The 72089-nt window shown below is 47.5% G+C and overlaps 3 protein-coding genes across 3 annotated transcripts; 2 read left to right on the top strand and 1 right to left on the bottom strand.

Annotated features, from left to right (window-relative positions):
- Positions 1-41063: 41063 nt before the first annotated feature.
- Positions 41064-43340, top strand: LOC103831494. Its single transcript, XM_033283197.1, has 4 exons — positions 41064-41418; positions 41502-42100; positions 42182-42596; positions 42670-43340. Exons 1-4 carry the CDS (start codon positions 41064-41066, stop codon positions 43338-43340), a joined length of 2040 nt encoding a protein of 679 aa, XP_033139088.1.
- Positions 42115-44245, bottom strand: LOC117130067 (uncharacterized protein At4g04775-like). Its single transcript, XM_033283195.1, has 2 exons — positions 44072-44245; positions 42115-43989 (listed from the first exon to the last, which is right to left on the bottom strand). The coding sequence occupies exons 1-2, from the start codon at positions 44243-44245 to the stop codon at positions 43699-43701; spliced, it is 465 nt and encodes a 154-aa protein (XP_033139086.1). The 3' UTR covers positions 42115-43698.
- A 671-nt stretch (positions 44246-44916) lies between these two features.
- On the top strand, positions 44917-45378 carry LOC117130068. The gene has a single exon (XM_033283196.1). The coding sequence runs from the start codon at positions 44917-44919 to the stop codon at positions 45376-45378; it is 462 nt and encodes a 153-aa protein (XP_033139087.1).
- Positions 45379-72089: the final 26711 nt, after the last annotated feature.

Below are 72089 nucleotides of genomic sequence, written 5' to 3'. Positions count from 1 at the left end.
CGAAAGGATTCAAGGGTTCTGGGATTCTATTCCGGTTTCCCCTGATACCGAGGAGGTTTCGATCGATTTTCACGATGGTGGCGAGGAAGTGGATCGTCCCGCGGATGCGTTTGGTGCTTCGTTGTCCGGGGACTTTGACTTTGGATTATGAGGGATGGATCAGTTATCCTTGTTTTCGGCCAAGTGTGGCCCTTTGAATTTGGATTTCGTCTAGGCCTAGATGGCCGTATTTGTATTTCCGGGACTGGCCGTTGGTGGCTTTGAATCCCTTTCCGCTTTACGCGGTTTATTTATATGATAAATGTTTCGAGTTTTCCTGAGTAGGGTTGAAGTAAATACGAGTTGTCGTCTCGTATGTAGTTCTAATTAGACGTTCAATCTGTTGGTTCGTTTGTGATTTTCGTAAAAATTTATCTATCTTTACGATTTTCGAGAACATTGAGATACGAACGGAGAGGCATGGTTTATGATCTCGTATCTTTTAGATATCATGCCTTGAGATGTTTGAGACCAGAGCGTTGGGTTTAGGGCAAGACCTAGGTTTACTTTCGGTTAAGGTTTGTGCGGTGACTAGCCGGCTATCGTTTTTCCTGTTGCGATTTCTTCCTGACTCGCACCGATTTAAAGTCCGCGATATGTTCTCGGCTTATATGACTTGTATGGTACGAATCGAGCATCTTCTCAGAATCAACTGGAAGTGCTAAACCAAAATTTCGGATTTTTGTTGTAGCGCGCTTTTGTCCTTGTGCTGGACGTTTTTAAAGATCAAAAGAGTGATCGAATTGCGTTTGTTTAAGACGGCTGGCGTGTTCGTCGGGGCCAATCGACGAACGGGGTGTAAGGTTTTTGGTGGTCGTGTTCGGACAATTTGTTAGCATTGTCCTCGAATTTTAACTTTTTGCGACGTCTCGCAATTATTTCGAGGATTATACGTGTATTTTTGCGTGTTTGAAAGATGATAATCTTTACGATTTTTTGGGCCGGATGAGGCCGCAGACGAGCGTAAACTGAAGCGTAAGCGTTTTCGATAAAAAGGACAGTGTATATTGTAAAATTTTTGACGTGTCTAAAAACTCGATTACAATAATGGCGATTGTGGGAGTATACGAGTATATGCACCCACTCCCCCCCCCTTTTTAGAGAGGGGGATAGCTGAACTCGTCTTTTGACAAGCTGCCTACGTACCCCTTTCGAGGATCAAGCCATCTCGTAGTTCTGTTTCATGCCGCGAGTGTTCTTACTCGGCGGTAGATGTCGCGATGTCCGCCTTGACCGTGTCGATCGTGGCTGGGTCGACGCTATTTTCCGGATGTTCCGGTTGAGTTGTCGCGTGGGCTTCGGATTTTTGTCGAGCTTCGACGTCCGACGCGTTTGCGTTGACAGACGATTTTACTTCGTCCTTGGGCGGGGCGCTTTTGGCCGAAGATCGATCTATCTTCGCGCGTTTGCCGTTTGCAGAAGCCGTGATTTGCCTTAAGTTGCGACTGTTTTTGGCATCCCCAGATGGCCGCGACTCCGCTCGGCGTTGGGAACTTGAGACCCAGGTGGTAAGTTGACGGAACTGCCTGCATGGCGTTGAGCCATGGGGTTCCCATGATCACGTTATAGATAGCGGGATGGTCGACTACCGTGAATTCGACGATTTTCGTGATCTCCTTGGCCATGACTGGCAATTGGATTGATCCGAGAGTCATCGAAACTTCGCCTGAAAAACCCGTGAGCGGTTTTGGCGTCGGAATTACCTCTCCGAGTTCGATACTCATCCGCTTGAGAGTGTCGCGGAAGATTACGTTGACCGTGCTTCCCGTATCGACCAGTACCCTTCCGACTTCTAAATCTCGTATGACGAGATCTATGACGAGCGGGTCGCAGTGAGGTTGGTCGATACCGCCGGCTTCTTCCTCTGTGAAGGTGATCGAGCAACTTTGGCCGTCTCGAGGAGGAGACCATGTAGGCCAATTTGCGCTTGATTCTGCCTTCCGTTGGTAAGCCTTGATGGCCGACACGGTATCGCCGCAGTATTGAGATCCTCCGATGATCATATTGACTCTGCGACGATTGTTATCGTTCCCTTTGTCATCCGGCCTCCTACCGCGTTTATCCCCAGGTTGGTTTCGTTGAGGGGATTTTTCAGCGGGCGGATTTCTGTCTGTCTTTGGAGGCCGATCAGAATCGAGGATGAGATCCTTGACGCTAGTTACTTCCGAAAGCTCTCCAGCGAGTAGCTTCGCGGCCAGTCTTGCTCCCAGGACTTTGCAATTGGTCGCGGAGTGTCCTCGGGATTGGTGGAACTCGCAGAAGGTGTTCTCGTCATACCCTTGATTGCGAGTCCAAGTGTTTCCCGTGGTCCGGCCTTGATCCGAATTGATCGCATAGTTATGCGCTCCTTGGAGATCTTCCCCCTCGTGATGGACGTACTTGTCGTTACGAGAGTTCTTCTTTTTCCCCTTCGGATCTGCGTCTTTCGAGCTTGGCTGAGCTCGGTCGCTACGTAGCGACCGAGCGGGACGATCGCTCGGTCGCTACGTAGCGACCGGGCGGGACGATCGCTCGGTCGCTACATAGCGACCGAGCTTTGGCTCGAGCTCGGTCGCTACGTAGCGACCGAGCGGGACGATCGCTCGGTCGCTACGTAGCGACCGAGCGGGACGATCGCTCGGTCGCTACGTAGCGACCGAGCGGGACGATCGTTCGGTTTGAATCCCAAGAATACTTCTTCGTAAAAATAACCTCGTATAGGTTATTTTTACGAAAATTACATCCCTTCTTTTACTAACTCTTTCGGAAATACGATCTCTGAGGATTTTCGGGTGGTAATTCTGTCGTAACCGTTTTTGACCCCAACATTCAGTCTCGCTCTTCCCAACGCGATGTGGAAGCCTGAAGGTGTGTTTTTGGATCGGCCGTACCATTGTACTTTGGTACATTGATTTTTCCCGGATCGGATATCCTCATATCCGAAATGCGACTGGTAAAGGAGGTCTTTCGAGCTCCTTCCAGCAGTCGATCAATTTCGGGGGCAGCACTAGTAGCATGATGGATTTGAGACTTTACGGCTCTCACTTCTACCGCAGTCTTGGTGATGTAGTCACGAAGATCGCGGATATCCGACATCTCGTTAGTAGATTTCCGAGCCTGTCGGCGTTTACTGCGAGCGAGCTCGGTTTGCTTTTCAGCCAGCTCTTCTTGTTCGTTCCAATAGACGATTTCCTCTTCTTCCGTCATTAGTTTGTCGAACGGAGAGCTTTCCCGAGCAGAGTGGCTTCTGGTCCTTCTTGGATGTCTGTCGACGTCCTCGTCGGTGTCGTTGGAGACATCGCTAGGATCCAGGTCAATGCGTTCGGCTTCGTTATCCTCCGAATCCTTTGCAGGAGGCGGAGGACTTTCAGAGTTCCCCTTTTCGATGGGAGATTTCTCGCTAGGGTTTTGACCCGAAGGTCGTTCCCGCGCGACTCCAGATCTGTCAAGTGGGGTAGCGAAGTCGAGCCTCTTCCCGTGGATTTTGGTGGTTCCGCGGGGACGGATTGCTCGAGTCCTTGCCGTTAAGGTTTCAACCTGTTTGGTCAAGGTACTCACAATCATGTGGAAGATTACGTTGACTGTGCTTCCCGTGTCGACGAGTACCCTTCTGACTTCTAAGTCTCGTATGACGAGATCTATGACGAGCGGATCACAGTGAGGTTGATCGATGCCGCCGGCTTCCTCCTTTGTGAAGGTGATCGAGAAATTTTGGCCATCTCGGGGAGGAGGAGACCATGTAGGCCAATTTGCACTTGACTCTGCCTTCTGTTGGTAAGCCTTGATGGCCGACACAGTATCGCCGCAGTATTGTGCTCCTCCGATGATCATGTTGACTCTGCGACGATTGTTATCATTCCCCTTGTCGTCCGACCTCCTACCGTGTTTATCCCCAGGCTGGTTTCGTTGAGGAGATTTTTCAGCGAGTAGATTTCTGTCCGTCTTTGGAGGGCGATCAGAGTCGAGGATGAGATCCTTGACGCTGGTTACTTCCGAGAGCTCTCCAGCGAGTAGCTTCGTGGCCAGCCTTGCTCCCAAAACTTTGCAGTTGGTCGTGGAGTGTCCTCGTGATAGGAGGAACTCGCAGAAGGTGTTTTTGTCATACCCTTGATTGCGGGTCGACGTGTTGCCTGTGGTTCGGCCTTGATCCGAATTGATCGCATAATTATGCGCCCCTTGGAGATCTTCCACCTCGTGATGGACGTACTTGTCGTTACGACAGTTCTTCTTTCTTGCTTTCGGATCCACGTCCTTCGAGGATGGTCTTGCCGCCTTATGTTTTTGCGATTAGACTTTAGTTTCTTCATCGACTATGATGTAGTCCGTTACTTTGTGGAGGGCGTCCTGGATCGTTCGCGGTTTGTCGAGGGTTATCCACTTTCTGAATTTCGACTTGTACCAGAGTGTCTTTCTCAGCGCGTCAATGGCCACTTTTTCGCTTATCCCGCTGACCCTGGACATTATCAGCTTGAACCGGCTGATAAACTCGCGGAGGGGTTCGTCTTCCTTCTGGGAGAGACTCCAGAGATCGACATCGGAAGTTTCTCTGTCTATGAACACAGAGTATTGTTTGAGAAAATCCGATGCGAGCTGTCGGAAACTCCCGATGGTGTTGTGATGGAGGCGTGCGAACCATTCGAGCGCCGCTCCTTCTAGATTTTTGACGAACAAGCGGCAGTAGCCGGCATCTTTTTCGCCGTTCTTCAGTCTCGCTCTTCCCATCGCGATGTGGTAAGCCTGAAGGTGTGTTTTTGGATCGGCCGTACCATTGTACTTCGGTACTTTGATTTTTCCCGGATTGGATATCCTCATATCCGAAATGCGACTGGTAAAGGAGGTCTTTCGAGCTCCTTCCAGCAGTCGATCAATTTTGGGGGCAGCACTAGTAGCATGATGGATTTGAGACTTTACGGCTCTCACTTCTACCGCAGTCTTGGTGATGTAGTCGCGAAGATCGCGGATATCCGACATCTTGTCAGTAGATTTTCGAGCCTATCGGCGTTTACTGCGAGCGAGCTCGGTTTGCTTTTCAGCCAGCTCTTCTTGTTCGTTCCAATAGACGATTTCCTCTTCTTCCGTCATTAGTTTGTCGAACGGAGAGCTTTCCCGAGCAGAGTGGCTTCTGGTCCTTCTTGGATGTCTGTCGACGTCCTCGTCGGTGTCGTTGGAGACATCGCTAGGATCCAGGTCAATGCGTTCGGCTTCGTTATCCTCCGAATCCTTTGCAGGAGGCGGAGGACTTTTAGAGTTCCCCTTTTCGATGGGAGATTTCTCGCTAGGGTTTTGACCCGAAGGTCGTTCCCGAACGACTCCAGATCTGTCAAGTGGGGTAGCGAAGTCGAGCCTCTTCCCGCGGATTTTGGTGGTTCCGCGGGGACGGATTGCTCGAGTCCTTGCCGTTAAGGTTTCAACATGTTTGGTCAAGGTACTCACAAGCTTATCCTGTTCTTCTGACATTTTCTCATAGGTGGCGAACATCTTTTTAAACTTCTCGAGCGCCTCGGCGTTGGCTGGTGCGTTGGCCGCGGGTACGTCTGCTGCTGGAGTGTGGATATTGGTGTCGCTGCCTCCGTTAAGAGGAGTCTGCACGTTATCCGCGTCGTTAGTTGACATGTCTGATTGAGCGTGGTGTGGCTTTTGAAGGTTAGATTGATCCGTATCCCCCTCCTTCTAGCGCCGAACTGTGGGAACCGAAATTCACACTGTCGATTTCCTTTTAAATAAGGAAAGTAGGAAAACCCTAATTTCCCAGAGGACCCGGATATCTGCTTCTACCACACGTCAAGCAATCAGGACATGAGAATAACAACGATAAAAATAAGAAATCGAAAAAAGAGAGCAAAGAAGATCTTATTCCGAATTTGCGTAAGAGCGTTTACAACAAGGTATATGCCTGGGCTCGAGAGCTGTCGGCCAGATTCCTAGTTCTAGCAACCCTAAGACGGCTAAACCTAATTGAGTCGCAGCTCGAAATAACAAAAACGGAAAATTGCCTAAATTGCTCTAAGTGCTAAGTTTTCTCTGAAAAAATCCTCTTTGCACGCTCCTCGCCTAGGACTCCTTATATACTAGCTCCAATGTCGGTTTACGCTTTTACTCTTCTGCCCTTAAGCCGTCATAGCATAAAAATGGAGATATTCCATTTTTCCCGATCTTCACAATTATCTTCAAAACTTCCGTATTTATCCGTGGAAACTTGACATTTATCCTTCCTTGTGGACCAAGCGTAAACCGTGCTGTGGTTTGCGGCCTTTTGGTTAAGAAATCGTAGGATGGGCCTCGAGTCGTGTTTTAGGTCCCTTTGGGCCGTCTTCCGACTCGAAGCGTTTACTACGATTTCTTTCGATAAGGAACGAACTTTCCGCGGTATTAATCCTCAAAGTTTGATCGATGATTTAGAATAGCGGAAAAACTAAACTGAGCTCGCTACGGTCTTCGGGAGATAGCATTGAAGGTTTGACGAGAGTGCATGGACTGGTGTCGTCTCGACGTTTCAGAAGAGCTTGGTCGCTACGCAGCGACCAAACTTTCGCTCGATCCCGATCGCTACGTAGCGACCGAGCGGGTTGGATGCTCGGTCGCCATGTAGTGACCGAGCTTGGCTCGGACTTGGTTGCTACGTAGCGACCGGACAACGTGTATGTGCGGTAGTTACACAATGACCGAGCTTGGTTCGTTTGCTTTGAGCCTTCAAAGATACTTCTTCGTAAAAACTTAGTATTGGTTATTTTTTTACGAAAATTATATTTTTCTTTTTACTATCTTTTTCGGAAATGCGATTTCCGAGGAGATTCGGGTGATAATTCCGCCGTGACCGTTTTTGACCCCAACATTGACAACCCTGTTCCAGCATCTGAATCGCTCGAACTGCTTGAACCACTATTTTCACTTGAACCGGACACAGACATTCGTACTGGATCGGATGAAGCCCAGTCTCCAATTGCACACAACCTTTATGGCATTCGAGAGTGGCCTGTTACTTTCCCAACAAGTTCATACCTAGGATCATCTCGTGATTCTTTAGGTGGGCACAAACCAGATTCACAGGGAAGACCTTTCCCGGGATCTGCACTGGGATATTCGACATGAGACGTAGTGAGTTCCTGGCTTGCCCACCATCTGCCCTCACTATCCCAAAATTATCACCAGCGTACAGACAGAACAGACCCTTTATGACCAGTCCCGGACTCACAAAACCTATGTGTAGCCCCTGCGTCGGAAAGTACGTGAGTTTTTACCCCACCGACCATGAGGGTACCTATCAGAGACCCCTCATCAGAATCCCCTAGACATTTCTAGGTTCCAGACCAAGCATTTCTGCTTGAGGGCCCTAGCAGATATGAACTCGTTTAGGTAAGCCAACCTTGGTCCATCTCTGGACTCGATTGCATACCACCTTGGTCCATCCGCTAGGTCACTCGCCATACTGGTCGAGCCCTATCCGATCCCATATGGATCCTTAAGGCGTAATGCTTATCTTTGTTGAGTCCTGGTAGACTTCTGCAAATCCCTAAGCGACAAAGCTTTAGTGGAGTGCCTTGTTCCCCAGGCCACTCAACCGTAAACATAAACTACCTTAGACTGATTCACAACATCTTGTTGTAATCATATACCACTGTCTTATGGAAAATACTTTGGTCATGACCATACCATGAAGGATGTCCCATAACATCCGTCAATGCATTGCCAATATGTTCAATACTTCCACTTCCAGTGGGTACCTAGATGAGTAGGATTTCGATTTGATCACACATTTGGAAAACGTCCCATACCATTCTCCAAAGCGTCTTACTATTGCGAATGCTCACACCATTCACAATAGTAATTATAATATCCTCAATCCCCATCATACTAAGATACTTAACATCATGTTCTTCCAATGATTGGAATGAACACCCTGAGTTTCCTCATTCTTTCTTTCAACGGATTAAGATTGGAATTGATTCATTCCATCCAACTAGATCTAAGGAAACCTATCTTGACTTATACCGAGTCCTAGCTGATCCATCTGATCACAAGTCCACTCGTGTACTGGTCATGTAGTGTCTCCTTTGACTCAGATTTAACATTGCATATGCTTTACTTATTATGAACGGCCATCAAGGGATAACACTTAACTTCAGTAGAGTGCTGCACGTTTATTTCAACCTAAGCCACTCTCTGGTCCATGTTACTTCCCTTGTCCAGGTAATCCATAAACAAGTTTTGCATTGCTTCCATCCCTTCCAACCCGTCTATTACTTCTAAAAAACTAAATCGACCAACCTTTCTGTTTATAGGATCTTCCCCTTGGAAAATGTATATTGGCTAGGCCGGTTTATCTTAGAACTCCCACATTCACAAGCATGATACCCTAGCTTACCTCAACTCTTTCTTGGCTCACCCCAACTAAGGTTTCATAGTCATCATAGTTTTGAGAAATAATTGTGATTTGGAAACCAACATCTTAGAGCGTTGTCCCAAACAGGATCAACCTGGCTCTGATACCAACTTGTAACACCCCGATCCGGCCGACTAGGCTGTGGTCGAAGTCTTACGTTGCTTGGTCCACTTCTTGGCCGAACCTCTTAATTTTTGCCATTTATTTATAATATCGCCTAAAGGCAAGGGCTAACTTAGATCTTAGTTAAAGACTTCCCTAGCCATTAATAGACTAGATCCTTTCAACAGATACGCAGCGGATTTTTCTCTAGTTAACTATTGGTCTAAAACCAATCTAACAGTTGTCTGGTCGAATCATGATAGACCATATATTTTACCCATTTTTAATCATGGTCTATAAGTGTTTTAAAGTGTTTTAAGATACAATTATTATGTTTTGGAGTCTATTTAGAGTATTTACAGGTTCATGGACGTTTAGGAGAAATATGGTGATTTTGGAGTCTTTTGGAGCCTTTGGAGGTGCAGAGTTGCACAAACGCGTCAGATGTTTAGCTATGGATGGAGACCTTCTGACCGTTATATTGATCTCATATTTTGACACAAGATAGAGCTTTAAGTTAGCTTTCCAATGCCACCGGTCTCAGTTCAGTCGGCATCCTGTAGCAGACGTTATGCCCGTTTTACTGAAGAGTGGTCAATCTGCCTCGCGAGAGGAAGCTGCCGAGAAGAGGAAGCCACGTCGATCGATGCAGCATTTTGTACGTCGATCGATGGAGATCCCAGATCGTGGGCCTTGTATATTTTATGACTGCGTGAAACCTAGAAGCCAAAAATTACCAAAATGCCCTTGGACGACCCGTAACCCTATTTATGTCATTTCTAAGCCATTGTTGACGGCTACGCTTTTACACGCTTTCTGTTTCATTGTTTCACTGAGAGGACAGAAGGGAGGAACTCCTATCAGAGTCCTCCTGGAACTCCTTTGGTTTTATTTATCTATTTCATTTCAGTTTTATATCTATCCATCTATGATTTATGTTTTCATGTCTGAGTAGATCCACCTGTTGGATCCAGGGTTCAGATAGGTTTGTGGGATTAGCCCCAAACTATAGATCTGCCTTGTTGTGATATTCATGATAGATTTATATTCATTGCTTGTTTTAGCCTTGCTAACTAGAACTTGATCATAGAATTGCATACTCAAGCACCCTTGTTATCCCATCCTGACATCTATCTATCATATTAGGACTGCTAGAGAGGGCTAACCGCCAATTTAGTATCTTAATAGGGCATATCATACTCGCGCATAGGCCTAGCTAGAACCCGTCGATCGATGTCCTTAAATGACTATTGATCGAAGTTGGCAAAGGTGTATCGGTCGACGTCCCAATAGGACCATCAATCGACACTCTTTCGTTGTCGACATACTAACCGTTGAGACACGAGATCTAGCCTGTTAACCAGTGACACATGCGACAGCTGATTACTGAGTTAAGCAGTTGAGCTCTAACATATCATGCATGCAACAAATAGGTACCTATAGGAATTATAATCTCCAACACCTGAATAGAAACCTTAGATCTAGCAACTATCCTTCCATCGAACAACCCTTGCCAAGCTGAACAATTGACTTGTTCAACTTGTTTACTACTTTGTTTATTTAATTGCTATTTTACTGCTTTATAATATATTAGCCTAGTTTATTATAAATTGTTTAGATCTAATCGGTTCCCTAGCTCCTTATAGATTCGATCCCTAAGTACTATAACTCGACCTCCTTTGATGAGAGTAACACTCTTTAGGGTAATTTGAGTGATATCAAATTTGGCGCCGTTGCCGGGGAGCTTTGATCGCCACTAGATCTTCTTTAGTTAGATTTAGTCTAGGTTTTGTTACTGTTCGAAAAACTCATAAAATTTTTTCTTCTATTTCAGGTACATACATATCAGTACCAGAGCAATGAAGAGAAAATTTCTAGGTCCTTCAAGGAAAGAACCTGCTGGTCTATGCACGATCCGTAATTCTAAGAGGGAAGTATCGATCGACACCCTCCAAGCCGCATCGATCGATGGCATACACCATCAATCGATCGACACCATTCATCCGACGTCGATCGACAAACGACAAGCAGCGGTGATCGACAGAGCCAACAAATCGTCAAACAACACTGTTCACCGAGGTACTATTCATCGAGGTATTGTTCATCCATGTACTGTTCATCATAATACTATTCATGCTAGTACTTTTCATCGCGAAACTATTCATCGTGACACTATTCACTTACCGTCGATCGACACAATTCAAATTCCATCGATAGACACTATTCCTGTCCCGTCGATCAACACTGTTCATCCCGTGTCGGTCGACACTATTCATATCCCGTTGATCGACACTGCTCATCTCGTATCGGTCGACACTATTCATATCCCGTCAATCGACACTGTTCATCCCGTGTCAGTTGACACTATTCATATCCCGTCGATCGACACTGTTCATCCTGTGTCGCTTGATATCACTCAAATTACCCTAATAAGTGATCTTACTCTCTCAAATAAGAGGTTCGATTGTAATACTTAGGGATCGAATCCACAGAGAGCAGGGGCACACAATAGACTATAGAAATCAAGGTTAAGCTAGGTAATCAATATTAAAACAGTAAATAAAGCAATGTGAACAAGGTAGTTGTTCGATTGATTGAGGTTGTAAACAGTAAGGAGAAATAGCTAGACCTAGGGATTTATCAATCAAGAGATTTAAAACTACAATTCAAGGATGCTAATAGCTTAAAGATTCATTCTAGAACTCGATTATAATAAGTAAGTAATCCATCTCTCAATGCAATTACTAATCAGATGCCTAAGTCTCTGTTCCAGCTTTCGCATGCGAACAAGAAGTGAGTGTCGATCGATGCTATGGTCTGAGCATCGATCGATACTTCCTCAGAAAAGCGTTAACGACCTAATCGATTATGTTCAACTAGACTCTTAGACCAAATTCTCATATGCGCCTAAGTATCTAATCCAGAAGCATTCGGGTTCTGTTAATTGGCTGCACTTTAGTGCATCTCAATTGTCATATGATTCTAGGTTCAAACAATCAGTCACACTTTCATGTGAATAAAACTATTCCAGATCCTAGTATTACAAATCACCCTGGTGTAGAAGTTCTATAGATAGCCTAGAAATTCTAATTGATTATCAGTTTGACATTAAGCTCATGAAATCCCTAAACCTAACAAGATGAACTACTCAGACATGATAGAAGAAATACAAATTATAGTCTGAATAATATAATAGAATAGAAAGCAATAATAAAATCAATGGAGTTCCAATCAATCTCTGAAGGATAATTGATCTTCTCTCCAACCCTAAAACAAGAATAATGGAGTAAAGAAAAGTGTAAAGAGAGCGTAGCCGTCAACAATGGCTTAGAATAACATAAATAGGGTTTTTGGTCGTCCAAGGGCATTCTGGTAATTTGTGATGGCTTCTGGGCTTCAATTAGTCATAAAATATACTCAGCCCACATTCTGTCATCCATATCGATCGATATGAACGCTTTCCCATCGATCGATATACATTCCTCTTCTCGACAGACTCCTCTCGCGAGGCAGACTGACCACTCTTCAGTAAAATGGGCATAACGTCTGATCTAACCGTGGATAACTTAATACCGGTGGCATTGGAAAGCGAACTCAAAGCTCTATCTTGTGTCAAAAGATGGACTCAATTTAACGGTGGGAAGGTCTCCATCCATAGCTACACATCTGACGCGTCTGCGCAGCTCTGCACTTAAAAGGCTCCAAAAGACACCAAAATTACCATATTTCTCCAGAACGTACCTGAACCTGTAAATACTCTAAATAGACTCTATATTGTAGTAAATATATATATATAAACACTTATAGACCATGGCTAAAAATGGGTAAAATTCATGGTCGATCAACTCCCCCAGACTTACCCTTTTGCTTGTCCTCAAGCAAAACCAACAGGCAGTCTCTCTGAAAGAGGTTTGAAAATGGAGGAACTTACATGATTTAAAACTTAGAACCATCACCTCTACAATATTGCAATCCACATCTAAGAAGTCATAATTACAGAAGCACATTATACAATATCATAGCTTAGCAACCAAATTCACCTAGCCAACATCTTAGCAAATCATGTCTGACATTCCCCTCTACCAACCTCATTTCTTAACATAAATAAATGTGTATGCTTTACTTTGGGAGTATCAATCACAAGACACATGGACTCTTACCCCAACAGGTATCTGAGTAAACAGGTAGTCTTGTTCTAGTTTCTTTTACTCTATATCTCCCTTCTCTGAATCCTTTTTATCTCAATTCCAATGAACAAAGATGATGATGCAGTCCATCTTATTCACCTTCTTTTCGAATTTTTTTTTTATTATATATATTTTATTCTTTTCTTGACAAAGTGTAGGCGAATAGTGGGGTGATCGGTAATGTACCTACCCCTCGCTTCCAACAATGTGTGATCATTCTATTAGAGTAGAATAATGAGGTCATCGGTAATGTACCTACCCCTCTAAACCGTAAGAAATCATCTCAATCTTTTATTTTATTTTATTAGGATGCCAAAGGGAGGAGAGAACGAAACCAAAATCACTCAGACTTTTACCTTTCAGACCTGAAGGAGGAATCCGATCCAGTGTATACCAAGCCCCAAGACAAGCAGTTAAGTCAAATTAGGTTGGAGGTCAGCTTCGGTTCCTTCAAACAATCTCAGCAAGTGTGAACATAGTTGACAGGTTGATCAACTTTAGTATCTTTAGTACTTTCTGCAATCAGTAAGTCTAGATCATCATCCCCTTCTTGACTCAATAAAAACAAATTTTGAAAATGTTTTAAATAAGATTCATAAAAGTAGATAAACGTTAGTAATCCCCCATACTTAAATTACACTGTCCCCAGTGTAACACAGTCGGTGGTAAGGGGAAAATCAAAAAGCAGAAGTACAAAATTTAACAAGTAAGAACGATATACCTGACCATATTAAGTGTCGATCGATGGAAAAGAGTTACCATCGGTCGCTGCAGGTGATGTACTGTCGATCGATATCGACATGCTCTAATCGGTCGATATTCAAGGCAATCGGCTACTCGGGTCCCTATTCTAAATATCTAACTCAAACATAATATTAGTAGAACCTCCCCCAAATTTAAATAACAGTATGAATAGTGTTATACAGTCTAAGATTGGTGGGAAAATAAACCATAAGGATGATATTCAACAAGGCTCGCGGGTATACATGCCTTTGATTTGAGTATTATCAACAAAATTAAGTGTCGGTCGATGCTGATGCAGAACTCATCGATTCTTGTGCAAACTCATCTGCTTGATATATTTTCCTATAACCTAACATAGATAAAATTCTAAAAGTTAATAATATATAACTAATAAAACCAATTTGCTAATAATAAATTTTTTTTCGATGAACAGTCATTCTGCCACAGTAGCTCTGCTACAGTAACACAACTACAGTAACTCCTGGTTTTCTGCTACAATGTCGGTCGATGTTGCTGCTACAGTATCGGTCAATTTCATTGCTAGAGTGTCGCTCGATGCTACAATGTCTCTGCTACAGTGGCGTCGTTACTGTTCACTTTTTTTTTTAAATCCTTAGAAAACAAGAAAAATCAGTAATAAATGAAAATTAAACCATATTTAAAACAAACCTAACATTGGGTTGCCTCCCACTCAGCGCTTATTTTAAGTCATTAGCTTGACTTCGGGAGATGTGATTTAGTCTGGATTAGCATGTGAACTTGCTCCAAAACAAGTCTCAGGAGATGCCTCGACATATGCGCATCAGTGCTGACGATCGATATCAGGAGATGTCTTGACAGATGAAGATTAATATCGATCGATGTACACAAGTACCATCGATCGATGTCGAGACACCAGACACGCAACATTTTGGATTCAGCAGACGTAAAAAGACTGGCACCAGAACACTACACCAAAGATGAAATCGATGAGATGGTGTTTGGTATTTGTGGAGCTCAGGAGAAACTGGGAGAGGAGCTCAAAACATTGATAGAGGATACACATCAGCCTTTGGATAGAGGCTACAATGAGTTTTTCAGAAGTATGGCAGAAATGAGGACATAAATTGAGAGTTTACGTCAGCAACTTGAGAAGGAAGCTACGACCTCAGCATCGATCGACGCACCACATGCAACATCGATCGACGTCAGTCTTCCTACAGCTCAGATCCCTGCAAAACCGCAATGTTCAACACAACACAGGGATGAATCTGAAATTTCATACATCGACACAAGGATAAATGACGTTTACTTCCCTCTCAACAACACTAAAATAGAGCTACTACAGCAAGATATGGACACCATTCGCAAGAAGGACCAACAACCAGCCACATCGATCGACATGTGTACCTTCATATCGCTCGACGCTAAAGTCTCAGCCATGAATGAGAGGCTGAGGACTTACGAGGACATGCATGACCGCTTTATATCACCAGTCATGATAGATTTAAACAAATTGTCTAGTCAATTACTTCATGCCCAAAAGGATATTAAGAACATTACTAATCAAAGTTTTTTGCAGGCAAAATCAGCATCGATCGACAGTCTACGAGGGCCTTGGATCGATGGCAAGAAACCTGTGGAGTTACTTCCTTACACAGCAGCAGAAGTTGACAAGATCACATCCAAGATCTACACTGCTCTAGACACCATGGAGGAACGACTTGACAAACACTGCGATGACATCTACTTTCCATTCGACAACAAAATCAGTGGACTAGACAGCCACACAGAATGGCTACAGAAAGAAGTCAAAGCCATTCAGAGGCAACTCGCAGCTCAACACCAGATATCAGCATCGATCGACAGAACACGAGCGAAATCGATCGATGACAATTTGCCGAGATCGACCAACGAACACATAATCGCATCGATCGACGCCGAGTCTACACCAATCAGCGAGCAACTTATACACAAGACGATAGAGTCAATGCAAAAGAAACTGACAGATCTTTCAGCATACGCCTATGACAACATAGGCTGGCACCAGGTCAGTATTGACAACGTTCAAGAAAGGCTACAGAACATCTCCAATGTACTTGAGAAGATGGATGACAAATGGACATGAAATGATGAAGCCACAAGAAGTTTCATTGCATCTTGGTCCAGAATGTGCAGAGATGACGTGGATGCTTGTTTTCCAACAAGCAGCTGTTTCTCCACCCAATCGCCAATCACTACCGCAGTCAAGCTAAATGACTATAACCAAGCGCTGAGTGGGAGGCAACCCACTATTAGGTATTTTATTTAGGTTTTATTAGCTAGCATTTATTTACTTTCGTTTTATTTCTTTCAGATTTAGGAGACCCAAGTAGGAGGACCTGAATATCGACTGACGACGAGATGTCGAAATAGCTCGACATAGACAACCACACGACGATCGATGTAACACTTACACATCAATCGATATCTAATCCGGTCAGATGTATCTTTCTTACTTGTTACATTTCGTACATCATGAACTATTCATCATAACTCCGACTGAGTTACACTGGGACAGTGTAATTTAAGTCTGGGGGGAGATTTACTGATATAATTTATTCTATTCTTATATAAAAAGGAATTTTAATAAATTATGCTTAGCTATTGAAAATAAAAACTATAACCTTATATTGATTTAAACATGAATATCTAACCAATCTTTAGCACCATTTTAGATTTACTTATTGCAGATAGCACTAAAGATGCTAAAGCGGATCAACCTATCAACTACACACTTGCCTTGAACCGTATGAAGTAACCAAAGCTGATTTCCAACACTAAACCTGACATAACCGCTTGTCTTGGGGCTTGGTATACATGGGATCGGATTCTTCAGACAGGTCTGGAAGGTAACGCCTGGTTTAGATTATTTATCATATTTTCTCTCTCTAAATTTCGACCCTAGATTAGTTAGTGAGTATATGAAAAAAAAGATCTATTGTTTAATTAGGATGAGTCTGAACAGGACTTGGTGGCTAAAACCATTAAGGCTTGATTCATAAAGACTCAAATAAAAGAGTTTGAAACGGGACTTGGAGGCGGTAATCTTCAAGGCTCGCTTTCGCAAAGAACTCTTGGATATAGGTCAAAAAGAAGTGAACAGAACTTGGTGGCAACCACCATTAAGTTTTGATTAATGGAAGCCTGTCCAATCTTGGTCAGTGATCCTGCAATGGAAGCAGACTTTGACTCAAGAGAGGAATTTAGAGAGAGAGAAACTAGGATAACTTTTACCTACAGCTCCAGATACCTGTCTGAAATCCTTGCATCCTGTGATCGATACTCCCAAGGTTAAGCATTCACTTTATATTTATGCTAAGAAATGAAATCAGTAGAGGGGATGTCAGACGTGAATTGATGAGTTCTGGTATGTTAGAAATGGTTGCTAAGCTAGGATATTGCATAGTGTACTTTTGTGATTAGGAATTTTTAAATGTGGTTGCAAAATTGTTGAGGAAAGATTTCTATGCTTTAAAATCTTAAGTCCCCAATATTTTCAAATCTCTTTCAGAGAGACTGCCTGTATGTTTTGCTTGAGGACAAACAAAAGGGTAAGTCTGGGGGAGTTGATATACCTTGGATTTGACCCATTTTTATCCATGGTATATAAGTATTTTATTATATATATATCTATGTTTTCTACTCTTCTAGGTATGTTTTCAGGTTCAGGTGCATTTCGGAGTAAAGCTATGACTTTGGAGCATTTTGGAGCTTAAAGGACATTTCACCCGAGCTGACCACGTAGAGGAAGAACAATCGATCGATGCGCAACAGTGCTGACGATCGATATAAGGAGATGCCTCGACAGATGAAGATTAATATCGATCGATGTACACAAGTACCATCGATCGATGTCGAGGCACCAAACACGCGGCATTTGGATTCAGCAGACTTAAAAACCAAGGCCAAGCCAAATTACCAAAATGCCCTGACGAGTTTTTAACCTAGTAGATTATATACTTCCTAAGTGTTTTGACGGCAAGGAGAGCTTTTTCTAGACCCAGTTTTGTTACAAGTTTTATTGGGAGAGAAGATCACTTGTGATTGAAACTCCTTGTTTTCATTTATTTTCATCTATACTATGAGTTTCTATTCCTTTATTGTTATGAATTGTTTTGCTATGTCTGAGTAGTTCAATTATTAGATCCAAGGTTCAGATAGGTTTGAGGGATTAGCCCCAAACTATAGATCTGCCTTGTTGTGATATTCATGATAGATTTGTATTCATTGCTTGTTTTAGCCTTGCTAACTAGAACTTGATCATAGGATTGCATATTCAAGCACCATTGTTATCCCATCCTGACATCTATCTATCATATTAGGACTGCCAGAGAGGGTTAACCGCCAATTTAGTATCTTAATAGGGCATTTCATACTCGCGCATAGGCCTGGCTAAAACCCGTCGATCGATGTCCTCAACTGAAAATCAATCGACGTTGGCAAAGGTGTATCGGTCGACATCTTAATTGACCATCGATCGACACTCTCTCGCTGTCGGCATACTAACTGTTGGGACACGAGATCTAGTCTGTTAACCAGTGATACATGCGACAGCTGATCACTGAGTTAAGCGATTGAGCTCTAATATATCATGCATGCAACAGTTAGGCATCTATAGGTATTATAATCTCCAACACCTGAATAGTGGCCCTGCATCTAATATCATTTCCAACCAAGCTACATTTATTATTTACTCGCTTGTTACTATTGCTATTTCATTTATACATTTACAACCTTTAGAATTAATAAACACTAGATTTAATAGTTCCCTAGCTCCTTGCGGATTTGATCCCTAAGTACTACATTTGAACCTCTTTTGATGAGAGTAACACTCCTTAGGGTAATTTTAGTGGTATCACATATCAGCACGTTGGTCCTTGGACTCAGCACACTGACCCTTCCCGTGGACTGTTCGGGTGATTTTGGCCCACGTGGGCTGTCGGTTCAGTACACACAAGACATCTGTGGGTGTCCACCAGCACACACAGGACGTCCGTGGCTGTCCGTGTGTGTCCATGTGTGTCCGTCTGTGTCTGTCAGCACACACAGGACTTCCGTGGCTATCCATCAGTACACATATCAGCACGTTGGTCCTTGGAGTCAGCACGCTGGCCCTTCCCGTGGACTCTTTGGGTGATTTTGGCCCATGTGGGCTGTCTGTTCAGTACACACAGGACGTCCGTGGGTGTCCGCCAGCACACATAGGACGTTCGTGGCTGTCCGTGGCTGTCCGTCGGCACATATAGGACGTCAGTGGATGTCCATCAGTACACATATCAGCACGTTGGTCCTTGGACTCAACACGCTGGCCCTTCCCGTGAACTGTTTGGGTGATTTTGGCCCACGTGGGCTGTCTGTTCAGTACACACAGGATGTCCACGTGTGTCTGCCAGCACACACAGGACGTCAGTGGCTGTCCGTGGCTGTCCGTGTCTGTCCATTTGTGTCCGTGTGTGTCCGTCAGCACACACAGGACGTCCGTGGCTGTCCGTCAGCACACATAGGACGTCAGTGGCTGTCCATCAGTACACATATCAACACGTTGGTCCTTGGACTCAGCACGCTGTCCCTTCCCGTGGACTGCTTGGGTGAATTTGGCCCACGTGGGCGGACTGTTCAGTACACACATGACGTCCGTGGGTGTCTGAAAACACACACAGGACATCTGTGGCTGTCCGTGGCTGTCCGTCAGCACACATAGGACGTCAGTGGCTGTCCATCAGTACATATATCAGCACGTTGGTCCTTGGACTCAGCACACTGGCCCTTCCCGTGGACTGTTTGGGTTATTTTGGTCCATGTGGGCTGTCTGTTCAGTACACACAGGATGTCCGTGGGTGTCCGCCAGCACACACAAGACGTCTGTGGCAGTCCGTGGCTGTCCGTCAGCACACACATGACGTCTATTGCTGTCCGTGTGTGTCCGTCAGCACACACAGGACGTCTGTGGCTGTCCATCAGTACACATATCAGCACGCTGGTCCTTGGACTCAGCACGCTGGCCCTTCCCATGGACTGTTTGGGTGATTTTGCCCCACGTGGGCTATCTGTTCAGTACACACAGGACGTACGTGGGTGTCCGCCAGCACACATAGGACGTCTGTGGTTTTCCGTTAGCACACACAGGACATCCGTGGCTGTCCGTGTGTGTGTCCGTGTGTGTCCGTCTGCACACACAGGACGTCTGTGGCTGTCCATCAGTACACATATAAGCACGTTGGTCCTTGGACTCAGCATGCTGACCCTTCCCATGGACTGTTCGGGTGATTTGGGCCCATGTGGGTTGTCTGTTCAGTACACACAGGACGTCTGTGGGTGTCCGCCAGCACACACAGGACGTCTGTGGCTGTCCGTGTGTGTCCGTCTGTGTCCGTCAGCACAAACAAGACGTCAGTGCCTGTCCATCAGTACACATATCACCACGTTGGTCCTTGGACTCAGCACGCTGGCCCTTCGCGTGGACTGTTTGTGTGATTTTGGCCCATGTGGGCTGTGTGTTCAGTACACACAGGACGTCAGTAGGTGTCCGCCAGTACACACAGGACGTCCGTGGCTGTTCGTGGCTGTACGTGGGTGTCCATAAGCACACACAGGACGTCTGTGGCTGTCCATGTGTGTCCGTGTGTATCCATGGTTGTCCGCCAGGACACACATGATGTCCGTAGCTGTCCATCAGCAAAGACAGAACGTCTGTGTGTGTCTGTCAGCACACACAGGATGTCCATATGTTTCCGTGTGTGTCCGTGTTTGTCCGTCAGCACACACAGGATGTCTGTGGCTGTCCATCAGTACACATATCAGCACGCTGGTCCTTGGAGTCAGCACGCTTGCCCTTCCCGTGGACTGTTCGGGTGATTTTGGCCCACGTGGGCTGTCTGTTCAGTACACACAGGACGTCTGTGGGTGTCCGTCAGCACACACAGGACATCCGTGTGTGTCCGTCAGCACACACAGAACGTCTGTGGCTGTCCGTGTGTGTCTGTGTGTGTCCGTCAGCACACACATGACATCTGTGGCTGTCCATCAGTACACATATCAGCACGTTGGTCCTTGGCCTCAGCACGCTGACCCTTCCCGTGGACTGTTTGGGTGATATAGGCCCACGTGGGCTGTCTGTTCAGTACACACAGGATGTCCGCGGGTGTCCGCCAGCACACACAGGACATCCGTGGCTGTCTGTCAGCACACACAGGACGTTCGTGGCTGTCCGTGTGTGTCCATTTGTGTCCGTGTGTGTCCGTCAGCACACACAAGACGTCCGTGGCTGTCCGTCAGCACACATAGGATGTCAGTGGCTGTCCATTAGTACACATATCAGCACGTTGGTCCTTGGACTCAGCACGCTGACCGTTCCCGTGGACTGTTCGGGTGATTTTGGCCAACGTCGGCTGTCTGTTCAGTGTACACAGGACGTCTGTGGGTGTCCACCAGGACACACAGGACGTCCGTGGTTGTCCGTCAGCACACACAAGACGTTCGTGGCTGTCTGTGTGTGTCTGTGTGTGTCCGCAGCACACACATGACGTCCGTGGCTGTCCACCAGTACACATATCAGCATGTTGGTCCTTGGTCTCAGCACACTGGCCCTTCCCGTGGACTGTTTGGGTTATTTTGGCCCATGTGGGCTGTCTGTTCAGTCCACACAGGATGTCCGTGGGTGTCCGCCAGCACACACAAGACGTCTGTGGCAGTCCGTGGCTGTCCGTCAGCACACACAGGACGTCTATTGCTGTCCGTGTGTGTCCGTCAGCACACACAGGACGTCTGTGTCTGTCCATCAGTACACATATCAGCACGCTGGTCCTTGGACTCAGCACGCTGGCCCTTCCCATGGACTGTTTGGGTGATTTTGGCCCACGTGGGCTATCTGTTCAGTACACACAGGACGTACGTGGGTGTCCGCCAGCACACATAGGACGTCTGTGGTTTTCCGTTAGCACACACAGGACATCCGTGGCTGTCCGTGTGTGTGTCCGTGTGTGTCCGTCTGCACAAACATGACGTCTGTGGCTGTCCATCAGTACACATATAAGCACGTTGGTCCTTGGACTCAGCATGCTGACCCTTCCCATGGACTGTTCGGGTGATTTGGGTACTTGTGGGCTGTCTGTTCAGTACACGCAGGACGTCCGTGGGTGTCCGCCAGCACACACAGGACGTCTGTGGCTGTCCGTGTGTGTCCGTCTGTGTCCGTCAGCACAAACAAGACGTCAGCGCCTGTCCATCAGTACACATATCACCACGTTGGTCCTTGGACTCAGCACGCTGGCCCTTCCCGTGGACTGTTTGTGTGATTTTGGCCCACGTGGGCTGTCTGTTCAGTACACACAGGACGCCAGTAGGTGTCCGCCAGTACACACAGGACGTCCGTGGCTGTTCGTGGCTGTTCGTGGGTGTCCATCAGCACACACAGGACTTCTGTGGCTGTCCATGTGTGTCCGTGTGTGTCCATGGTTGTCCGCCAGGACACACATGATGTCCGTAGCTGTCCATCAGCACAGACAGAACGTCTGTGTGTGTCTGTCAGCACACACAGGATGTCCAAATGTTTCCGTGTGTGTCCGTGTTTGTCCGTTAGCACACACAGGACGTCCGTGGCTGTCCATCAGTACACATATCAGCACGCTGGTCCTTGGAGTCAGCACGCTTGCCCTTCCCGTGGACTGTTCGGGTGATTTTGGCCCACGTGGGCTGTCTGTTCAGTACACACAGGACGTCTGTGGGTGTCCGTCAGCACACACAGGACATCCGTGTGTGTCCGTCAGCACACACAGAACGTCTGTGGCTGTCCGTGTGTGTCTGTGTGTGTCCGTCAGCACACACAGAACGTCTGTGGCTGTCCATCAGTACACATATCAGCACGTTGGTCCTTGGCCTCAGCACGCTGACCCTTCCCGTGGACTGTTTGGGTGATTTTGGCCCACGTGGGCTGTCTGTTCAGTACACACAGTGTGACAACCCGCCCCATGGGAACTACCTGTCCCTTGGGCCCCAGGCTCACAGCGCTGCAGCGCACCGACCCCAACCCCTCTATTATGAGTTCTCACTAACTCCATAATTAGGTTGTTGGTGAGCCTCGAACCCAGGACCTCACCCTTTAACAGCATTCCCACAGGACAAGCTGTCACCAATTGACCTGCAGATCAATTGTTGACAGGTTGTCCTGTGGGAATGCTGTTAAAGGGTGAGGTCCTGGGTTCGAGGCTCACCAACAACCTAATTATGGAGTTAGTGAGAACTCATAATAGAGGGGTTGGGGTCGGTGCGCTGCAGCGCTGTGAGCCTGGGGCCCAAGGGACAGGTAGTTCCCACGGGGCGGGTTGTCACAAAAAAAGTCGACTTTTTTAGAGGTTCGGTCAGTGTATAGATCAAGGGGGAAGTTGAGAACGACCCTCTGAACGGTTTTAATCTTTGTTGACAACACCCAAAGCCTTATCTGGAGCCTGGGAACACACGCAAATGGTGAGGAAAAGAGGGAGTTGGCCGGAATCCATTCCCAAGGGCCAATGCAACCTTAAAGGGAGATTGGTGTGGAAGGCAGTTTCATGGGGAACAAAGAGGGAAGTGATGCACGACCTTTGGATGGTGATTGATCATGGATGATCATGTCTAAGGCTTCCTCTGTGTCTTGGGAACACACGCAATTGGATAGGAGAGAAGGGGGAAGTCTTGACTCCACTCTCAAAGGCTTGAACAGCCTTGAAGATGGATGCAGTATAGAAACTGGTTTCATGGAAGTTCCATGGAAGGAGTGATGGGCACGAACCTTGGTTTGATCTTATCAATACTGGAAGTATGTGATAAGGGTTTGATGAAGGCGTGCTAGGAGGAGCATGGACGCCCCTGATGAGGTAACAGGTGGGGACTGGAGACCATTGGACATAGTCTGGTACACTATGGGCTGATCTGGTCCTGCAGTTACACCTTACTCTGTTTTATGATTATTAATCATATTATTTCTTCTTCTTATGATTGAGATTGATGATTAGACATAGTAGCACTGAACCATGGCTTGGCCAGTTCAGAAGAACCCCCCATCGCGTTGGTTTGGCAGCGAAGTCCGGATCTCCTACTTCCTGATGGATTTATGGCGATCTGACTTTGGAATCCTCTTAGTGGTGAATTATCATGAATTATCATGGTATTTGGGGATTTTTATCTGATTGATTTCGAGATGGTCAAGGTGGCCGGTGGGGCTGTTCTAGGTCGAGATCCATAGGATCGATATCGGTTCTTGAAATTCTGACTTGACCATTCGCTTAGTTAAGATTTATCATGAATTATCATGAATCCTAATGAGTTTTTAGGGATTGATTTGGAGATGGTCCCTTGGGCCGGTTTGGCTGATCTTGGCCGAGATCTATGGGATGGAGGCCGGTTCTGGGAAATCTGATTGGACCGTTCTCTTAGTTATGATTTATCATGAATTGTCATGAATTTTAATTGATTTTTGGAGTAGGTTTGCTTGGGGTCGAAATTGCACCTGAGGGCATATTGGGGTCAGATCCTTGTGTTAGGATATCTGATCATATGTTTGTGTGCTGGAACATAATGTCACTTATGATATTGATCATAAGGAATTGCTGGTTATCAACCTTGGTGTTGGTAAGGTATGGGCAATGCATTGGCTGAGAGCCAGGAAGAAGAGTACAGCTAAGTACTTGGTGGCGTGGACCAAAGTACTAAGCTTAGGTGTTATTATTCAAGGCAGGCCGTGTGTGATCTGATCATGGGCAAGGATGGACGACCTGATCCTTGGATGATGGATCCAGGTGTCTGATCTGATTGATCAAAGGATGCACCGGTGGTAAGAGCAACACTAATCAGGTGCAGTGGGACATGGTTCCATGACTGATTAGGAAGTATGAAGACTCATCAGTTCTGAGTCATGTGGGGTGGTTGGTTGATTGACTCAGGATCTGATGGGTATTGTTAGTCTTTGTGAGGACTTGATCTGGTTAGTCCATGAGAGGACTTGGTATGATTAGTCCATGAGAGGACTTGGTATTATATTCTACAAAGCGTACGGGTATTGGATGATGCATGGGCTAAGAAGGGCCAGATGCATATCAGTTACTATTGAAGACTTCCCAAAGGTTACTTAGTCTGTGGGGAGGGTTGGTTGAATGACTAAGTACCCAAGGGAAGAGTTTATGCAGGTATAAGGGAGTTGGACGAGTGGACGGGGAGCTGGGCAAAGCTACCTCGCAGCTCGATCAGCTGGAACGGAGCAGCAAACCTCAAGTGAAGTGGTTCAGCCTAATTAGCTGGGTGAGCGTCAGCTGGGACAATGAGCTAACAAGCTCCGGGAAGGTGGCAAAGGTATGATCTGTCAATGTTGCATAGATCTAGATAGAATGGCTTAGGGGAACAGAACCTCTGATTGTATGACTTGGTCTAGGTTCAGGATTGACCTTGGAGCTAGCTGGCAGTTGTGTTTACTGACCAGTAGCTGAGGTGATCTGACCAGACAAGTGTTAGATTGGTTTTAGACCAATGGATGATAGATGTTATTCCGCTGTGCATAAGTTGAAATGATCTAAGCTAGGGAATGACTAAGGTAGTCTTGAGCTAAGATCTGAGTTAGCCCTCGCCTATGGGCGATGTTTTTAAATGAAGGGCAAAATTTTTAGAGGTTCGGTCAGTGTATAGACCGAGCGACGTGAGGCATCGACTGCGGCCTAAGATCTGCAGGTCAATTGGTGACAGCTTGTCCTGTGGGAATGCTGTTAAAGGGTGAGGTCCTGGGTTCGAGGATCACCAACAACCTAATTATGGAGTTAGTGAGAACTCATAATAGAGGGGTTGGGGTCGGTGCGCTGCAGCGCTGTGAGCCTGGGGCCCAAGGGACAGGTAGTTCCCACGGGGCGGGTTGTCACACACAGGATGTCCGCGGGTGTCCACCAGCACACACAGGACATCTGTGGCTGTCTGGCAGCACACACAGGACGTCCGTGGCTGTCCGTGTGTGTCCATGTGTGTCTGTGTGTGTCCGTCAGCACACACAGGACGTCTGTGGTTGTCCGTCAGCACACATAGGACGTCAGTGGCTGTCCATCAGTACACATATCAGCACGTTGGTCCTTGGAGTCAGTATGCTGACCGTTGCCGTGGACTGTTCGGGTGATTTTGGCCAACGTCGGCTGTCTGTTCAGTGTACACAGGACGTCTGTGGGTGTCCGCCAGGACACACAGGACGTCCGTGGTTGTCCGTCAGCACACACAAGACGTTCGTGGCTGTCTGTGTGTGTCCGTGTGTGTCCGCAGCACACACATGACGTCTGTGGCTGTCCACCAGTACACATATCAGCACGCTGGTCCTTGGACTCAGCACGCTGGCCCTCCCCGTTGACTGTTTGGGTGAATTTGGCCCATGTGGGCTGTCTGTTCAGTACACACAGGACGTCTGTGGGTGTCCGCCAGCACACATAGGACGTCCGTGGCTGTCCGTGTGTGTCCGTCTGTGTCCGTCAGCACAAACAAGACGTCAGTGCCTGTCCATCAGTACACATATCAGCACGTTGGTCCTTGGACTCAACACGCTGGCCCTTCCCGAGGACTGTTTGTGTGATTTTGGCCCATGTGGGCTGTCTGTTCAGTACACACAGGACGTCCGTAGGTGTCCGCCAGTACACACAGGACGTCCGTGGCTGTCCATGTGTGTCCGTGTGTGTCCGTGGGTGTCCGCCAGGACACACATGATGTCCGTAGCTGTCCATCAGCACAGACAGAACGTCCGTGTGTGTCCGTCAGCACACACAGGATATCCATATGTTTCCTAGTGTGTTCGTGTGTGTCCGTCAGCACACAAAGGACGTCTATGGCTGTCCATCAGTACACATATCAGCATGCTGGTCCTTGGATTCAGCATGCTGGCCATTCCCGTGGACTGTTTGGGTGATTTTGGCCCACGTGGGCTGTCTGTTCAGTACATACAGGACGTCCGTGGGTGTCGGCCAGCACACACAGGACGTCTGTGGCTGTCCGTGTGTGTCCGTGTTTGTCCGTCAGCACACACAGGACATCCGTGGCTGTCCATCAGTACACATATCAGCACGCTGGTCCTTGGACTCAGCACGCTGGCCCTTCCCGTGGACTGTTCGGGTCATTTTGGCCCACATGGGCTGTCTGTTTAGTACACACAGTGTAAGTCCCGAACCCTGGCCTCTTGACCTTATGGAGTCCGCAGACTTACTTATTAGTTTCTTTGCTTGTTTGATCCATTTTAAGTCTTTTATTTACTAAGTCATATTCGAATATGAGGTTCATAAACAAAGGAACAGATTTGCACAGCGGAATAACAATGTATAAACTTTGTATTACTTAGAAACATGAGATTCAATACACAACTTCTTAACAGTCTCATAGACAATCACTAGTTCATCCCTAGCATCATCTAACCACACGTTACACAGCCTCTCACTGACCGAGACTTCACGGCTCCTTGGCTTGACCAGAACCATCCTTAGTTCCTGAAACCACAACCAGATAAGCATTAATCATAACCGAGAATAGAACGGATTGATTCCACAATGCTTGGCTTGGTTCCTAGAACTTAGATAAACCTCAGTCAACATAATCAAAAAACGTATGAACCTACCTACCGTATCCTAAGTCATTCAACCAACCACCCCTTGACTTAGAATCAGATAGATAGTCCAGAATAGATAAACAGAACACACGAACAGATCTGGATCGTCCCCAAAGACTAATCCGTCTAACCGGATAGAATCTAGGTGCGACCGGCCAATGAAGTCCGGCTCAATGGCCCAACGGACTTCCTTACCTGATCCGGCCTTAGGCCTTGATCCAATCGGCCGAGTAAGCTTCAAGCCTAATCCGGAAGGCTTAGCAACCGGTCAGACCTTGCGACTCTATCTTGGCTTAGACAAACCGTGACCTTGTCTTAACTAGACAAGTCATAGGCTGATCCATAAGGATCGGTCCTAACCTGTCCCGAAAGACACCGTTTGGAACATGCACCCTTTGGCCATTCGTGCCTCTTGGACACTCATGACTCTTGACAAGTCGTGCCCTTTGGGTAATTCTCAACCGCCCAGTCTTGGTGCGATCGGATCATCCGACTAACCGACCCGTGTCTAGGCTAGCGGTTTGGTTATGTTCAGCCAAAGCCTAGGGACGTGTCCCTTGGACTCAACAAACACAACCTTTCGTGTTTAACCAGAGAGAAGAGAAGAGAAACGAATTGAAACAGATAAGGAGAGCCGGATGGGACTTAGGAACCGAGCAGAGCCGCGGTGCGGTCGCATGGACCATCCGTTCAGTCTGATGGAGCCACGGCCCATCACATACCTTGTGAACCACGTCTGGGTTCTCCATGCTCTTCTCCTTGTCATGATCTCCCATTCTTCACCGGAGTTAGTTCTCAAACGATCAGAGTCGCCGGAACACAACACCACCACAATCGGCCTTTCTCTTGGCCGGAACTCTCTCTTTCTCTCTTTCTTTTTCTCTACGTTTTTCTCTGAGTATTTTTACTCTGGAATTGGATAATGAAATCGACCAGAGAGCCCCCATATTTATAGAAAACGAGGGGGTAAGTCTTGCCCCACGAACAGGCACGACTTGCTAGCGAATGGGCACCATCGGCCAAGGGTTGTCCCCTTTCGGCCACTTGCATCCTTTCGCCCTTTCTGATTGGGTTTGGGGTCGGTCACAAGCCCAACCCACGCCCCAGTCCTCCTTGACTTAGCCCACGGCCTTGTCCAAACACCCAACAGCCCATGGCCTCATGGCCGGACCTCACAGCCCGCCACTGACCCGGACCCGGACCATCGGCCTAAAGCCCGGACAGTCCGTCTAGCTGAGATGAGCTGACTCTCAGCTGCCTCAGCTGAGTGAGCTAGTAGTCCAGCTAGTGGAGCTGACTTAGTAGGGACTGAGCTGGTGTGAACTGAACCTAGCTTCATTGAGCTGTCCGAGCCACTCGTCCACTTCGTCCAGCTACCGTCTTACTCGTCCTAGCTGTCTCTTAGCTTGTATAAGGTTAAGTCTAAGTTCCCTTATGTCCTTAACCTTATTTCTCGACCATGGAATGCTTTCTTCGAACCATGGCCGTCCCGACAATCCTATTCAGGATTGGGGGCGTGACACACAGGACGTCTGTGGGTGTCCCTCATCACACACAGGACATCCATGTGTGTCTGTCAGCAGACACAGAACGTCTGTGGCAGTCCGTGTGTGTCCGTCAGCACACACAGGATGTCCGTGGCTGTCCATCAGTACACATATCAGCACGTTGGTCCTTGGGTGATTTTGGCCCACGTGGGCTGTCTGTTCAGTACACACAGGATGTCCGCGGGTGTCCGTCAGCACACACAGGACATCCGTGGCTGTCTGTCAGCACACACAGGACGTCTGTGGCTGTCCGTCTGTGTCCGTCAGCACACACAGGACGTCCGTGGCTGTCCATCATCACACATAGGACGTCCGTGGCAATTCATCAGTACATATATCAGCACGTTGGTCCTTGGACTCAGCACGCTGACCCTTCCTGTGGACTGTTCGGGTGATTTTAGCCCACGTGGGCTGTCTGTTCAGTACATACATGACGTCCGTGGGTGTCGGCCAGCACAAACACGACGTCCGTGGCTGTCTGTCAGCACACACAGGATGTCTGTGGCTGTCGTGTGTGTCCGTGCTTGTCCGTCATCACACAGGACGTCCGTGGCTGTCCATCAGTACACATATCAGCACGCTGGTCCTTGGACTCAGCACGCTGGCCCTTCCCGTGGACTGTTCGGGTGATTTTGGCCAACGTGGGCTGTCTGTTCAGTGTACACAGGACGTCTGTGGGTGTCCGCCAGGACACACAGGACGTCCGTGGCTATCCGTCAGCACACACAAGACGTTCGTGGCTGTCTGTGTGTGTCCGTGTGTGTCCGCAGCACACACATGACGTCCGTGGCTGTTCATCAGTACACATATCAGCACGTTGGTCCTTGGACTCAGCACGTTGGCCCTTCTCGTGGACTGTTTGTGTGATTTTGGCCCACGTGGGCTGTCTGTTCAGTACACACAGGACGTCCGTAGGTGTCCGCCAGTACACACAGGACGTCCGTTGCTGTTCGTGAATGTTCGTGGCTGTCATTCAGCACACACAGGACGTTCGTGGCTGTCCATGTGTGTCCGTGGGTGTCCGCCAGGACACACATGATGTCCGTAGCTGTCCATCAGCACAGACAGAACGTCCGTGTGTGTCCGTCTGCACACACAAGATGTCCATATGTTTCCTTGTGTGTCTGTGTGTGTCCGTCAGAACACAAAGGACGTCTATGGCTGTCCATCAGTACACATATCAGCATGCTGGTCCTTGGACTCAGCACGCTGGCCCTTCCCGTGGACTGTTTGGGTGATTTTGGCCCACGTGGGCTGTCTGTTCAGTACGTACAGGACGTCTGTGGGTGTCGGCCAGCACACACAGGACGTCTGTGGCTGTCCGTGTGTGTCCGTGTTTGTCCGTCAGCACACATAGGACATCCGTGGCTATCCATCAGTACACATATCAGCACGTTGGTCCTTGGTCTCAGCACGCTGACCCTTCCCGTGGACTGTTTGGGTGATTTTGGCCCACGTGGGCTGTCTGTTCAGTACACACAGGATGTCAGCGGGTGTCCGCCAGCACACACAGGACATCCATGGCTGTCTGTCAGCACACACAGGACGTCTGTGGCTGTCTGTGTGTGTTCATGTGTGTCTGTGTGTGTCCGTCAGCACACACAGGACGTCCGACTGTGTCCATGTGTGTCCGTGTGTATCCGTCAGCACACACAGGACATCCGTGGCTGTCCATCAGTACACATATCAGCAGGCTGGTCCTTGGACTCAGCACGCTGGTGATTTTGGCCCATGTGGGCTGTCTGTTCAGTACACACAGGACGTCTGTGGGTGTCCGTCAGCACACACTGGACATCCGTGTGTGTCCGTCAGCACACACAGAACGTCTGTGGCAGTCTGTGTGTGTCCGTCAGCACACACAGGACGCCCGTGGCTGTCCATCAGTACACATATCAGCACGTTGGTCCTTTGCCTCAGCACGCTGACCCTTCCCGTGGACTGTTTGGGTGATTTTGGCCCACGTAGGCTGTCTGTTCAGTACACACAGGATGTCCGCGGGTATCCGCCAGCACACACAGGACATCCGTGGCTGTTTGTCATCACACACAGGACGTCGTGGCTGTCCGTTTGTGTCCATGTGTGTCCGTGTGTGTCCGTCAGCACACACAGGACGTCAGTGGCTTTCCGTCAGCACACATAGGACTTCAGTGGCTGTCCATCAGTACACATATCAGCACGTTGGTCCTTGGACTCAGCATGCTGACCGTTCCCGTGGACTGTTCGGGTGATTTTGGCCAACGTGGGCTGTCTGTTCAGTACATACAGGACGTCTGTGGGTGTCTGCCAGGACACACAGGACGTCTGTGGCTGTCTGTCAGCACACACAAGACGTTCGTGGCTGTCTGTGTGTGTCTGTGTGTGTCTGCAGCACACACATGACGTTCGTGGCTGTCCACCAGTACACATATCAGCACGCTGGTCCTTGGACTCAGCACGCTGGCCCTTCCCGTGGACTGTTTGGGTGAATTTGGCCCACGTGGGATGTCTGTTCAGTACACACAGGACGTCCGTGGGTGTCCGCCAGCACACACATGACGTCCGTGGTTGTCCGTGTGTGTCCATCTGTGTCCGTCAGCACAAACAAGACGTCAGTGCCTGTCCATCAGTACACATATCAGCACGTTGGTCCTTGGACTTAGCACGCTGGCCCTTCCCGTGGACTGTTTGTGTGATTTTGGCCCACGTGGGCTGTCTGTTCAGTACACACAGGACGTCCGTTGCTGTTCGTGGCTGTCCGTCAGCACACACAGGACGTCCATGGCTGTCCATGTGTTTCCGTGTGTGTCTGTGGGTGTCCGCGTGCACACACATAACGTCTGTGGCTGTCCGTCAGCACACACATGACGTCCGTGTGTGTCCGTCAGCTCACACAGGACGTCCGTATGTTTCTGTGTGTGTCTGTGTGTGTCCGTCAGCACACAAAGGACGTCTATGGCTGTTCATCAGTACACATATCAGTATGCTAGTCCTTGGACTCAGCACGCTGGCCCTTCCCGTGGACTGTTTGGGTGATTTTGGCCCATGTGGGCTGTCTGTTCAGTACACACAGGACATCCGTGGGTGTCGGCCAGCACACACAGGACGTCCGTGGCTGTCTGTGTGTGTCCGTCTGTGTCTGTCAGCACACACAGGACGTCTGTGGCTGTCCATCAGTACACATATCACCCCGTTGGTCCTTGGAGTCAGCACGCTGGCCCTTCCCGTAGACTGTTTGTGTGATTTTGGCCCACGTGGGCTGTCTGTTCAGTACACACAGGACGTCCGTGGGTGTCCTCCTGTACACATAGGACGTCAGTGGCTGTTTGAGGCTGTTCGTGGCTGTCCGTCAGCACACACAGGACGTCCGTGGCTGTCCATGTGTGTCTGTGTGTGTCCGTGGGTGTCCGCCAGGACACACATGATGTCCGTAGCTGTCCGTCAGCACAGACAGAACGTCCGTGTGTGTCCGTCAGCCCACACAGGACGTCCATATGTTTCCGTGTGTGTCAGTGTGTGTCCGTCAGCACACAAAGGACGTTTATGGCTGTCCATCAGTACACATATCAGCATGCTGGTCCTTGGACTCAACACGCTGGCCCTTCTCGTGGACTGTTTGGGTGATTTTGGCCCACGTGGGCTGTCTGTTCAGTACACACAGGACGTCCGTGGGTGTCCGCCAGTACACACAGGACGTCAGTGGCTGTTCGAGGCTGTTCGTGGCTGTCCGTCAGCACACACAGGACGTCCGTGGCTGTCCATGTGTGTCTGTGTGTGTCTGTGGGTGTCCGCCAGAACACACATGATGTCTGTGGTTGTCCGTGTGTGTCCATCTGTGTCCGTCAGCACAAACAAGACGTCAGTGCCTGTCCATCAGTACACATATCAGCACGTTGGTCCTTGGACTTAGCACGCTGGCCCTTCCCGTGGACTGTTTGTGTGATTTTGGCCCACGTGGGCTGTCTGTTCAGTACACACAGGACGCCCGTTGCTGTTCGTGGCTGTCCGTCAGCACACACAGGACGTCCGTCGCTGTCCATGTGTTTCCGTGTGTGTCTGTGGGTGTCCGCGTGCACACACATGACGTCTGTGGCTGTCCGTCAGCACACACATGACGTCCGTGTGTGTCCGTCAGCTCACACAGGACGTCTGTATGTTTCTGTGTGTGTCTGTGTGTGTCCGTCAGCACACAAAGGACGTCTCTGGCTGTTCATCAGTACACATATCAGTATGCTAGTCCTTGGACTTAGCACGCTGGCCCTTCCCGTGGACTGTTTGGGTGATTTTGGCCCATGTGGGCTGTCTGTTCAGTACACATAGGACATCCGTGGGTGTCGGCCAGCACACACAGGACGTCCGTGGCTGTCTGTGTGTGTCCGTCTGTGTCTGTCAGCACACACAGGACGTCTGTGGCTGTCCATCATTACACATATCACCCCGTTGGTCCTTGGAGTCAGCACGCTGGCCCTTCCCGCAGACTGTTTGTGTGATTTTGGCCCACGTGGGCTGTCTGTTCAGTACACACAGGACGTCCGTGGGTGTCCGCCAGTACACACAGGACGTCAGTGGCTGTTCGAGGCTGTTCGTGGCTGTCCGTCAGCACACACAGGACGTCCGTGGCTGTCCATGTGTGTCTGTGTGTGTCCGTGGGTGTCCGCCAGGACACACATGATGTCCGTAGCCGTCCGTCAGCACAGACAGAACGTCCGTGTGTGTCCGTCAGCACACACAGGACGTCCATATGTTTCCGTGTGTGTCAGTGTGTGTCCGTCAGCACACAAAGGACGTTTATGGCTGTCCATCAGTACACATATCAGCATGCTGGTCCTTGGACTCATCACGCTGGCCCTTCTCGTGGACTGTTTGGGTGATTTTGGCCCACGTGGGCTGTCTGTTCAGTACATACAGGAAGTCCGTGGGTGTCGGCCAGCACACACAGAACGTCTGTGGCTGTCCGTCAGCACACACAGGACGTCTGTGGCTTTCCGTGTGTGTCCGCGTTTGTCCGTCAGCACACACAGGACGTCCGTGGCTGTCCATCAGTACACATATCAGCACGCTGGTCCTTAAACTCAACACGCTGGCCCTTCCCTTGGACTGTTTGGGTGATTTTGGCCCACGTGGGCTGTCTGTTCAGTACACACAGGACGTCTGTGGGTGTCCGTCAGCACACACAGGACATCAGTGTGTGTCCGTCAGCACACACAGGACGTCTGTGGCAGTTTGTGTGTGTCCGTCAGCACAGACAGGACGTCTGTGGCTGTCCATCAGTACACATATTAGCACGTTGGTCCTTGGCCTCAGCACGCTGACCCTTCCCTTGGACTGTTTGGGTGATTTTGGCCCACGTGGGCTGTCTGTTCAGTACACACAGGATGTCCGCGGGTGTCCGCCAGCACACAAAGGACATCCGTGGCTGTCTGTCAGCACACACAGGACGTCCGTGGCTGTCCGTGTGTGTCCATGTGTGTCCGTGTGTGTCCGTCAGCACACACAGGACGTCCGTGGCTGTCCGTTAGCACACATAGGACGTCAGTGGCTGTCCATTAGTAAACATATCAGCACGTTGGTCCTTGGACTCAGCACGCTGACTGTTCCCGTGGACTGTTCGGGTGATTTTGGCCTACGTGGGCTGTTTGTTCAGTACAAACAGGACGTCTGTGGGTGTCCGCCAGGACACACAAGACGTCCGTGGCTGTCCGTCAGCACACACAAGATGTCTGTGGCTGTCTGTGTGTATCCGTGTGTGTCCGCAGCACACACATGACGTCCGTGGCTGTCCATTAGTACACATATCAGCACGCTGGTCCTTGGACTCAGCACGCTGGCCCTTCCCGTGGACTGTTTGGGTGAATTTGGCCCAAGTGGGCTGTCTGTTCAGTACACACATGACGTCCGTGGGTGTCCGCCAGCACACACAAGACGTCCGTGGCTGTCCGTCAGCACACATAGGACGTCAGTGGCTGTCCATCAGTACCCATATCAGCACGTTGGTCCTTGGACTCAGCACGCTGGCCCTTCCCGTGGACTGTTTGGATGATTTTGGCCCATGTGGGGTGTCTATGCAGTACACACAGGATGTCTGTGGGTGTCCGCCAGCACACACAGATGTCCGTGGCTGTCTGTGGCTGTCCATCAGCACACACAGGACATCTGTGGCTGTCTGTGTGTGTCCATGTGTGTCAGGGTGTGTCCGTCAGCACACACAGGAGGTCTGTGGCTGTCCATCAGTACACATATCAGCACGCTGATCCTTGGACTGAGCACGCTGGCCCTTCCCGTGGACTGTTCGGGTGATTTTGGCCCACGTAGGCTGTCTGTTCAGTACACACAGGACGTCTGTGGGTGTCCGTCAGCACACGCAGGACGTCCGTATGTGTCCGTCAGCACACACAGGACATCCTTAGCTGTCCGTGTGTGTCCGTGTGTGTCCGTCAGCACACACAGGACGTCCGTGGCTGTCCATCAGTACACATATCAGCACGCTGGTCCTTGGACTCAACACGCTGGCCCTTCCCGTGGACTGTTTAGGTGATTTTGACCCACGTGGGCTGTCTGTTCAGTACACACAGGACGTCTGTGGGTGTCCGTCAGCACACACAGGACATCAGTGTGTGTGTCCATCAGCACACACAGGACGTCTGTGGCAGTCCATGTGTGTCCGTCAGCACAGACAGGACGTCCGTGGCTGTCCATCAGTACACATATCAGCACGTTTGTCCTTGGCCTCAGCACGCTGACCCTTCCCTTGGACTGTTTGGGTGATTTTGGCCCACGTGGCTGTCTGTTCAGTACACACAGGATGTCCGCGGGTGTCTGCCAGCACACAAAGGACATCCGTGGCTGTCTGTCAGCACACACAGGACGTCCGTGGCTGTCCGTGTGTGTCCATGTGTGTCCGTGTGTGTCCGTCAGCACACACAGGACGTCCATGGCTGTCCGTCAGCACACATAGGACGTCAGTGGCTGTCCATCAGTACACATATCAGCACGTTGGTCCTTGGACTCAGCACGCTGACCGTTCCCGTGGACTGTTCGGGTGATTTTGGCTCACGTGGGCTGTCTGTTCAGTACACACAGGACGTCTGTGGGTGTTCGCCAGGACACACAGGACGTCCGTGGCTGTCCGTCAGAACACACAAGACGTTCGTGGCTGTCTGTGTGTGTCCGTGTGTGTCCGCAGCACACACATGACGTCCATGGCTGTCCACCAGTACACATATCAGCACGCTGGTCCTTGGACTCAGCACTCTGGCCCTTCCCGTGGACTGTTTGGGTGATCTTTGCCCACGTGGGCTGTCTGTTCAGTACACACATGACGTCTGTGGGTGTCCGCCAGCACACACAGGACGTCCGTGGCTGTCCGTCAGCACACATAGGACGTCAGTGGCTGTCCATCAGTACACATATCAGCACGTTGGTCCTTGGACTCAGCACGCTCTGATGCGGCTATCCAAGTAGAGGTTCCCATAGTTACTAGTGGTCCAACTACCCGGAGTGGAGCCAAGGCCATAAGACTTGGATTCTCTAAAGCTGTCCAACAAATCCTTGATCAAGATGAAGAGCTGCTGATTGAAGAGATGGTCCAATTGAAGATTCAAGATCCAGCCGGTCCAATAGAGGTTCAAGACCAAGCCGGTTCCCTCCAATTCAGATCACTCGGCCAGAACCAAACCGGCCTAACCATCTCTACATGTGATCTCGGTTCAGACACCTCCCCAAGCTCAGCCGGTTCTGAGTAATCCGCCCAATCTATTTAAGGTAAGCAGGTAAGATTTCAATTATTATTTCTAACCGGTTTATGTTTCTGGTTTGTGTTGGTTCTTTTTAATTTCAATTCAAGAACTCATGGGCAAATTGTTTAAGTCTTTATTTTCTTGAGTCCAATAATTCAGGGCCTTTGTTTAACCTTTGCTTTAGCTTGTCCTAGTAGAGTCGGCCCACTTTGTTTAGGCCTTGTCGATTTTAGCTTGTCCAAGAGAGTCCATGTTGTTTTTGCTTCAAGTCCCCTAGAAGGGCATAGCTGCAGGGTATTTAATCCCCACTATAAGCAGCCTTGTATTTTTTTTAGCTTATGAAATATATGAGATAGTTTGCCCTAGCAAAACCCTTACTTTTCTCTCTAGTTTGCGTGAGAAGCAACCTAGAAAGAGCCTTGAATCTTATCAAATTTTCATCACCAAACTTGTGGCGATTCTTCATTCCATTCCATCCATCAATCCGGCCTTGAGAGATACTTCAGTCCAGCAAGCCTGATTCCACCTTCACGCCATCTCCATCCCCTGTTCTTGTTGAGAGAGATTTCAGTCCAGCAACCTGAATCCATCCTCCATCCCTATCCTTCTTTTGTTTTTGTTTCATTTCAGCATCATATAGTTATAGATCATCCATTGATATAAAAACCCATAAAAAGTCATATTTACTTTCTGTTCTTCATTTTTCATTTAGTATTCTTCCTGTTCATCATTTTTGATTCATAAAACTCATAAAAATATTTCTCACTTGTTTCAGGAACCAGATCGGCCATCTCCATCTCTCGCGTCCGACCAAGCCGTGCCCTAACCGTCCGTCCGTCCTGTCCAGTCCGGTTCTTGAACCTCTGATCGTCCATTTTAGCAGTCTGAATCCCAGCCTGTAACATTTGGTATCAGAGCCTAAGGCTCCTGAAAAATCGGTTACATCTTTTCCTTAAGACATCTTGTCTGCCGGTTTTGTGTTCATCAACTAGTGGCATTTAAAAAAAAAATTGTTCTTGCTGTTCTTGCTGTTCTTGGTTGTTTATCCTAGAGTATTTCTAGATCATTTTCGTGCATCAGTAAGATAGTCAACCTGTTTGTGAGATTGATCGACCAGCTTTCCTTATTGGGAGGTCGATTGACCAATTTGCAATAAATTTGATTCTTACTTGACCAAGTTAGCTAGATTGATTAGTTGCATTTAGTTTTGATTACCAATCCTTTTTAATTTAAAAAAAAAAAAAAAATATTCCATCTGATTCAAATTCGAAATTTGATTTGCATTTGCATTTATACTTTCCTCTTTTGTTTTCTTGATTGATTTGATTTTTTCTTTTCAAAGTTTTAAAAAAAAAAAAAAAATTTCCAGTTTCGAATTAAAACTTTAGATTCTAATTTCATATTTTCTTTAACAAAAAAAAAAATTTCAACTTTCCTTTTTTTAAACTTTTCGAAATTCATCTTTCATATTTAAAAAAAAAATAAACAAGTCATTTGCATCTATTTGTTTGATTGTTCTCTTCTTATATCTTCTATTTCCCTTTTGCACTTGATCTCTTTTCTTTCTTGTACACAGGAGAGACATGGGAGATGTCAATGCTAATGCTGTTCGAACCCAAGCTGACATCAACGCACAGCTAATGGCCGGCCAAGCCCAACTTACGGCCACTATGAATGCCGTGACCGAGCAGCTGGCTTGACTGGAACAACGCAGCCGTCCCAATGATCCGCTTCCTAGGAGAAGGAACCATCCTTACTTGGAAGATCCACGGTTGTTCTCTGATGAGGACAGTTCAGATTCTGAACCACCTGATCGAGAAGAGCCTCGACCCGCCCACGCCGGACGAGAAGGCCGACGAGAGCATTGGATCCAAGGAGATGGGAGTCCGATCAGGAGGAGACGCCGAGAGGATGAAGTCCCTTGGCAAGGAGGAAAGGACCTCAAGCTTAACCCACCAACCTTTGCTGGAAAGGTCAACCCGGACGCCTACGTTGAATGGGAAAGGCGCATGGAATACATCTTCGAGTACTACAACTACTCTGAGGCCAGGAAGATAGCCTTAGCCGCGGCCCAACTGACCGAGAATGCTCTATCTTGGTGGGACAGAAAAGTGTCCGAGACCGGCCGAGTCTATAGAGTTGAGACTTGGGAAGAGATGCGATCCAAGCTTCGCACAAGGTATGTTCCTGCTTATTATCAACGAGACTTACAGAAACGTTTTCGTAAATTGTCTCAGGGAACGCGGACTGTAGAAGAGTACTATGAGGAGTTTGAGTCCCTCAGGAACAAGCTCAAGACACGCGAGACGCAAGAGACCCTGATGGCTCAGTTCATGGATGGGTTACAAGACCGCATTGCCCGAAAGGTGGAGCGCCAGCAGTATGAGACCTTCCACGACCTGCTTCACTTTGCCGTCCAGGCCGAACAACACATCAAACGGAAGAACGCGTCCACAGCCAGAGGCAAAGGAACATGGACGCAACCGGCTTCCAAAGGAGTGGACAAGGGCAAGTCCGTGGATGTGGAGAACCGGTTCAAGAAAAATCAGACCGAACCGTCCAAGTCTGGCCCATCCGACCAAGGTAAGACCCAAGGTCAAAATCAACGTACCCGTGACATTACTTGTTATAAATGTCAGGGAAAGGGACACTATGCCAGAGATTGCCCCAACAAGCGTGTAATGATCCTCAAGGCTGATGGTGAGTATGAATCCCAAGACGAGGCCGAAGTTGAGACCATGGTTTCTGATGAAGAGGTAGTCGATTATGCTGAGACCGGAGAGCTACTGGTTACCAGACGATCTCTCAGTGCTCTCTTCGATCCTGAAACCGTTCAAAGAGAAAACATCTTTCATACAAGATGTAGCGTGGAACAAAAGGTATGTAGCTTGATCATTGATGGTGGTTCTTGTACTAACGTGGCCAGCAAGTATCTTGTTGATAAGCTAGGTTTGGCCAAGACGCCCCATCCGCGGCCATATCGGCTCAAGTGGCTCAATGATGAGACTGAGCTCTGGATAGCCGAGCAAGTGGTTGTGTCTTTCAGTATTGGTAAATACCATGATCAGGTCAAGTGTGACGTTGTGCCTATGCAAGCCGGCCACATACTTCTAGGACGGCCATGGCAGTTCGATAAGGAGACCATTCATCATGGCCGGACCAATGTCTATAGCTTCAGCCACAACAACAAGAAGCACAGCCTAGCACCTCTAAGTCCTCAAGAGGTTTATGAGATGCAACAAGCAATGGATCATGCCAGCAAGGTAAGTAAGACTAACTTATACATCACTTCCAGCCAAGTAGTTAAGTCTTTACACCATGAGACGCAGGTGCTGCTAATGGTCTTTAGAGAGAGTTGTTTTGCAGGGATTGAGGCCACGAAGTTACCAGCCGAAGTACAAGGCCTCATGGAGCAATATAAGGACGTCTTTCCTGATGAGATCCCAGCCGGCCTACCTCCTATCTGAGGCATAGACTATCAGATCGATTTTGTGCCAGGCGCACCCTTGCCAAACCGAGCGGCCTACCGAGTTAACCCAGAAGAAGCCAAGGAGTTGGAGAGACAGGTCCAAGACCTCATGGATAAGGGTTAAATCCGGGAGAGTCTTAGTCCGTGTGCTGTTCCGGTTCTATTGGTTCCAAAGAAGGATGGAACATGGCGCATGTGTGTGGACTGCCGGGCCATCAACAACATAACCATCAAATATCGGTACCCAATACCTAGACTAGATGATATGCTGGATGAACTAAGTGGGTCTGTTGTGTTCTCTAAGATTTATCTCAGGAGTGGATACCACCAAGTTCGAATGAAGGAGGGAGACGAGTGGAAGACAGCTTTCAAGACCAAGCAAGGTCTATACGAATGGCTGGTCATGCCGTTTGGCCTCACCAACGCCCCCAGCTCCTTCATGAGACTCATGAACCAGGTTCTTCGACCTTTCATAGGGAAATTTGTGGTTGTGTACTTTGATGACATACTGATCTATAGCCGCTGTTTAGATGACCACCTTAGACACCTTGAACAAGTGATCAAAGTTCTTAGGCAAGAAGGCCTTTATGCCAACTTAAAGAAATGTGTGTTTTGCACTGATGAATTGGTGTTTTTAGGTTTTGTTTTTAGTTCACAGGGCCTGAAGGTAGATGAAGAGAAGATCAAGGCGATCCAAGACTGGCATACACCTACCACCATTGGCCATGTTCGCAGTTTCCACGGCCTGGCCAGTTTCTATCGGCGGTTCGTCAAGGATATCAGCACCATAGCCGCTGCCTTGACCTCTGTGATCAAGAAGAACGTATCCTTTATTTGGGGACCAGCCCAAGAAGAGTCTTTTAACAAGCTTAAATATAGTTTGACTCATGCACCAGTCCTGGCGATCTATTTCCCCACCGGAACTATGGTGTCGCACTATTTCTCCATCAAACTATTGCCTCGTTTCATTTCCCCACCAAACGAAAGTTAAGTATCTATATACCCACCATATCAAAGTTAAATATCTCTTTCCCCACCCGACAAAAGTTAAACACTCAAATCCACATAAAACCATGTTTAGTTGGTTAATTAGTTTGGTTAAGACGGGTTAGTAATACCGAATCTCGACTTAACCGAACTTAATTATTTTTAACCCGACTTAACCATCCTAATCTATCTAAACCCAAAAAATCCCCAAATCAAAAACCCAAGAACCCTAGAACGTGAAATAGAGAGAGTGGGAGAGAATTCCTGAGAGAAAACAACAGGAAACGATTGAATTCGTGTTTACCATGTCTGTAGTACCTATAATCGGCGAAGGAGAGTTCGAAATTGATGATGAAGAAGTTGAGCGAGAAGAGTTTGAACTCGACGAATTGTTGCGAAATTTCGTGAGTGAGCCGCCAATTCAGCATGACGTCTTGCCTGAGAGTGATGAAGATAATGAGGAAGAAGAAGATCCTGAAGCCCCACAGAGAATGAGGACGCATATACGCCGTGGTGATGGGCATTTGTACCGAGACCAGACATTCTTCAATGGTGTGGCTTTCAAAGACAGAGTCCTCGATTATGCTCTTAGGACTCGCTGCAATATCAGACAATACAGGTATGATAAGGATAAGCTTGGTTTCGAATGTGCTGGTCATGGTGAGAATGATGAAGCTTGTGGCTGGAAATTTATGCTTCGATCCTTCCGAAGGATAAAATTTGGAGAGTTAGGTTGTTTGTAGATAACCACACATGTGAGGTTAATGGAGAGTGTGAGATGGTGAAGGTCCCTGTGATAGCTAGTTTGTTTGTGAACAAGATCCGTGAAGAGCCGGCATACTATATGCCTATGAAGATCGAGGAATTGATCATGGCAAATTGGTCTATTAGTGTGTCTAGGCCTCAGTGTCAAGCTGGTAGGAATAAAGCTTTGAAGTGGATTAAGAGTGAACATGATCAACAGTTTGCACGCCTTAAAGATTATGCTGCCGAGATAGTAGAATCAAATCCTGGTTCTTCTGTTGAAGTAGACACGTTCCAGAATGATGAAGGTCAAGATGTCTTCAATCGGATCTATATTTGCTTTGGCGCCCTCAGGAATAATTGGAAGGAGAGTTGTAGGCCATTGATAGGACTTGATGGTTGCTTCCTCAAAGAAAGAATCAAGGGACAGTTATTGGTTGCTTTAGGTAGAGATGCAAACAATGCAATTTATCCAATAGCTTGGGCTGTTGTAAAGGTGGAAAATAACGAGAATTGGCAATGGTTTATGCAAAAACTGAAGGTTGATTTGGATCTAAAGGATGGTGACAATTACATTGCTGTCTCAGACCGTAGCCCGGTAAGTTTTTTGTTTTTTTTTTTGGTTGAAATCACTGTTTCTTTATGTTGTTGTTTGATTAAGTTTGTGGTTCTGTATCAGGGATTGATCAGAGCTATTAAGATAGAGTTGCCTAAGATGGAGCATCGGAAGTGTGTAAGACACATCTACGGGAATTTGAAGAAGAAACATGGCAACAAAAAACAGATGAAGTCTTACATATGGAGTGTAGCATGGAGCTACAATGAAGCAAAGTATCAGCAAAACTTGGACAGGTTAAGTTTCTACGATACAGGTGTGTATACAGATGTTATGGCTACAAATCCGAAGAGTTGGTGCCGAGCTTTCTTCAAGCTGGGAAATTACTGCGAAGATGTGGAGAACAACTCGACAGAGTCCTTTAACAGCTCCATCAACAAGGCAAGAGAGAAGCCATTTGTGCATATGCTCGAAACAATAGCAAGACTTGCTATGGTACGTATAGCCACAAGATCCAGAGAATCACATGAACACCAAGGTAAGTTTTTTTCAATACTTCTAATATCTAAAAATATAAATTCAGTTAACTTAATTGGCTCTCTCTTTGTCAGGAAAATGTACACCATATGTGCAGAGAGTTCTCGCTAAGGCTCTTGTTGATAAGCCCTTTAAAGACGGAGCCAACAAATGTGTTGTTAGAAGAAGCGTTAAAGGCTACTTTGACTCAAGAATGAATGGCCAAACTCATCGTGTCCATTTGGAGAAAAGAACTTGTTCGTGCAGGAAGTTCGACATCACTGGAATTCCATGTAAGCATGCATATGGTGTGATGCTGAAGTTAATGGTTGATCCGTCCGACTATGTTTGTGAGTGGTTTCGCACGGCTAAGTGGAGAAGAAACTACACAGATGGAATTGTTCCAGTCAGGGGTTCTATGTTTTGGCCCAAAACAGATGCTCCTGATGTACATGCTCCACCTGTAGAGGATGAACAAGGGGAAGAAACAGAGGGAGAACGAGGGAAAGAAACAGGGAAGAAGAAGAAGAAGCTCACCAAAGCGGATAAGACAAGGAAAAGAGGTGTGAATGAGTCACCAACCAAGAAGCTACCAAAAGCCAAGAAAAGGACTATGCATTGTGGCATTTGTGGTAAGGCTAATCACAACTCGAGGTGGCATGCAAAGCAGGGCAAGCATGATGATTTGGTTCCGGTAAGCACATCTCAAACTGCAGGTGAATCCTCACAAGGAACTCTCACTCAAGCTAGTGTTTCTCAAGCTTGAATGATTTGATATGTAATGGCATCTATTATCTTTTGTTTTGAACTTAATTTTCGACAGCTATGTAATGACATATATCTTTGGTTTTGAACTAAATGGTCTTGGATCCATGTAATGTAATGACATGTATCTATCTTTGTTTTGCACTTCATATTATCTTTGTTACTGCAACTAAAAGCTTGTATATTTTCTTTAAAATCATTGCATTCTACTGAATAAAATAGGCTTAACAATCATCTTAAAATAGACAAAGTCATTGCATTAATAAAATTGAAACCATGTCAAAGTTACACAAACCACAATGATCAAACACACAAAACACAAGATTACTAAAACAAAGGTCATTCCTACATAAACCTTTTCAACCAAAGAGCTTACTAAACCCAACCATGCCCATACACAAAACAACTACAACAACCATCATTTTCTTCATCGTAGAAGATGATTCAACCAAAGCCTCTTCAACTCTCTCGAAAATCTCCTTCTCAAGCTTCATTTGCACATTCTCAAACACTATTCTCTCAAACTCATTCCTCTCCATTGTAACTGTCTCCAGTTTTGCCGCAAGTGAAGCATTTTTCATTTTTAATGCCTCTATCTCATCTAAATAAGCCTCATCGACCCACTTGAAAGTGTGGTTGTCATTCGAGAGCTGTGCATTATTTAGACAAAAAATTATGAAAAGAAAACATTAACTAATACAATGAAGAAGAAGCAAGGATTAATCAAATTACCTTCTTAGATACAGCATATCCGCAACGATAGTAACGCCGGTACGGATTGTTGCTGGATTTAGAAACCAATTCCATTATTTGAACCCCACAATGACAAAGTCTCGGCACACCAAACACTCTGCCTCCAGAACGTCCACTTGACGAACCAATAGAAGCTCCAGACACGTTACTCATGGCTTTAGATCTGAAAATTAACACAAAGTGAGAAGAGATTAAGAACAAAAAGCAATAAGCACTCGACAATAACAAAAGAAGAAGAAGAACTCTGAGATTCACATTCTACAGTTTTTTCTAGGGTTCTTACCAATTTGGGATTTTTTAGATTTGGATTTTTGACCCTTGTGTCGGGTTATCACCGAGATATAGGTCCGGTTTAGCAATATTTGGGTTTTCCTTCGGTTTACTAACGGAGGTTTGATGGTTTGGTACTGGGTTTCGACATTTAACCATCGAAATTGGTCGGGTGGGGAAAGAGATATTTAACTTTGATATGGTGGGTATATAGATATTTAACTTTCGTTTGGTGGGGAAATGAAACGAGGCAATAGTTTGATGGAGAAATAGTGCGACACCATAGTTCCGGTGGGGAAATAGATCGCCAGCCCGTCCTTACTCTGCCTAACTTCGATAAAACTTTTGAGATTGAATGTGATGCTTCAGGGACAGGTATAGGAGCCGTGCTTACTCAAGGAGGACGTCCAGTGGCCTACTTCAGCGAGAAACTGAGTGGAGAAACCTTGAACTACCCAACCTATGATAAAGAGCTTTATGCTCTAGTGAGATCCCTTGAAACTTGGCAACATTATCTTTTGTCTAAAGAGTTTGTTTTTCATACAGATCATGAGATGCTTAAACACCTAAGAGGACAGACCACACTCAAGAGGAGGCACACCAGATGGTTGGAGTTTGTGGAGACTTTTCCTTATGTGATTAAGTATATGAAGGGCAAAGACAATGTGGTGGCTGATGCCCTATCCCGGAGACATACTCTTATCTCGACCATGGAAGCTAAGATCATGGGTTTTGAATTCATTAGAGATTCTTATGCCACTGAACTTGATTTTCAAGAAGCTTTCAGGAAAACCACACAAGGAGCATTCGGTGTTTATTACCAGCATGAAGGTTTCTTGTTCAAAGAAAAGAAGTTATGCATTCCCAAAGGCTCGATGAGGGAACTGCGGGTTCGGGAGGCTCATGGTGGCGGCCTCATGGGACATTTCGGCCGAGACAAGACCCTAAGTGTCCTGACCGACCATTTCTTTTGGCCAAACATGAAACGAGATGTGGAGAACCTATGCGCCAAATGAACTGTCTGTCTCAAGACAAAATCCAGGTCACATCCTTATGGTTTACACATGCCACTACCTATTCCTAACCACCCTTGGGTAGATGTTTCTATGGACTTTGTGCTGGGCTTGCCCAAGATAAACAACAAGGATTCCATTTTTGTAGTGGTGGACAGGTTCTCCAAGATGGCTCACTTCATAGCTTGTGACAAAACCAATGACGCTACCCAGACAGCCGATCTGTTCTTTAAAGAGGTGGTACGTCTCCATGGTATTCCGCGAACCATTGTGTCCGACCGAGACTCTAAGTTTCTAAGTCATTTCTGGAAGACACTATGGGGTAAGATCGGTACAAAGCTATTGTTCTCGACCACTTGCCATCCACAAACGGATGGCCAAACTGAGGTAGTAAACCGTACACTCTCTCAGTTGTTGAGAGCTACGGTCGGTAAGAACTTGAGGAACTGGTTATCCTGTTTACCGTTTATTGAGTTTGCTTACAACCATGCTAGACACTCTGCCACAGAACTTTCTCCTTTTGAAGTTGTTTATGGTTTTCAGCCTGAGACGCCTTTAGACATGTCCGAACTGCCAAAGTCTATGTTCCGCAGCCGAGAAGGTGCAACTAAGGCCGAATTCGTTAAGAACATGCATCGGAGGGTTCGAGAGAAGTTAGAGGCAAAGGCGGCCAAGGTCAAAGCCCGTATCGACCAGAAGAGAAAGGAGGTGCTGTTTGAACCAGGCGACTTAGTGTGGTTACACATGAGGCCAGAGCATTTTCCAGAAGAAAGGAAGTCCAAACTGTCACCCCGAGGCACTGGGCTGTTCCGGGTCCTTGAGAAGATCAATGACAATGCTTACAAGCTTGAGCTTCCAGGTGAGTTTAAGATTTCCCCTGTGTTCAATGTATCTGACTTGTCCCCTTTCCTTGCAGATGATGGTGTTCTGAGGCCAGAACCTTTTCAAGGGGGTGGGAATGATGCGGCCATCCAAGTTGAGGTTCCCATAGTTACTAGTGGTCCAACTACCCGGAGTGGAGCCAAGGCCATAAGACTTGGATTCTCTAAAGCTGTCCAACAAATCCTTGATCAAGATGAAGAGCTGCTGATTGAAGAGATGGTCCAATTGAAGATTCAAGATCCAGCCGGTCCAATAGAGGTTCAAGACCAAGCCGGTTCCCTCCAATTCAGATCACTCGGCCAGAACCAAACCGGCCTAACCATCTCTACATGTGATCTCGGTTCAGACACCTCCCCAAGCTCAGCCGGTTCTGAGTAATCCGCCCAATCCATTTAAGGTAAGAAGGTAAGATTTCAATTATGATTTCTAATCGGTTTATGTTTCTGGTTTGTGTTGGTTCTTTTTAATTTCAATTCAAGAACTCATGGGCAAATTGTTTAAGTCTTTATTTTCTTGAGTCCAATAATTCAAGGCCTTTGTTTAGCCTTTGCTTTAGCTTGTCCTAGTAGAGTCGGCCCACTTTGTTTAGGCCTTGTCGATTTTAGCTTGTCCAAGAGAGTCCATGTTGTTTTTGCTTCAAGTCCCCTAGAAGGGCATAGCTGCAGGGTATTTAATCCCCACTATAAGCAGCCTTGTATTTTTTTTTAGCTTATGAAATATATGAGATAGTTTGCCCTAGCAAAACCCTTACTTTTCTCTCTAGTTTACGTGAGAAGCCAACCTAGAAAGAGCCTTGAATCTTATCAAGTTTTCATCACCAAACTTGTGGCGATTCTTCATTCCATTCCATCCATCAATCCGGCCTTGAGAGAGACTTCAGTCCAGCAAGCCTGATTCCACCTTCACGCCATCTCCATCCCCTGTTCTTGTTGAGAGAGACTTCAGTCCAGCAACCTGAATCCATCCTCCATCCCTATCCTTCTTTTGTTTTTGTTTCATTTTAGCATCATATAGTTATAGATCATCCATTGATATAAAACCCCATAAAAAGTCATATTTACTTTCTGTTCTTCATTTTTCATTTAGTATTCTTCCTGTTCATCATTTTTGATTCATAAAACTCATAAAAATATTTCTCATTTGTTTCAGGAACCAGATCAGCCATCTCCATCTCTCGCATCCGACCAAGCCGCGCCCTAGCCGTCCGTCCGTCCTGTCCAGTCCGGTTCTTGAACCTTTGATCGTCCATTTTAGCAGTCTGAATCCCAGCCTGTAACATGCTGGCCCTTCCCGTGGACTGTTTGGATGATTTTGGCCCATGTGGGGTGTCTATGCAGTACACACAGGATGTCTGTGGGTGTCCAGTCAGCACACACAGGATGTCCGCGGCTGTCTGTGGCTGTCCATCAGCACACACAGGACATCTGTGGCTGTCTGTGTGTGTCCATGTGTGTCCGTGTGTGTCCGTCAGCACACACAGGAGGTCTGTGGCTGTCCATCAGTACACATATCAGCACGCTGGTCCTTGGACTGAGCACGCTGGTCCTTGGACTGAGCACGCTGGCCCTTCCCGTGGACTGTTCAGGTGATTTTGGCCCACGTAGACTGTCTGTTCAGTACACACATGACGTCTGTGGGTGTCCGTCAGCACACACAGGACGTCCGTGTGTGTCCGTGTTTTTCCGTCAGCACACACAGGACGTCTGTGGCTGTCCATCAGTACACATATCAGCACGCTGGTCCTTGGACTCAACACGCTGGCCCTTCCCGTGGACTGTTTGGGTGATTTTGGCCCATGTGGGCTGTCTGTTCAGTACACACAGGACGTCTGTGGGTGTCTGTCAGTACACACAGGACATCAGTGTGTGTCCGTCAGCACACACAGGACGTATGTGGCAGTCCATGTGTGTCCGTCAGCACAGACATGACGTCTGTGGCTGTCCATCAGTACACATATCAGCACGTTGGTCCCTGGCCTCAGCACGCTGACCCTTCCCTTGGACTGTTTGGGTGATTTTGGCCCACGTGGGCTGTCTGTTCAGTACACACAGGATGTCCGCGGGTGTCCGCCAGCACACAAAGGACATCCGTGGCTGTCTGTCAACACACACAAGACGTCAGTGGCTGTCTGTGTGTGTCCATGTGTGTCTGTGTGTGTCCGTCAGCACACACAGGACGTCCGTGGCTGTCCGTCAGCACACATAGGACGTCAGTGGCTGTCCATCAGTACACATATCAGCACGTTGGTCCTTGGACTCAGCACGCTGACCGAGAGGACGTTCTGTCCGAGTCCAGATCAGTCCATCCAGACCTGTTAGTGTCTTCATGGTCAAGCCGAGGGTCTGTCCAAGTCGAGGTCGGTTCAGTCCAGTCCAGTCAAGGCGTCCCTTGGGTTTTGGCCAAGTCCTCTCTGATCAACTAGCAGCTTCTCGCCTAGAACACTGTGAGTTGGTTTGTTTGAATTTCACTTGGAATTTAGGGTAGATCGAGTCTGCATGTAGAGTATAATGATGACGCTATTGAATGGTAGAGTCCTTAGGGTTATTTTATTTATGGAACCGGACTCAGTTTAGCACGGGCTAAGCTGAGATGAAAGGAATTAAGACTGAGCTGATAACCTGAGTAGGACTAAGAATAGGATGCATCATGTTTTCTATTCTTGCGTGTTGATATGGTTGAGTGAAGGTTCCCGTTATCTTTAAAGATAGTTTCTCAGCGGGAGGCTGGACTATCTGGAACGGTTTGATTGAGTTGTTTAGTATTGATATTGTTGTTTAGTAGTTAGTACAAAGGGTCTTAGGCCATATAGGCCGGGCTACTGGTAATATAGTTAGTATTGTGGAGTCGAGTGTCTAGTTAGGATATGGAACTTTATCGTTACGTTAGGTTCTAGATTGAGTTTGTGTTGTGTGAGTGTTGCCGACAGTAAGTGTGTAACCCGCCCATACTAGGCTTGTGTAGGGGTTATTAGTGTTTCCTCGGCCTCGTACCCAGCGGGTTCAAGGAAACCCCTTATTCGCTGGATCGGGAAGACTCAGACGAATGGTGTCATGTACTATGGCTGAGTATTACACGACGGTGTAATGTGGCAGTGACCCGAAGGACTGTGGGCTGTCGCGCGGTGACCCGAATGACTGTGGGCCGCGGTCGGTTGAAAGTTCCTTCTTCTGGCCTTTGTGGTAGAGAGATAGGATATTGCCGATAGAGAGGAGGAACACGAAGTCACCAGGGCCCAGGTTAGAGTGTTGTGTTAGTGTGTCGTAGAGGGTTATGGAACCCTCGAGTCAGTGTAGCACTGATATACGGTGTTACGAGTTATATCGAGTCGTAGATACTCATAGTCTTATTATTGTGATTGTGTTTGTGGTTGATTGATTTGCTTGCAGGTTCTGACATTAAGTCCTAAGTCTGGCTTAGGTACCGGCTTGGTGTGTATTTGGTTATTGTAGGCCTGACGTTGGCCTGTATGTGTTTGAGGGATTGCTTGTGAAGGGTGGTGGATGTTAAAGCTATGTGGTATCATTGGTTGGCCGATCATGTTCTTGTTTGATTGTTGGTCGATCGACTAGTGATACTTGTATAGTCTAAGTGTCTAACACTACATGAGTACTGAACTCAGGCGTATATATTGTTAACTAGGGATTGTTTGTTGACTTGTTTTAATGCAGGTTCCTGTTACTTGAAGCTAGATCATGGCAGGAGGCTAAGTCTAACTTAGTAACAGTTTACTTAGCCTTAGCTTTTATTGCATGCTAGGGCTAGATTGATTGTTATTTTGGGTTGTCTGGGTTGAGTCTAGGTTGCGTGTAGAGGCCACCAGCTCACTGAGTAATACTAGATTACTCATCCAACTCCGTTGTCCTTTTTGCAGGTTGCTTTAGGTAAGGATGATCGGATAGCTTCGTGCTGGACGTTAGGACCGCCGGTGTAGATTTTCATGCCTTTTGTAAACGGTATTGTGAATTGTGTTATGTTGACTTGATTTGGCATTAGGCCGGGCCCAGTCTTGAATTATTCAATGTATGAATATTTCTTGAATCAATAAAAGTAATTGTTTTATATGCGCTTCATGAGTACTCTGATATTTGACTAGTCCGGTCTAACACAACGTTAGGTCGAGGCACGGGTTGAAAAGCCTTAGGCCTTGATCTAACGGAAAACGCTAACTCTAGGTACGGGTTGCAAAGCCTTATGCTTTGACGCAGCGGGACGAGTTAGTGGATGAACTGGTCTAGGTCGTGGAGTAAAGTTTGTGACTCTGACCGGATTGTCCCTAGCCCGTCACGTAGCGCTTCCGGACCATGGTGTTGGGTTGGACGGTCAGTCATGTTCTTGTTTGATTGTTGGCTGGCCGGTTGGCCTTTCATCTCCAACCCTTGGTGTGGGTCGTCCGTCGGTCATGTTCTTGTTTGATTGTTGGCTGGTGGGTCGACCTATGCTTAGGACGGTTCGGGGGTGTTACAGAGGTGGTATCAGAGCATGGTTTCGTCCATTCTTCCGGAACTCATGATTTAATCGGTTTTAAATATTTATCGAGTCAAAAAGAGTCACAAAAGGCATTAGGGAAACCGGTCACGTCCAGCGATAGGATTTTTTGTTTTAGGAATTAGGATTGATATAGTGGAATCTAGACTTGCTAGATTGCTTTGGTAGATCTGTTAGGTTGCTGGTTAGCATTGCTAGGTTGTTGTTAGTAGACTATTGGGATTAGTTGTCTACTAACTTGTGTGTGAAGTGTTCTTTTGAGTTGCAGGGAGTAAGTGTGTTTGTTGATCGGAACTTTAAGGGATGAAAACCTTAAAGTGGAGGGAGTTCGAGGCCAAACCCAAACCCAAAGCGAAAAGAGAAGAGACAAGTTCAGAAGACTGGGCTGTGGTATGGACTGGACAAATGGGAGTAGACAAGACTTCGTTGGAAAAGGACTTCATCAGTAGTTGGGAAGACGAAGATCGAGAAAATGGTTGGAGTAATCAGGAACGATCATGGACAAGATAGTATCATGGGCAATCAAGGTGTTATGGCAGAATAAGAGGAAGAGGACGACTCAGTCAAGAGATATGAAGACGATTGTGGAGTCCTTGAAGAGGACACTCAAGGAACCGTGGTGGACAGAGTACAGAGGTTATGGAAACGAGTGGAGAATGTTGTGAAGACGAGCAATTGCGCAACTAAGAATTCGAGGACGAATTCTATTAAGGGGGGAGAATGTAGAAACCCGTTAAAAAAAAAAAAAGAAAGAGTGGTCGAGTATCTTTGTGGTGGTCGAGTCGCGGGCGATAAGGATCGATCGAGAAGTTTTAAAGTACGAAGTGGGCGAAGAAGTGATCCTGAGTGAACTATGAGTCGAATAAGTTGCTCGACCATAGTTAGAAGATGTCTTAGATTGATGAGACGGACGTTTTGGAAGCATAACATTTTTGGAAGCACGACGGTTTAGAAGCTCGACGTTTTGGAAGAATGACGTTTCTTCAGCACGAAGTTTTCCGCGAAACTTCAGCATAATATTATTTTGAAGACATTGGAAGCATGACGGGACTTAAGCACGACGGGATCGAAGAACGACGGGAAAACCCGAAATTAGACTAAAACCCTAATTTCAGTATTATGCAAGTCTTCGATGAAGCCGAAGGATCGGGAAATATTTACCGCCAAGGTCAGACTTCAGATTGGAGTTTATTAAATATATTAAACTCATCTGAACGGGAGAAGAAAAATATTCGGGATTGATCGCGGGACGAAAATATGCCGGAAAGGTCAAAAATCGCGTAAACTGACCAAGAAGCTGAGGTGTCCCTATGCATATGGCCAGGACGTTCTGTCTATCACATCAGCAGATGAGTGTCAACACAAGGAGGAGGTGTAGACGTGCATTAAAGCAGTCCATGCAGCCTGACACATAGAAGCACGAGGTGGAGCGACCAAGCACGAGGTGTCTCCGCACATGCAACCGAAGCATGTGGCCAGCCATGTGTGTGATGCTGTGGCGACTTGCATGAGTTCCAGTCATGCAGCCTGACATCTGGAAGGAGTGGTGGAGTCCTGCATGTGTCCTGGACATGCAGCCAGCCATGTGGAGCACGAGGTGCCGCCGTGCATGCGTCCGGAGCCATGCGGAGCGACACACGGGCGGCCACCAACCTGAATCTGATTGGCTGGTGTTTCCTATAAATACCCAGCTACCCCCTTCAGTTTCAGACATCCATAACACACCAAAGCAAGTTCAAAACGTGGCTAGAGAGAGAGAGAGAAAATGAAAGTGTTCGATCTAGAGTTTGATCGATTCTGAAGACCGAGAAGGCCAGTTCCGTCCAATCGATGATTCTATACGATTGTGAGGCGGAAGCTCTGTCCAATTCAATCCGTCCAGGCCAGTCATATTCTGTGATGGTCAAGTGGAGGTGCTGTCCGGACTTAGTTCAGATCCACGGGTTCAGATCAGTCAAAGTTCTGCTCGATATTCCGCCGGGAAGGCCGAAGAACTGTCCAGAAGCTAGAGGAGGTTCTGTCCGAGTCCAGATCAGTCCATCCAGACCTGTTAGTGTCTTCATGATCAAGCCGAGGGTCTGTCCAAGTCGAGGTCGGTTCAGTCCAGTCCAGTCAAGGCGTCCCTTGGGTTTTGGCCAAGTACTCTCCGATCAACCAGCAGCTTCTCGCCTAGAACACTGTAAGTTGGTTTGTTTGAATTCCACTTGGAATTTAGGGTAGATCGAGTCTGCATGTAGAGTAGAATGATCACGCTATTGAATGGTAGAGTCCTTAGGGTTATTTTATTTATGGAACCGGACTCAGTTTAGCACGGGCTAGGCTAAAAGAATTAAGACTGAGCTGATAACCTGATTAGGACTAAGAATAGGATGCATCATGTTTTCTATTCTTGTGTGTTGATATGGTTGAGTGCAGGTTCCGTTATCTTTAAAGATAGTTTCTCAGAGGGAGGCTGGACTATCTGGGTAACGGTTTGATTGAGTTGTTTAGTATTGATATTGTTGTTTAGTAGTTAGTACAAAGGGTCTTAGGCCATATAGGCCGGACTACTGGTACTATAGTTAGTATTGTGAAGTCGAGTGTCTAGTTAGGCTATGGAAATTTATCGTTACGTTAGGTTCTAGATTGAGTTTGTGTTGTGTGAGTGTTGCCAACAGTATGTGCGTAACCCGCCCATACTAGGCTTGTGTAGGGGTGATTAGTGTTTCCTCGGCCTCGTAGCCAGCGGGTTCAAGGAAACCCCCTATTCGCTGGATCGGGAAGACTCAGACGAACGGTGTCATGTACTATGGCTGAGTATTACACGACGGTGTAATGTGGCAGTGGCCCGAAGGACTGTGGGCTGTCGCGCGGTGACCCGAATGACTGTGGGCCGCGGTCGGTTGAAAGTTCCTTCTTCTGGCCTTTGTGGTAGGGAGATAGGATATTGCCGATAGAGAGGAGGAACACGAAGTCACCAGGGCCCAGGTTAGAGTGTTGTGTTAGTGTGTCGTAGAGGGTTATGGAACCCTCGAGTCAGTGTAGCACTGATATATGGTGTTACGAGTTAGATCGAGTCGTAGATACTCATAGTCTTATTATTGTGATTGTGTTTGTGGTTGATTGATTTGCTTGCAGGTTCTGACATTAAGTCCTAAGTCTGGCTTAGGTACCGGATTAGGCTTGGTGTGTATTTGGTTATTGTAGGCCTGACGTTGGCCTGTATGTGTTTGAGGGATTGCTTGTGAAGGGTGGTGGATGTTAAAGCTATGTGGTATCATTGGTTGGCTGATCATGTTCTTGTTTGATTGTTGGTCGATCGACTAGTGATACTTGTATAATCTAAGTGTCTAACACTACATGAGTACTGAACTCAGGCGTATATATGGTTAACTAGGGATTGTTTGTTGACTTTTTTTAATGCAGGTTCCTGTTACTTGAAGCTAGATCATGGCAGGAGGCTAAGTCTAACTTAGTAACAGTTTACTTAGCCTTAGCTTTTATTGCATGCTAGGGCTAGATTGATTGTTATTTTGGGTTGTCTGGGTAGAGTCAAGGTTGTGGGTAGAGGCCGCCAGCTCACTGAGTAATACTAGATTACTCATCCAACTCCGTTGTCCTTTTTGCAGGTCGCTTTAGGTAAGGATGATCGGATAGCTTCGTGCTGGACGTTTGGACCGCCGGTGTAGATTTTCATGCCTTTTGTAAACGGTATTGTGAATTGTGTTATGTTGACTCGATTTGGCATTAGGCCGGGGCCAGTCTTGAATTATTCAATGTATGAATATTTCTTGAATCAATAAAAGTAATTGTTTTATATGCGCTTTATGAGTACTCTGATATTTGACTAGTCCGGTCTAACACAACGTTAGGTCGAGGTACGGGCTGAAAAGCCTTAGGCCTTGATCTAACGGAAAACATTAACTCTAGGTACGGGTTGCAAAGCCTTATGCCTTGACGCAGCGGGACGAGTTAGTGGATGAACTGGTCTAGGTCGTGGAGTAAAGTTTGTGACTCTGACCGGATTGTCCCTAAACCGTCACGTAGCGCTTCCGGACCATGGTGTTCGGTTGGACGGTCAGTCATGTTATTGTTTGATTGTTGGCTGGCTGGTTGGCCTTTCATCTCCAACCCTTGGTGTGGGTCGTCCGTTGGTCATATTCTTGTTTGATTGTTGGCCGGTGGGTCGACCTATGCTTAGGACGGTTCGGGGGTGTTACATCCGTGGCTGTCCATCAGTACACATATCAGTACGTTGTTCCTTGGACTCAGCACGTTGGCCCTTCCCATGGACTGTTTGGGTGATTTTGGCCCACGTGGGCTGTCTGTTCAGTACACACAGGACGTTCGTGGGTGTCCACCAGCACACACAGGACGTCTGTGGCTGTCCGTCAGCACACACAGGACGTCCGTGGCTGTCCGTGTGTGTCCGTGGGTGTCTGCCAGCTCACACAGGATGTCCGTGGCTGTGCATGGCTGTCCGTCAGCACACACAGGACGTCCGTGTGTGTCCGTGTGTGTCTGTTAGCACACACAGGATGTCTTTGGCTGTCCATCAGTACACATATCAACACGCTGGTCGTTGGACTCAGCACGCTGGCCCTTCCCGTGGACTATTTGGGTGATTTTGGCCCACGTGGGCTGTCTGTTCAGTACACATAGGAAGTCCGTGTGTGTCCGTGTGTGTCCTTCAGCACACACAGGACGTCCGTGTGTGTCCGTCAGCAACACAGGACGTCCGTGGCTGTCCATCAGTACACATATCAGCACGATGGTTCTTGGAATCAGCACGCTGGCCTTTCCCGTTGACTGTTTAGGTGATTTTGGCACACGTGGGCTGTCTTTTCAGTACACACAGGACGTCAGTGGGTGTCGGTCAGCACACACAGGACGTCTGTGTGTGTCCTTCAGCACACACAGGACGTCTGTGTGTGTCCGTCAACACACACAGGACGTCTGTGGCTATTCCTGTGTGTCCGTGTGTGTCCGTCAGCACACAGGACGTCCGTGGCTGTCCATCAGTACACATAACAGCACGTTGTTCCTTGGACTCAGCACGCTAACCCTTCCCGTGGACTGTTCGGGTGATTTTGGCCCACGTGGGCTGTCTGTTCAAGACACACAGGACGTATGTGGGTGTCTGCCAGCACACACAGGACATACGTGGTTGTCCGTGTGTGTCCGTGTGTGTCCGTCAGCACACTTAGGACGTCTGTGGCTGTCCATCAGTACACATATCAGCACTTTGGTCCTTGGACTCAGCACGATGGCCCTTCCCGTGGACTGTTTGTGTGATTTTTAGCTTGAACCGAACTGTCAGATTGTTGATGTTCTGAACCCAACCTTGCCCTGTTTTGATCAGCTAAGGTGTGGAGCTTTGCTAGTCCCATCCTATCCATTCAGTCTCTTGGTATTGTCCAAGCCAGTTTCAAGACTAATCTTTAGGTGAGTCTAGACAGATGTTGAGATAGATCATGAATGAGTCCTTGATTAAGTTTGTAAAATGTCTGAATATTTAAAAATGATGTTGTGTTTACTCATGGTAAACACTTACACTTAAAGAATAGTGTTAAAGTGAGGTTAATCCTAATCTTAGTACTTGTTCTCAAGTACTAATCTTAACTATGAAATAATCATGGTTTTGATTAAAGATTAATCTTGGTTTAATTAAGAATTAATCTTGGTTTAATTGAGAATTAATTTGAGATTAATTAAGGAGTAATCATGATTAATTAAGTACTAATCTTGGATTAATTAAAAATTAATATGACATTAATTAAGGATTAATCTAGGATTAATTAAGAGTTAATTATGATTAATTAAGGATTAATTATGAATTAATTTTGGAATAATTATGGAAGTAAAATCATGTGAAGTCTTGTTATATTCACTATCCCTAAAGCCACCGCATTACCGTGACTTGGTCCTGCGAACGGAACAAGGTAATGAAGACACGATGATGGGGTAGCTCCCTGGAGACCGTGTACTGCATGACGATGCAGTCTCGGATTGTTCATACCAGACGTTCGACAATGATGGTGATGCTAACTCACTAGTCTCGGTTAGCCTTAGTGGTTTCTCGGGTCTAGTATATATATTGTATTATATGAGTATGGTAACGGGCGGGTGTTGTGGAAGTGATGTTTAAAATAAGAATTCACAATGATGATTGGTATACTAAAGTATAGTACTAGTACTTGCATGATCATGTATATGCATTTGATAATTGTTTGGTTTATTATGGATTGTGTTGTGATTCTAGATTCACTGAGTAAATTAGTTGCTCATGACTCATTCGTGTGTGCAGGTAACCCTTAGGCGGGAGACACTTTACTTTTTGGACGGAAGGAACGGCCAACCAGCGGTAGTATTTTGTTTTCCTTGCAACGTACCTTTTGATGTATATTTACTTAAAACGTTGTTGGGCAATAGGCCATAGGATAAAACTATAACACTTTGTAAGATGTTTAAAGTAAAAAATAATGTATCAAAGATGTTTATAAATCACGAGTTCTCATATGATATTAGTCCTTGTACGGGACGAACTAATTATCGAATATTGCTTTATCGGGTTGAAAAGCCTAGAGTAATATCCGATAGGAGCGTCTGTGTTCTTTGGTTGTTGGCTAAGGCGATCGGATTTATTTCGAGAACCTCGGGTCGACCATCAGGGAACATCGACCGTGTCATTTCCGGTTATCTACGATCAGGGGTTTCACAACGGTGGTATCAGAGCATGGTTATACGATGCTTGAATGAGACTTGTTTCAAATAATTTTCGAGTCAAAAATGTGTCGCAAGGATAATTAGGATATGCTGGTTTGTTCCTTCTTTTAGAAGTAGATAGACCTGGGTAGAAACTTACCATGATCTTTCGTTGCAGATGCCACCGAGAAGAGCACTCTTTGGACGCCGTGGAGGTCCAAACCTCCCAATTTTGATTTCATCATCTTCAGACTCTTCGCCGCCATCTACTCCGGCACCACGTCCGACTCCTAGCTTTGAGGCTACACCTTCAGGCTCTAGCTTTGAGACTGACCCATCTGAAGGGTCATATGATCAGACACAGGTGCACATTCCTTTGTCTCCAGACCCGTACTTTATGGACATCGAGGTCGATGTGGTACACGATAGTCCAGTGCATGGAGATTATCCCACAGCTTCTGCATCTCCTGCCGCTCATATTCCACCGGCCCCTGCTGCTCATATTCCACTGGCCCCTGCCGCACATATTCCGGCATCACAACCTCAACCAGCGCTAACTGTTGGGGTCAAAAAAGGTCACGACGAAATTATCACCCGAAAATCCTCGGAGATCGAATTTCCAAAAGAGATAGTAAAAAGAAAGATATAGCTTTCGTAAAAAATAACCAATACGAAGTTTTTACGAAGAAGTATCCTTGAAGATTCGAAGCAAATGAACCAAGCTAGGTCATTGCGTAACTACCGCACATACACGCTGTCCGGTCGCTACGTAGCAACCAAGACCGAACCAACCTTGGTCGCTACGTAGCGACCGAGCATCCAACCCGTTCGGTTGCTACGTAGCGACCGAGCTCGAGCCAAAGCTCGGTCGCTACGTAGCGACCGAGCGCTCGTCCCGCTCAGTCACTATGTAGCGACCGAGCTCGAGCCAAAGCTCGGTCGCTACGTAGCGACCGAGATCGAGTCAAAGCTCGGTCGCTACGTAGCGACCGAGCGCTCGTCCCGCTTGGTCGTTACGTTGCGACCGAGCTCGAGCCAAAGCTCGGTCGCTACGTAGCGACTTAGCTCTCGTCCCGCTTGGTCGCTACGTAGTGACCGAGATTGGCCGAGCTGGTTGCTATGTAGCGACCGAGCACTTGTCCCGCTCGGTCGCTACGTAGCGACCGAGCTCGTGTCAAAACTCGGTCGCTACGTAGCGACCAAGCGCTGGTCCCGCTCGGTCGTTACGTAGCGACCGAGCTCGAGCCAAAGCTCGGTCGCTACGTAGCGACTGAGAGCTCGTCCTGCTCGGTCGCTACGTAGCGACCGAGCTTGAGCCGAAGCTCGGTCGCTACATAGCGACCGAGTGCTCGTCCCGCTCGGTCGCTACGTAGCGACCGGGCTCGAGCCAAAGTTCGGTCGCTGCGTAGCGATCGAACTCTTCCGAACATCGATACGACACCAATCCATGCATTCTCGTCAAACCTTCAAATGCTATATCCCGAAGACCGTAGCAAGCTCAGTCCATGTTTTCCGTTATACTAACTCATCGATCAAACTTCATGGATTAGAAACCGCGGAAAGTTTGTTCTTTATCAAAAGAAATCGTAGTAAATGTGTCGAGTCGGAAGACGGCCTAAAGGGACCTAAAACACGACTCGAGGCCCATCCTACGATTTCTTAACCAAAAGCTCGTAAACCACATCACGGTTTACGCTTGGTCCACAAGGAAGGATAAATGTCAAGTTTCCGCGGATAAATACGGAAGTTTTGAAGATAATTGTGAAGATCGGGAAAAATGGAATATCTCCATTTTTATGCTATGACGGCTTAAGGGCAGAAGAGTAAAAGCGTAAACCGACCTTGGAGCTAGTATATAAGGAGTCCTGGGCGAGGGGCATAAAGAGAGAACTTTTTCAGAGAAAACTTAGTACTTAGAGCAATTTAGGCAAGTTTCCGTTTTTGTTATTTCGAGCTGCGACTCAATTAGGGTTAGCCGTCTTAGGGTTGCTAGAACTAGGAATCTCGCCGACAGCTCTCGAGCCCAGGCTTATACCTTGTTGTAAACGCTCATACGCAAATTCGGAATAAGATCTTCTTTGCTCTCTTTTTCGATTTCTTATACTTTATCGTTGTTGTTCTCGTGTTCTGATTGCTTGACGTGTGGTAATTAGCAGAAATCCGGGTCCTCTGGGAAATTAGGGTTTTCCTAGTTTCCTTATTTAAACGGAAATCAACAGTGCGAATTTCGGTTCCCACAGTTTGGCGCTAGAAGGAGGGGGAGTAGGGATCAATCTAACCCGCAAAGCCACATCACGCTCAATCAGACATGTCAACTAACGACACGGATAATGTGCAAACTCCTCTAAACGGAGGTAGCGGCACCGATCTCCACACTCCAGCAGCGGACGTATCCGCGGCCAACGCACAAGCCAATGCCGCGACGCTCGAGGAGTTTAAAAAGATGTTCGCCACCTATGAGAAAAGGTCGGAAGAACAGGATAAGCTCGTGAATACCTTGACCAAACAGGTTGAAACCTTAACGGCAAGGACCCAAGCAATCCGTCCCCGCGGAGCCACCAAAATCCGCAGGAAGAGGCTCGACTTCGCTACCCCACTCGACAGATCAGGAGTCGCGCGGGAACGACCTTCCGGTCAAAACCCTAGCGAAAAATCTCCCATCGAAAAGGGGAACCCTGAAAGTCCTCCGCCCCCTGCAAAGGACTCGGAGGATAACGAAGCCGAACGCATTGACCTGGATCCTAGCGATGTCTCCAACGACACCGACGAGGATGTCGACAGACATCCAAGAAGGACCAGGAGCGGATCTGCTCGGGAAGGCTCCCCCTTCAAAAAACCAATGACTGAAGAAGAAGAAATCGCATATTGGAACGAACAGGAGGACCTGGCTGAATGGCAAACCGAGCTCACTCGCAGTAAACACCGACAGGCTCAGAAATCTACTGACGAGACATCGGATATCTGCGATCTTCGCGACTACATCATTAAGACTGCGGCAGAAGTGAGGGCCATAAAGTCTCAAATCCATCATGCTACTAGTGCTGCCCCCGAAATCGATCGACTACTGGAAGGAGCTCGGAAGACCCCTTTTACCAGTCGCATTTTGGACATGAAGGTGTCCGATCCGGGAAAAATCAAAGTACCGAAGTACGATGGTACGGCCGATCCAAAAGCGCACCTTTAGGCTTTCCACATCGCGATGGGAAGAGCTAGACTGAAAGACGGCGAAAAGGATGCTGGCTACTGCCGCCTGTTCATTGAAAACATGGAAGGAGCAGCACTTGAATGGTTCGCACGCCTTCGTCGTAACACTATCGAGAGTTTCCGACAGCTCGCATCAGAATTTCTCAAACAATACTCTGTATTCATCGACAGAGAAACTTCCGATGTTGACCTCTGGAGTCTCTCCCAGAGCGAAGACAAATTCCTCTGCGAGTTTATCAGTCGGTTCAAGCTGGTAATGTCAAGGGTCAGCGGGATAAGCGACAAAGTGGCCATCGACGCGCTAAGAAAGACGCTCTGGTACAAGTCGAAATACAGAAAGTGGATAACTCTTGACAAACTGCGAACGATCCAGGATGCCCTCCACAAAGCGACGGACTACATCATAGTCGAGGAAGAAACTAAAGTCTTATCGCAAAAACATAAGGCGGCAAGACCATCCTCGAAGGACGTGGATCCAAAAGGGAGAAAGAAAAACTCTCGTAACGACAAATACGTCCATCAGGAGGGGAAAGATCTCCAAGGGGCGCATAATTATGCGATCAATTCGGATCAAGGCCGAACCACGGGCAACACGTGGACTCGAAATCAAGGGTATGACGAAAACACCTTCTGCGAGTTCCACCAGTCCCGAGGACACTCCACGACCAACTGCAAAGTCTTGGGAGCAAGACTGGCAGCGAAGCTACTCGCTGGAGAGCTCTCGGAAGTAACTAGCGTCAAGGATCTCATCCTCGATTCTGATCGCCCTCCAAAGACGGACATAAATCCGCCCGCTGAAAAATCCCCTCAACGAAACCAGCCTGGGGATAAACGCGGTAGGAGGCCGGACGACAAGGGGAACGATAACAATCGTCGTAGAGTCAACATGATTATCGGAGGATCACAATACTGCAGCGATACTGTGTCGGCCATCAAGGCTTACCAACAGAAGGCAGAGTCGAGTGCAAATTGGCCTACATGGTCTCCTCCCCGAGATGGCCAAAATTGCTCGATCACCTTCACAAAGGAAGAAGCCGGCGGCATCGATCAACCTCACTGCGACCCGCTCGTCATAGATCTCGTCATACGAGACTTAGAAGTCGGAAGGGTAATCGTCGACACGGGAAGCACGATCAACGTAATCTTCCGCGACACTCTTAAGCGGATGAGCATCGAACTAGGAGGAGTAATTCCGACGCCAAAACCACTCACGGGTTTTTCAGGCAAAGTATCAATGACTCTTGGATCGATTCAGTTGCCAGTTATGGCCAAGGAGATCACGAAAATCGTCGAGTTCGCGGTGGTCGATCATCCCGCTATCTACAACGTGATCATGGGAACCCCATGGCTCAACGCCATGCAGGCAGTTCCGTCAACCTACCACCTGGGTCTCAAATTCCCAACCCCAAGCGGAGTCGCGGCTATCTGGGGGTGCCAAAAACAGTCGCGGCTATGCTTCCTCGCAGAGCACAAGTTAAGGCAAATCACGACTTCTGCAACTGCAACCGGCAAACGCACGAAGATAGATCGATCTTCGGCCAAAAACGCCCCAGGAAAAGACGAATTAAAATTGTCTACCGACGCAAACACATCGGATGTCGAAACTCGACACGAGTCCGAAGCCCACTCTACAATTCAACCGGAACATCCCGAAAATAGCATTGACCCAGCCACGATCGACATGGTCAAGGCGGACATCGCGACATCTACCGCCGAGTAAAAACACTCGCGGCATGAAACAGAACTACGAGATCGCTTGATCCTCGAAAGGGGTACGTAGGCAGCTCGTCAAAAGACGAGTTCAGCTATCCCCCTCTCTAAAAAGGGGGGGGGGAGTGGGTGCGTATAATCGTATACTCCCACTTAGAAAAATCTTCATGATTCTAATCGAGTTTTTAGAAACTTCAAAAACTTTTACTACAATATACGTTGTCCTTTTTATCGAAAACGTTTACGCTTCAGTAAAACACAAAAGAAACTTTCAGGACACGCCTGGAAACATTAAGACTCTTGTCTACGGCCTCATCCGGCCCAAAATTCGTAAAATTATCATCTTTCAAACATTCAAAGATACATGTATAATCTTCGGAACAACTGCGAGACGTCGCAAAGTTAAAATTCGAAGATAATACGAACAAATTGTCCGAACGCGACCACCAAAAACCTTACACCCCGTTCGTCGATTGGCCCCGACGAACACGCCAGCCGTCTTAAACAAACGTAATTCGATCACTCTTTTGATTTTCAAAAATGTCCAACACAAGGACGAAAGCGCGCTACAACAAAAATCCGAAATTTTGGTCCAGCACTTCCAGTTAACTATGAGAAGATGCTCGATTCGTACCACACAAGTCATATAAGCCGAGAACCTATCGCGGACTTTAAATCGGTACGAGTCAGGAAGAAATCGCAACAGGAAAAACGATAGCCGGCTAGTCACCGCACAAACCTTAACCGAAAGTATACCTAGGTCTTGCCCTAAACCCAACGCTCTGGTCTCAAACATCTCAAGACATGGTATCTAAAAGATACGAGATCCTAAACTATGTCTCTCCGTTCGCATCTCGATGTTCCCGAAAATCGTAAAGATAGGTAATTTTTTACGAGAATCACGAACGAACTAACAGATTGAACATCTAATCCGAATTAAATATGAGACGACAACTCATATTTACTTCGACCCTATTCAGGAAAACTCGAAATAAAACATTCGTCATATATATAAAACCGCTTAAAAAGCGGTAAGGGATTCAAAGCCACCAACGGCCAGTCCCGATAAGCAATAAAAACGGCCAAAACAGGCCCGTACAAATCTCTATGCCATACTCGGCCATAAACATAAAACAGAAAGATGAGCATCTTTCTTTCGATAACTATTCCACCTCTCATAATCCAAAGTCAAAGTCCCCGGACAACGAAGCACCGAACGCATCCGCGAGACGATCTACTTCCTCGCCACCGTTAGGAGAACCGGTCGGAACCTCCTCGGTATCAGGGGAAACCGGGATGGTATCCCAGAACCCTTGAATCCGCTTGTCGATCGAAGGGATGAGCGCCTCAGCATGGGCACGATCGTTCATGCCGCTCTTCATCAAGCTCATTTCCTTCTCGAACACATAGTCATCGGCCATCGTCCTCCAAAGACTTCCGACTGAACCGCGGCACTCACGGAAATCACCCACCAAGGTAAAGGCATTCTTGAGGTTCCCGTACTCAACCTGGAATTGAGAGGCACAAGTCTTCATCACCTCGACGATTTCTCTTTTGCCTTTCCTCTCCGCCTTACGAACAGCCCGCGCATGATCACGAGTAAGTTGCACTTCTCGCTCCAACATCTCGCCTTGCATGCGAGCGAGATCTCGTTCTGCTTTCTCTGCTTTAAAACGATTGACCATAGCCTCCCTATGGCTCTCTTCAATGGCCGAGCCAAGCAAGTTGAGGCCCTGCGAAACCAATTAACGCATTGTGAGCAGAAAAAGAAATACCTAGGCGATCACAAATATTTTCGAAAAAATCATACCCCATTGATGATTCGGGACCCATCTGCAACGACTTTCGGCCTTGCCGACTCTTTCGCAGGTGGAGGAGCATCAAAACCCGGTGGCAGACCAGCAAAGAAAGCATCAAAATCCAGAATAGGGACCTCGCTAGAGCCGCTCCTGTCGCCATAAGCAAGGTTCGCCAAGGTCGATATCCTTTCCCTTCCAAGAGCTCGACTCCGGCATAGCTGCTGGAGCTACAACGGGATCCTGGTCGTCAGGTTCGGAGTCGCTTCCCGTGTCCGCAACTGAAGCAGGACCGGGGTGCACGAACCTAAGTGCCTTCCGAACCCTCTTCGGCGTGAAGGAAGTCCAGAAGAAGGGACTGTTCCTAAGGAGATCCCTCACCGCAATGATGTCCTCGGGGAACAGAGCAAGAGGATTGATGAAGGGATGATCGTTCGGCAACCTCCGGAACAGCGGAATGCAACTCTCTTCGACAGACGCAGCGTCTATACGAACAAAGAAGAAAAACTTCTTCCACGAGTTGAAGTTTGAGATGAACTTCTTGATCACTGACATAAAGTTCCGAGGGACCAGCCTATGCTCGTCCGTATCTCTGACGAGCTGAAGCCTCAAAAGTGCTTCAAAATGATCAAAGGAAAGGGAAAGGCCATGCTCGTAGCTCAGGATCAGGATCCCAATAAGATGCTGAATGGCGAGGGGAGTCAACTGGCTTATCGCAACCTCGAAACGATCCAACACTCGGACGAGGATTTCGAGGATTGGGAACCATAAGCGACAACGCACTACGAATGCCTCGTAGCAAGTGAAGTAACCCTCTGGGGGGCTGTTAGCACACTCTCCGGGATAGGGAACCCGGAACTCCACAGCATCCAGGATATGGTAGAACGATCACATGATCGCGAAAAACTCGTCGGTACTCCTTTTTGCATCCCCTTTCTCGACTCCACGATGGATCAGGACCGGGAACGACTTCTCTTTGGGAGGAGTCATCGAACCATAATGCGCAACCCACCATGCCTCATTCTCGGCGGGATGTACCGAGTGAGGCACAAACTCCATCTTCGGAACAATGAGCTCTTCGTAAGCACTCGCGGATGAAGACCCTTTTTCCGGAATCTTTTTCTTGCTCGACATTTTACAATTCTCTTGAGAAAATAGAGGAAAAGGGAGAAAGAAAGAGAGTTTTCTTAAGAAAGATCTTAGTGGGAACAAGAAAGTGAAAAAATTGTGAAACAAGTTACCTCCCTTCTTATAGGCATGAGAATTTACTGTTCAAACTCTGACTTTCGGATATTAATTCCATCTAACACGCCTAACTTGCCAAACATGCCTAACCGCACACTAGGACCCTACGATGCACGGTCCTAATGGGCTGGGGCTAACTGTTGGGGTCAAAAACGGTCACGACGGAATTATCACCCGAAAATTCTCGGAGATCGAATTTCCGAAAGAGATAGTAAAAAGAAAGATATAGCTTTCGTAAAAAATAACCAATACGAAGTTTTTACGAAGAAGTATCCTTGAAGATTCGAAGCAGATGAACCAAGCTCGGTTTTTGCGTAACTACCGCACATACACGCTGTCCGGTCGCTACGTAGCAACCAAGACAGAACCGACCTCGGTCACTACATAGCGACCGAGCATCCAACCCGTTCGGTCGCTACGTAGCAACCGAGTTTGAGCCAAATCTCGGTCGCTATGTAGCGATCGAGCTTTCGTCCCGCTCGGTCGCTACGTAGCGACTGAGCACTCATCCCGCTCTGTCGCTACGTAGCGACCGAGCTCGAGCCAAAGCTCAGTCACTACGTAGAGACCGAGCGCTCGTCCCGCTCCGTCGCTACGTAGCGACCGAGCTCGAGTCAAAGCTCGGTCGCTACGTAGCGACCGAGCGCTCATCCCGCTCGGTCGTTACGTAGCGACCGAGCTCGAGCAAAGGCTCGGTCGCTACGTAGCGACCGAGCTCGAGCCGAAGCTCGGTCGCTACGTAGCGACCGAGTGCTCGTCCCGCTCGGTCGCTACATAGCGACCGGGCTTGAGCCAAAGTTTAGTCGCTGCGTAGCGATCAAACTCTTCCGAAAATCGATACGACACCAATCCATGCATTCCCGTCAAACCTACAAATGCTAGCTCAGTCCATGTTTTCCGTTATTCTAACTCATCAATCAAACTTCGCGGATCAGAAACCGCGAAAAGATCGTTCTTTATCAAAAGAAATCGTAGTAAATGTGTCGCGTCGGAAGACGGCCCAAAGGGACCTAAAACATGACTCGAGGCCCATCCTACGATTTCTTAACCAAAAGCCCGTAAACCACAGCACGGTTTACGCTTGTTCCACAAGGAAGGATAAATGTCAAGTTTCCGCGGATAAATACAGAAGTTTTGAAGATAATTGTGAAGATCGGGAAAAATGGAATATCTCCATTTTTATGCTATGACGGCTTAAGGGCAGAAGAGTAAAAGCGTAAACCGACTTTGGAGCTAGTATATAAGGAGTCCTGGGCGAGGAGCATAAAGAGAGAACTTTTTCAGAGAAAACATAGTACTTAGAGCAATTTAGGCAATTTTCCGTTTTTGTTATTTCGAGCTGCGACTCAATTAGGTTTAGCCGTCTTAGGGTTGCTAGAACTAGGAATCTCGCCGACAGCTCTCGAGCCCAGGCTTATACCTTGTTGTAAACGCTCATACGCAAATTCGGAATAAGATCTTCTTTGCTCTCTTTAAGACAAGTTCACGGTTTAGTTAAGACAAGTTCACGGTTTCTCTAAGCCAAGGAAGAGTTGAAAGATCTGACCGGTTGCTAAGCCTTCCGGATTAGGCTTGAGGCTTACTCGGCCGATTGGATCCAGGCCTAAGGCCGGATCAGGTAAGGGAGTCCGTTGGGCCATTGAGCCGGACTCCATTGGTCGGTCGCACCTAGATTCTATCCGGTTAGACGGATTGGTCTTTGGGGACGATCCGGATCTTTTCGTGTATTCTGTTTATCTATTCTGGACTATCTATATGATTCTAAGTCAAGGGGTGGTTGGTTGAATGACTTAGGATATGGTAGGTAGGTTCATACTGTTTATGATTGTGTTGACTGAGGTTTATCTAAGTTCTAGGAACCAAGCCAAGCATTGTAGAATCAATCCGTTCTATTCTCAGTTATGATTAATGCTGATCTGGTTGTGGTTTCAGGAACTAAGGATGGTTCTGGTCAAGCCAAGGAGCCGTGAAGGCTCGGTCAGTGAGAGGCTGTGTAAACGTGTGGTTAGAAGATGCTAGGGATGAACTAGTGATTGTCTATGAGACTGTTAAGAAGTTGTGTATTGAATCTCATGTTTCTAAGTAATACAAAGTTTATACATTGTTATTCCGCTGTGCAATCTATTCCTTTGTTTATGAACCTCATATTCGAATATGACTTAGTAAAGAAAAGACTTAGAATGAATCAGACAAGCAAAGAAATTAATAAGTAAGCATTCGTATCCAGTTGGGTCGAGAGACCAGGAACGGGTCTTACAAGTTGGTATCAGAGCATGCTTGATTCTAGGATAGTTGGGTTATGTAGTACACACACACACACGCAGCCAGCTGATTAGGTCTCATGGTGAGGTTTGATTGCTTAGTCTAGGGATTGTTTTGTTCTGTGTATGTTAGTGTGTTTTGTACTAACATTGTCTGAATCCTTAGGCTGGAAAAAGCAAATCGGGAAAGTCCCGAAGAAGTAAGAGAATGGCCGGTCAGTCTAGCCAAGTGGCCGTGGATGGAACTAATCTGTCCGGTTTGCAAACCGATCCGGCCGCGGCTAACGCGGAAGATGTGTTGCCAACTGATCAGGCTAACCTTACGGGGACGCAACGGGATGGTCAGTAACATCAGGAGAGTGATGAGGAAGTGGAATCCTCGAACGCTAACCGTGATGGTGGCCAGCGTGAGAAAGTGGCCGATGGTATGGCCAATATAACCGCAACACTGTCCAAAGAGGACTTGTTAGAGGCCATGAAGGTAATGGGGACTCAGGTGGCGGCTATGGCCCAACTGTTCTCGCCATTAGTGAACTCCTCGGTTGGCCAAGCTACGCCTGTGGCTACGACCGCCCCCAACACCAATGGTCCAGTTGTGGAAACGGTCGAGGTGATCGAGATTGATCCACCAGAAAGGACCGGGAAAAAGGTGGACTATCTGAGTTTGCTTCAGCACATCTCTCGTCTAGGGATGAAGCATTTCTCAGGAAGCACCGATCCAATTGAGGTAGACGAGTGGAGGAGTAGGCTAGTCTGAAACTTCAGCTCAACTCGTTGTCCCGACGATTACAAGAGAGACATTGCGGTTCACTTCCTGGAAGGGGACGCGCATAATTGGTGGCTGGCTGTGAACAAACGCACCAATGGAAGTCTCCAGAGTTTTGCGGATTTCGAAGATGAATTCAACCGTAAATACTTTCCTGCAGAGGCTTGGGACCGTCTGGAAGGTAGATTCCTAGACCTTAACCAAGGCCGCAGGGCCGCACGTGAGTACGAAGAGGAGTTCAACCGGCTCCGACGGTTTGTTGGAAGGGAACTTGAGGACGAGACAGTCCAGGTTCGTCGGTTCATTCGAGGCTTAAGGCCAGAGCTGAGAACCCACTGTTCGATCCGCACCTTCAGCACCGTCGGAGAGCGTGTAGCTCTTTTGGAGTCTAACTTGGCCGAAGAAGCCAAGCTTAAGACAAAGTTGCAGTCTGTCCCGACGGAGGCAAGGCCTCTAGTGGACGACCTGAATGTCCCAAGTGTGGTAAGAACCATCCAGGTGAATGCTGGAAAGCCATGGGAGCTTGTGTGAGATATGGCAGCTTGGATCATTCCATCCGAGATTGCACTCGACCAAGCCAGACTCAGGGCCAATCCAGTGGCAGCGGCTCTTGGACTTGTTTCCATTGGGGCCAAAGCGGACACTTCCAAAGTGAATGTCCTAAGGGGCAAGGAGGACAAGGGAAAGGTCGTGAAGACACGAGAAAGTCGACCCAAAGCAGTCCGAACACAACACCAAGGGTGTATGAGCTGTCCCGAGACGACGGTGGTTCTGGATCGTTTGATTCGATCTCTGGTAATTTCTGAATTTATCTGTTTACATTCAATAGAATGCTTGGTCTGGAACCTAGAGTGGCTAGGGGATTCTGATGTGGGTCTCCTATAGGGACCCTCATGATTGGTGGTGTTGAAACCAACATACGTTTCGACACAGGGGCTACACATAGTTTTGTGAGTCCGGAACTGGTCGGAAAGGGTCTGTTCTGCCTCTGTTCTGGGGATAATTCGAGACTAGTGAGGGCGGCCAGTGGGAAAATCATGCACTCACTAGGGCTCATGACTAATATCCCGGTAATGATCCAGGAGAAAAATCTGCATGTAGATCTGATTGTATTGCACCTACAGAATCACGATGTGATCCTATTTATGGATTGGTTGGGAAAGTATCGGGCCACTCTCGACTGCCACAGAGGATGTGTACGGTTGGAGACTGGACCTCACTCGATCCAGTACCAAAGTCTGAATATGAGTCCGGCTCTGGATAGAGTAGTGGTGTCAGCAATCCGAGCAGAACGGATGCTTAGAAGGGGTTGTGAAGCATATTTGACCACAATTACCACTATGGAGCACGGCAGGTCTGATGATCAGAAGGATCTAACTGAGGACCCGTTGGTGTCTGAGTTCCCAGATGTGTTCCGTTCACTACAGGGTGTTCCCCTGATAGGTCGGATCCATTTACGATTGAACGAGAACCAGGGACAGCTCCGCTGTACAAGAGTCCGTACCAAATGGCTCCGGCCGAGATGGCCGAGCTAAAGAAGCAATTAGAAGAAGTGCTGGACAAGGGGCTCATACGTCCAAGTAGCTCTCCTTGGGGTGCACCAGTCCTCTTTGTGAAAAAGAAGGATGGTAGCATGCATCTGTGTATTGACTATCGAGGGTTGAACAGGGTTACTGTGAAGAACAAGTACCCGTTGCCTAGAATAGATGAGTTGTTGGATCAACTCAAAGGAGCCAAATGGTTTTCTAAGATTGATTTGGCCTCAGGGTATCATCAGATCCCTATAGAGCCAAATGATATTAGAAAGACAGCATTCCGGACCAGGTACGGCCACTACGAGTTTGTGGTTATGCCATTCGGTCTGACCAATGCGCCTGCTGCATTCATGAAAATGATGAACAGCGTGTTCCGAGACTTCCTGGATGAATCAGTGATCATCTTCATTGATGATATCCTGATTTACTCCAAGGATGAGGGACAAAGCATTTCTCAGGAAGCACCGATCCTATTGAGGCAGACGAGTGGAGGAGTAGGCTAGTCCGAAACTTCAGCTCAACTCGTTGTCCTGAGGATTACAAGAGAGACATTCCGGTTCACTTCCAGGAAGGGGACGCACATAATTGGTGGCTGGCTGTGAACAAGAGCACCAATGGAAGTCTCCAGAGTTTTGCGGATTTTGAAGATGAATTCAACCGCAAATTCTTTCCTGCAGAGGCTTGGGACCGTCTGGAAGGAAGATTCCTAGACCTTACCCAAGGCCGTAGGGCCGTACGTGAGTACGAAGAGGAGTTCAACCGGCTCCGACGTTTTGTTGGAAGGGAACTTGAGGACGAGACAGTCCAGGTTCGTCGGTTCATTTGAGGCTTAAGGCCGGTGCTGAGAACTCACTGTTCGATCCTCACCTTCAGCACCATTGGAGAGCCGGTTGAACGTGTAGCTCTTTTGGAGTCTAACTTGGCCGAGGAAGCCAAGCTTAAGACAAAGTCGCAGTCTGTCCCAATGGGTAAGACTAACGACCGAAAGAGGAAGTGGGACCAGGTTGACGGAGGCAAGGCCTCTAGTGGACAACCTGAATGTCCCAAGTGTGGTAAGAACCATCCAGGTGAATGCTGGAAAGGCATGGGAGCTTGTGTGAGATGTGGCAGCTTGGATCATTCCATCTGAGATTGCACTCGACCAAGCCGGACTCAGGGCCAATCCTGTGGCAGCGGCTCTTGGACTTGTTTCCATTGCGGCCAAAGCGGACACTTCCAAAGTGAATGTCCTAAGCGGCAAGGAGGACAAGGGAAGGGTCGTTGAGACACGGGAAAGTCAACCCAGAGCAGGCCGACCACAACACCAAGGGTGTATGAGCTGTCCCGAGATGACGGCGCTTCTGGATCGTTTGATTCGATCTCTGGTAATTTCTGAATTTATCTGTTTACATTCAATAGAATGCTTGGTCTGGAACCTAGAGTGTCTAGGGGATTCTGATGTGGGTCTCTTATAGGGACCCTCATGATTGGTGGTGTTGAAACCCACGTGCTTTTCGACACAGGTGCTACACATAGTTTTGTGAGTCCGGAACTGGTCGGAAAGGGTCTGTTCTGCCTCTGTTCTGGGGATAATTCGAGACTAGTGAGGGCGGCCGGTGGGCAAATCATGCACTCATTAGGGATCATGACTAATATCCCGTTGATGATCCAGGAGAAAAATCTGCCTGTAGATCTGATGGTGTTGCGCCTACAGAATCACGATGTGATCCTAGGCATGGATTGGTTGGGAAAGTATCGGGCCACTCTCGACTGCCACAGAGGATGTGTACGGTTGGAGACTGGACGTCACCCAATCCAGTACCAAAGTCTGAATATGAGTCCGGCTCTGGATAGAGTAGTGGTGTCAGCAATCCGAGCAGAACGGATGCTTAGACGGGGTTGTGAAGCATATTTGACCACAATTACCACTATGGAGCACGGCAGGTCTGATGATCAGAAAGATCTAACTGAGGACCCGTTGTTGTCTGAGTTCCCAGATGTGTTCCGTTCGCTACAGGGTGTCCCCCCTGATAGGTTGGATCCATTTACGATTGAACTAGAACCAGGGACAGCTCCGCTGTCCAAGAGTCCGTACCGAATGGCTCCGGCCGAGATGGCCGAGCTAAAGAAGCAATTAGAAGAATTGCTGGACAAGGGGTTCATACGT

The sequence above is a fragment of the Brassica rapa genome, unplaced genomic scaffold (assembly GCF_000309985.2).
Source record: "Brassica rapa cultivar Chiifu-401-42 unplaced genomic scaffold, CAAS_Brap_v3.01 Scaffold0323, whole genome shotgun sequence".
Taxonomy (NCBI): domain Eukaryota; kingdom Viridiplantae; phylum Streptophyta; class Magnoliopsida; order Brassicales; family Brassicaceae; genus Brassica; species Brassica rapa.
Note: the sequence above shows the minus strand (reverse complement) of the source record. Positions and strands in the feature narration are given on the sequence as shown.

Bases quoted from the DNA above. Each gene is read 5' to 3' on its own strand.
- LOC103831494 (XM_033283197.1), top strand. From the start codon at position 41,064: ATGTCTGTAGTACCTATAATCGGCGAAGGAGAGTTCGAAATTGATGAT. The intron at 42,101-42,181 runs GTAAGTTTTTTG...GTTCTGTATCAG, and splicing joins CTGTCTCAGACCGTAGCCCG to GGATTGATCAGAGCTATTAA. The intron at 42,597-42,669 runs GTAAGTTTTTTT...TCTCTTTGTCAG, and splicing joins AGAATCACATGAACACCAAG to GAAAATGTACACCATATGTG.
- LOC117130067 (XM_033283195.1), bottom strand. From the start codon at position 44,245: ATGAGTAACGTGTCTGGAGCTTCTATTGGTTCGTCAAGTGGACGTTCT. The intron at 43,990-44,071 runs GTAATTTGATTA...AATAATGCACAG, and splicing joins GATATGCTGTATCTAAGAAG to CTCTCGAATGACAACCACAC.
- LOC117130068 (XM_033283196.1), top strand. From the start codon at position 44,917: ATGCTTAAACACCTAAGAGGACAGACCACACTCAAGAGGAGGCACACC.